Source organism: Ruditapes philippinarum, unplaced genomic scaffold (genome assembly GCF_026571515.1).
Source record: "Ruditapes philippinarum isolate M1 unplaced genomic scaffold, ASM2657151v2 ctg3013_1_1_1_1, whole genome shotgun sequence".
Lineage (NCBI taxonomy): Eukaryota > Metazoa > Mollusca > Bivalvia > Venerida > Veneridae > Ruditapes > Ruditapes philippinarum.
Window position 1 is genome coordinate 24,123 of NW_026866408.1, and position 62,258 is coordinate 86,380.

The 62,258-nt window shown below is 29.4% G+C and overlaps 3 protein-coding genes across 7 annotated transcripts in view; all 3 read right to left on the bottom strand.

Moving 5' to 3' along the window:
- Positions 1-4,588, bottom strand: part of LOC132732397 (disintegrin and metalloproteinase domain-containing protein 10-like) — a 21,240-nt gene extending 16,652 nt beyond the window's left edge. For both annotated transcript variants that reach the window (XM_060718810.1, XM_060718809.1), the window contains exon 1: positions 4,383-4,588. In XM_060718810.1, the coding sequence (XP_060574793.1) occupies positions 4,383-4,452 (70 nt within the window). In that variant the 5' untranslated portion in view covers positions 4,453-4,588. The remainder of the gene's footprint in view (positions 1-4,382) is intronic.
- A 36,757-nt stretch (positions 4,589-41,345) lies between these two features.
- On the bottom strand, positions 41,346-45,343 carry LOC132732398 (disintegrin and metalloproteinase domain-containing protein 10-like). Its single transcript, XM_060718811.1, has 4 exons — positions 45,280-45,343; positions 44,623-44,819; positions 44,206-44,310; positions 41,346-43,674 (listed from the first exon to the last, which is right to left on the bottom strand). The coding sequence occupies exons 1-4, from the start codon at positions 45,341-45,343 to the stop codon at positions 43,300-43,302; spliced, it is 741 nt and encodes a 246-aa protein (XP_060574794.1). The 3' UTR covers positions 41,346-43,299.
- On the bottom strand, positions 44,701-59,165 carry LOC132732396 (disintegrin and metalloproteinase domain-containing protein 10-like). 4 transcript variants are annotated; one of them, XR_009626028.1, is made up of 15 exons: positions 58,969-59,161; positions 54,816-54,951; positions 54,504-54,619; positions 51,287-51,449; positions 50,681-50,738; positions 50,213-50,347; positions 49,685-49,840; positions 49,285-49,432; positions 48,624-48,755; positions 48,174-48,301; positions 47,561-47,741; positions 46,624-46,777; positions 45,734-46,420; positions 45,280-45,391; positions 44,701-44,819 (listed from the first exon to the last, which is right to left on the bottom strand). XR_009626028.1 is itself a non-coding variant. In XM_060718807.1 (13 exons), exons 1-13 carry the CDS (start codon positions 59,033-59,035, stop codon positions 46,273-46,275), a joined length of 1,722 nt encoding a protein of 573 aa, XP_060574790.1. In that variant the 5' UTR covers positions 59,036-59,161; the 3' UTR covers positions 45,733-46,272. The 4 variants fall into 4 exon arrangements, 2 of the variants coding, with proteins under 2 accessions (XP_060574790.1, XP_060574791.1); XR_009626029.1 differs by lacking the exon at positions 44,701-44,819 and having other exon boundaries at positions 45,279-45,391; XM_060718807.1 differs by lacking the exons at positions 44,701-44,819; positions 45,280-45,391 and having other exon boundaries at positions 45,733-46,420.
- Between the last annotated feature and the right edge of the window lie 3,093 nt (positions 59,166-62,258).

Genomic DNA, 62,258 nt, shown 5'->3' on the forward strand with positions numbered 1-62,258 from the left:
GTCTGATCAGGATCCATGTTGTTCGCTATCAATTTCTCTACTTGTAATAGAGTTTGTAAGCGAACAGCATGGATCCTGATCAGACTGCGCGGATGCGCAGGCTGGTCTGGATCCATGCTAGTCGCAAAAGCACTGTTGGTTTTGTCATGACGCGGCTTAAATAATTCTGTTATTATGAAAGTAAACCTTTCAAAATTGATGAATAGTTAATGATTTTCTATAGTGCCTTACACATTACATCTATACAGTTTTGTAAATATCTTCTCGTTATTAGCTTATCCTAAACAGATTCTTTATAATTGTTTAAGATAAAAATCTTACATTTTTCTCTTGATGATTAGTAAAATAAAATCATGTTTGCAAAGTTTTAGTAATTGTCAATGCCTTAGAAAAAGAAATATTTTGACCTTCAATATTTTGAACAAAACTAAATAAAAAGATATATCATAATAATATTTCTGAGCAAACGATGCCGTTTAAACTGCATTTTCTAAATTCTCAATAGCTATCTCTTATCACAGTTTCTGGTTGATAATATCATGAGTTATGTAAAATAATGATACCTCTGTCTGGTTGTGAAACGAATTTTGACTTTATGTCAGATAAAACAAATAACTTCGTAGAAGATTCTATAATATGTAATAACATATTAAATGTCTAGACAAAGTCTTATTTATTGGAATGAAATACAATAATATCAAACTTGTCATTAATACACGTTAAATGTCAAATGACAATTAATACAAGTACTCCAAATATTAAATATTTGAAGCGCGTCACTCAAAACCAACGATCAATGTTTAAGCGACAGCATGGTAATACAGATTCTCATAGCCTGCGCTATTTCCTGCGCAGTCTGATCAGGGCAACCATGTGTTACTATCACGTCGCTACTTGTTATAGACTTTATAGCGACAACAGGCAGAATCCTAACAAGACGTTGGCCGGATGCCGAAGGCATGGTCTTGGATTCATGTCGGGCTCGCGCAAACCGAGCTATGATGTGCTTAGTTGTCATAGACGACGCTCATATGTAAACAATCAGTCAGAAATTACGCTGCATTCGTTTAAACGATTATTAAAATAGTGCTAATATAGAAAGTATTATAAATATAAGATTCGATTTATACTTTGAGAGATATGCTATATTAAAATGTAACTTGAAAAATCGTTTGATTAGACACGATGATACATTCAAGACAATTTGGAAAAAGAAACCGTAATCATTTTGCTAGTCGAGATCACAATACCAGGGTTATCAATTCAAATCAATTACTGTTCTTAAGACAGTGTGGAAATGTAGTTTTTTAAGGTGCAAGTTTCAATGAAATTAAGTAGTAAACAAATACATGCTGTTTAAATTTTATCTTATATAGAGTGTTTGTATAAAGTCACAACTGAATATGAGTGATTAAAACCGGCTGCGCACACGTATAATATATCAAACGTCTAAAATATTAATACAATTATTTATATTGAATCTTTTAACTGATTTTACTACTAGAAAAGATAATTCAGCATATCCTTTGCACGAGTCAGCCATGTAATCTATTTCTTAGCGTATTATTTCGATGTCATATTGTTTCAATAATCGATAATAATTAATAGGATCAACGATGATTGTAAAGATTATAAATTGAAAATTAATTGTTTTTTACGATATATATGATTAATCCCCCAATATATTGTAATATTTAAAGTTCATAATAATCATTAATGGTCGATTAATAATTAATAGTAATGATTTATGTTGAATAAATTATAATATTTGTGTATGTCTGTCTTTAATTCTACTTAACCAAAAATAAATGAGTCGCGTCACGACAAAACCAAAATAATGGGTTTGCGATCAGCATGGATCCAGACCAGCCTGCGCATCCACGCAGTCTGATCAGGATCCATGCTGTTCGCTATCAATTTCTCTACTTGTTATAGTGTTGGTAAGCGACCAGCATGGATGGTAGATAATAATAATTATGGCATAATAATTTGCAGATGGATCCATGTTGGTCGCAAACCCATAATGTTGGTTTTGTCGTGACGCGGCTCAAATGTCATATCATATTGATCTATTAAATAATGTATCGGTACCAAATGTATTCGAGAAACAATATACTTAAACAACAAGTTAAAATGGTTACAAAGTTTGCAAGATAAATTTGCAAGATAATTTAGTCATACAATATCAAAGTACCCACGAATGATAATCCCAGTTTATGAACATTTTGTTCTGATAGCAGCAATATAGCAGCAATATAGCACATTAATCAGCAATAAAACAATATTTTTGCACATTTTTAGTGAAGAACTTGAGAAATAATAAATTTCTAACATTTCGACACTTGTCATAATTGAAAATTATGTTTATCGGTGAATTGAATTTCTTATCTCAAAAATTGAAGAGTTCTGATTGTTATATAACCTTCTAAATTCTCTTGAACAGCTATTTGATTACTTTTTTATCTTCAGTGAAATAATCGATTTATAATGAACTGTATATTTCATTACTGCACTTGCAACTTGCTTACATAATGCGTTTTCCTGAAAAACTTTCACTATCTTAATAGCATATGAATGATGAACAGCAGATAATGTAGATTTATGTATCAGTTGTAATTCAGTATTGCATTGATAACATAAGATATATAGCTATTCATTCATGCGAATGTCTCAGCTTAAATATGCCATGTCCTTATCTATAATTTTTAGACTACTGGTGGCTTACAGTTTAACTAGGTTTTTTTTATTTATTCAAAAGAAAAGATATTACAAGGACGTCATCTATATTTACAAGAAGTCTAGTTATCACTATAACTTAAGTGTCCAGCTGACAACAAAATGCATTATTATCAATAAGGTAACATCTTTTGTAAATAGAAATTAAAATCAAGTCTCAAAATAAAGTATTACTGTAATTATGAAATGCATTTTCAAAAATCTATGATAAGAAATACTTTACTTTTGTGCCTTACACATTACGTTTATACAGCTTTGTGTATAATATATCAAGGACAGTCTTCTTGTCTTTAGTTATCTACTTATCGCAAACAGGAAATCCTTTGGTTTGATTAAAGGTACAAGTTATACCATTTTTGCGTAATGATGATAAAATTCATTTTGTTTATGTTTGTAAAATAATTGTCTTTTTCTGAGAATACTTTCATTGAAAATATTCCAGGTATATAAAAATATGTTATTTAACCATAATCTCGAAAACACGCATGGTATTTTATATTTACACGTTTGAAAGCTTGTATCGGCATAATAATTTGCAGACTTATTGAACTAAATGCACGGAATTCATTATTCAAACATCTAATTGCCTCGAAATTCTATTTTTATCCAATTGATACAAATATTATGACTGATTTTTTATAATTTTACTTTTCTGGCGCAAAATCATGTTTCAATGTTGCAAAAGTGAATAAAATGAGAACATTCAAAAGAATTACATTTTATACAAAATCATATTTTTTGTATATATATCTTTTATTGTTAAAATCACTAATTCATAATGATGTATCTGAGTGTTCAAAACTAACCAGAATAATAAGAAATTAAAAAAATTACTCCTGTATTACAATTTTTAATTATCATTTAAATACATGTTTAAACTACTGTACAAAATATAGTCTACTTATATTTTCAAACACAATGATACAGCAAGGAAAATAATCACCATGATTGCCTCAAGTTATTTTTCCTCCGTAATAGTGTAATAAAATAAAAGTATCGTTCATTTCAATCTTAGAAATACTGAAATGACACTGTAAGAATTAGTCTACTTTTAAACATAAGAGTTCTAGACATCAAAGAGCACTGAACGTTGGCAGATGTTGAAGGCATGAATTGAAATAATTGCAAGTTAAGAAATATCTAATCCTACTTGTCATTGTGTTTATTAATACAGTGCAATTATTGTGAACAAAAAGGCAAAACGTGGTGTGCAACATTTATTCCATCTTGTGAAATTGTCATTTTCTTTTACGCAAAAGTTATTTTATTTTATGTTTTTAATTTGTTAGATGAGTTTTGCATTTTAATGGTAATTTTTTTTTTCATTGAAAATAACAATATCATTTATGCTTCAAAATATCCCCTTCTCCGTCTGAGATGAAAATCATTTTTTAAGAAGAAGAACGTTACTAAGTGAATTGTTTTCGGCAAACGAGCTATTGTTGTTTCTTAAAATTCACAGTCAGAATTATTCAAAGAAATTTTTAAATTGAATATTCGCCTTAGCTGACATTTTTGATTAAATTTTAATGTATATGATAGATGATAGATTTAATGAAAGATTAAAAGCAATAATTAATTGAAATATTTGAAACAAGAAAATAGTTTTAATGAAATATAATCGAAATAGAATAGTAGTTACAAACCTGTAACAAAATTAGTGCCCAGAGTTATCTCAAACAGTAATAGAATTAACGCGACTTTTAGCTGTCTCATTTTGAACTACATATAAATTGATCTCAACGTTTGACAATAAGTATATCCATAATGAAAATGAACATCATTTGTTCGTCTACATAATTATGATATAATATCCTTGCACGCTTTTATCAGCACGGCTAAACTGTTTACTCTAAACATTCGGCTAGTTTAACTCTATTTTATATCTTACCTTTACGCACATGCGCAGTCAGAATACAAAACCGTCAAGGTTTGCACTACTTTTGTTTGATTGTTTTGTTTTGTTTTGCTTACCAGTTTATATCTTAAGACGTTATTATCCAAAAGGGTCATTTAATAATTATGTTATATGTACAAATTATTATATGGTATGTAATTTCACGAAATGTAAATGAGTTGACTGGTGAAACCAATATGTATTAAACATTATCAATACATTTAGAACTATTCATCAATTTCATGCTCTTTTTTTTTGCATTTATTTCGTTCATCAAGGCCCGGGTCTTTTATGTACTTCAACATATTACTGATGGAAAGAAACAGCATTTATTTACGAACATGCATAAATACATAGCAGACACACATTAAGTAAACGATAATTGACTACAAAGTTGTAGAGTACATTATCGTTATATCTTTTTTAACCTTGTCCCAGCCAACATTTTATATCGGCCCGACATCAAACCGACATGGTTTTCTATGACGGCCCGATGTCGGCTTTAACCTCGGCTGCAAATAGGAATGATGTTGGCCCGACATCGGCAGAACAATATCGGGCCGACATCTTAACGATATAGGCCCGATATTTCTTGCCGACATCGGGCCTACATCAAAACAATAGCGGTGCGATGTCAGCCAACTGAATCCTATATCGACCAGGTATCATCCTAATGCTAGCATGTTGATGACATCTAGCAGCAAGCACTTGGCACAACCTGCAAAAATACAAAATAAAAGATAATTATTTTACAAAATTAGATAATAAAGACATATATTTTAACTTAAATGTGCAAATGACAATCACAACTATGATAATGCATGCCGCGAAATCATGTGACAAATATTTTCAAACATAATTTTACATCTAAAAAAGAGACAAGCAGATAAATTGTGTTTTTCCAATAATTCTAAGTGTAAAAATCAAATTATTAACAGCGTTTACAGATTTGTTGAATCAACATTACATTAATAAAACATGCTTTTCATCACCTTCCTTTGTTAGCTTTTCTTTTTGGCGCTTTATCTGTTAATTGTAGGACTGCAGTGAATATTTTCAAGCTTTTCGTTTAAAGAGTGATTTTTATGTAGTCAAAACATAAATATTGAATTTAATAACAAACCACATATCATTTCCAAACTCAACTATGATTATTTTAGAAATTCATATCAAAATGTAGAATTATTTGCTGCATGATTTTCAATTCAACAGAAAACGCAATATCGTACCGATGTCAATCCGATATACAAAATACTTGCATTGATAGGTCATGTAGGCCCGACGCAGACCCGATGTATCTTTTTTGATCTAACATGAAATTTGGTTAATGTTGTTCTAGTAATTGAAATCATACACAGGACAATTTATTCACATTGTTAAGTAAACAATGGCATTGCAATTAGAATTTTTCAAAATACTCAATATGTCGGCACTGCAGCGGCCCGACGTCGGCCAATAGTCGGCATATTTTGCCGACATGCCGACATTAATCCTATATCGGCCCGATATGGTCATGCTGGCTGGGGTATTACAGGTCAAACAATGTTGTCTAAGACATGTTTTACATGCTGTTAATAAAACCTGTGAAAAAGGATCTCCATTCACAAAGACTAGTCACCAGTATTCACATTTTAATTATAGAAGGTCAAGCAGGTGCTCTTAAGTAGTATAAAACATCCTGAATACCACCAGGAATCTCTTTTTGTTCATGGTTATCTTTTCCAAATTTCATATACTTATTATTTTCGTTACATATATGTATAACTACCGTATTTATTTCTTTTGAAATATTTAACGATTTTTCATTCTTTTTCATATAGTATTGTCACATTTTTAAATTTGTTTTCAAACATTTGTTGAGAAATTTGCGACGTCAGGCAATACTATATTCCTTATCCCGGTATAAACGTTTCCAAAAAAATAGGAAAAAACAAATATATATTTTAGTTTAGAAATGAAATAATAAATCAGAACTCGGACTAGTAAGTGAACATTCCCACTACCTTGCCCATTTTCTAACACTTAAAGGACAACTTTTTAAAACATCTATCATCGTTTCCGTTCCCGCACTTGTGACTTATTAAGAGACGAATGCCTGCATATGTGTCATTTTATTATAATAAAGCCGTGAAATTAATTTTGTTTTCCAAAATGTGAGCTCACAATAAGGAGGTCTCAATGTGTCATTGCTTTCAAAGAGTCTATTAACAAACGTTTTGTATGATGAACCATTTATTATCATTATTATTATTATTATTATTATTATTATTATTATTATTATTATTATTATTATTATTATTATTATTATTATATGCTACCAATGGTGAATATCAGACTGCATACGTCACGTATCTTTATGGCACTCAAAATGTCACTCTTTGTATGGTAAGAGTCATTATATTACCCGGATTGTCTTACGTTGATAATGTTATTGACATAGTTTTTCTTATATGCAAATTGGTCTATAAAAGTTTAGATTAACAATCTACGTCAGATCAATAACATATGATTCAATCAATAACAGTCATGTTCCTTACGTGCTTAGAATAAAACATTAAACATGTATTTAAATCAAAATTAATTTAAATCACTTGACTGAAAGTAAAGTCCACCCTTTGCTGCTTTGGTATTAATCTTTAATTTAACTATTAAACTGTAGATATAAGCCAAGCATGTAGTTTTTCTATTTACAGACATGTATTGAATTCTATGTTGAGATCTTCTAAGATCAGAAATAAGTATAAATAAATTATGTGACTTTACTTAACTTATTACAAATGTTTGATATTATTGCAATTAAGAGGTAATAACTATAAATACATGACTCATAAATTAATCATCGTTTAAAATACTTATAATCGGTAATCAATATAACTCTTGGAATGATTTATATGATAAAGCATATTTGCAATGTAAAAAAATTGCCGTTATTTCATGAATATATAATATCCGAAACTCATAAGTTAAAAATTAAAATACAAGTTTTTACACATAAATATATATGCATTCATATCAAATAAACTCTGACATTAAAACAAAACAAGTGTCCATTCCTTTCATTGATTGTATCTTTATGCATTTATTACATTGCTTAGGGACACGACAATTAATTGGGCATGCTGTTATAACGATAAAGTATAACCAACCACATTAAACACTTTTACTCCTTTAAAAAGACCTTGATGAATCGGTAGTAATATCTTTATTTTGTTGAATGTGATTGCTGAGATAAATAAAGGATACTGATTGAATGTAGATTTAATACTTAATTTATTGACTGTATTGAATAAAAGCATATTATGAGAGCCTCTGGCGATCATAATATTGTTTTATTAAACGTGTTCAGTAAATCTTAGTATCAAATTTACACGAATATAATATTCTATTTATTAAGAAACGTTTACATTAAAAAGAGCAATTTTTCGTTGAACCACCAACAGAGGGTTGTGTTTTTGTGAAACGCAATTGTCGTCGCGTCGAATTGTTATTAAGCTAGACAAGTGTAAAATCGTTTATATTTAATGGGTTTGTTAAAATCATTCGTTTCTTGGGCATCATGTGCTTTTACAAAAAGATTTCAAAAGAAATTAGACAGACAAGGTTCCTATATGTATATTATATATTTCTTTACGGTGACGTATGCACTGCATATTATCTGCATTAATGCATTAATGTCAAAATTTGACATTTAGCTCAGCGGAGCACTAGAATTTTCAACAATTTAACTGATATGCACCTATATTAAATAACAATTTACAAAATGCTAAATGCTAACTATTTCTGCATATCTTTGTGCAACATATTAAATTTCAGAAATGTAAATTTATGATATTTGGACTGCTTATCAACTGCTGACAATTTTGAAAGCGGAGATTTCGCGATAGCAATAAACACAACGTATAAAGGTAAAATTTGCAGACTCTATTAAGCGAGATTTTGAGATGATTCATCTCCTATGCCCCCCTAGCACCGCCTTAAGCAATAATGAATCGTGAAAACAATTAAGTTTTTGTAGTGGAATCAATTATCCCGATTAGTCACAAGATATATCACAAGACTTAAGTAAGGTAAGTAAAAGCATTTCACAGCATAACATTTGCTATGAGTGTAAAAATATAACAATCAGCCTAGGTTATAATCTTATATTTCTCCGCGGTTTTCTTTCTTTTTTATTCCTTGCTCAATAAATCTAATAATTAAAAACAGTAAGTATTAAGTCGGAAAGATAATGTTATGTTCATTATATGTAAACTTAAAATAATTTTTTTCAAATCTTCTTTTTATAACAAAAGAGTTTGTAAAAAAAGTTCCTAAAGTAAACAAAGTCATGCTTACGTATAACTCTTTTTTTTATCAATAAAATTTAGATGCTTGGTAAAATATAGGAGTTTATGTATTCGTAAATCCGTAAATCTATCATTCCCTACGCTTTTCGTTTCTATATGTCTTTATATCAGCATGGGAAATCAGCAGCAAAACATGAAATTTTAGTAAATTACGCGAATAAGTTTCATTTCATTTATAAAAAAGTATTAGATGTTTGAAATGGTAAACATTTAAAGTAATGTAAAAGGTGCTTGTACAAGATGCTGGTGTTTTTAATTGCTATTATTGTTATTTTTCAAAATATATTAACAGGTCTAACCAGGTCTAGTCCTCTTTTTTCAGTATTGAATATCAATCAAGACTTTAAAATAAAGAAAGAAAGATCGTAAGCAGGAAATAAATCAAGGCTCGAATGTACATCTTTATTTCATTAGGCTCAAGTAAGATCAAGGATATAATGTTCTGTGGCTGTTATATTTTAGTGTCAACTACACTATTTCTTTATTAATTTATTTATTTTTTTTTTTTTTTGTATGACTAACCTCAGAAAAGTAGATGTCAAGGATATATTGGAACAAATGACTAAACTGACCAAATTAAAATGTATTATGCATTGCTTAAACATCATCTTTCTTTAAGAAATATAGCTGTTTATAGTACTAGATATCTCTGTGAATTTTAATATCACAGATATCTGTCCTATAAAGTTTAAATATCCTATAAAGTTATAGTAATTATGTTCCCTGCATTTCATTAAACTAATTGCACTGAGTAGTCTGGGGAAAAGGGAGGAGGTCTGTCCTTAACATGAAAGTATGTTTGTTTACCAAAGCATCATTTATAGAAAGGTGCATTATGATAAACGCTGTAATTAACGTGCATCGTTGCATCATTTATGCATGCATTTTGTTGTGTAAAGAGATAATCAAAAACAGATTAATAATAATACAGATTAAAGGAGACAACAGTTACGTTTATAATGTTTTTTCTTTTATCATTATCTTAATATTTGATGTTTTTACCAATAAACATTGCAATTTTAACCTTGTAGAGTTTAACAGCTTTTCACTTATTTGTTCGGTAGAATGTTACTTTTTACACATAATGAAATACAAATATATGTTTGAACAGAGATTTAAAGTATTAGAAAACATGATTTCAAGTTGCTATCGTGACTTCTTACATCAATGTTTGTAGTATCTAAAAACCGTCAAATAGGGTCATAAGTTCAGAAACTGCCATAGTATATTTTTATACTTACCATTAAGACCATCACATAAATCAAAGCTTCAGATTTTGTTTATCTTATAAATAACACAGCAAAAAACACTGTTGAAAAACAACACCTTGTCAAGTCTTTACCTTTAATACTACTAGTAGTTACTAAACAAAAAATGTAATTGTAATTTATATGCATTCGCTTATTGTTTTCTATGCTATTCTTTTCCCGTTTCATTTCACTAAAGTGGAGATGTTATGCTATACTGGCATCTTGCGCTTCAATTATCAAAATATTTTAGATCTGATTATGAATTAATGGTTGAGGGGTACACACCATTTTTTATCTCACTGTTTGTTACTTATGTTATTTCAAGAGATAAAAGAAGAATAAAACATGTTGAACAATTAAGAAGTAGAAATATTTATTAACCAGGCTTTAAAATCAATATATTCTGTTAATTTCTGTTATTATATATTCATAACCCTTGTATTCGTTTGATATTAAAAAGTGCTAATTTATGTTACACAAATTATTTTTATCATATTTAAACTACAAAAAATGATTGTATTAAAATTGCTTTCTTAATCAGATGTATGAATAATAATAAATAACAAAAACACTTATTTCCAACATTGTTATTTCTCGGGAATATGCAAGAAACAAAAGCAAAACGGAATGCAATTCAAAGCTGTGTGATTGTATACTCTTTTCACACTATCCGGTGTAAGTTTTTTCCAAACTATTTTCGTTATTCATTAAAAAGAACTGCAGATAAACAACACACCTGTTTCAATCAAAGATTGAACAAAAACACACGCAAGAATTATCGTAAAGGTGTATAAAACATTACAAAAATGAGAATTACAATATTAATGATAAGGATCAATGCTAGACTGTTTTTATAACGTCTGGTTTGTCGGCTGATGAAATACGTTATATAAAAATAAACTTCGTGAATTTACTAGACCTGCAAAGATATATTATTAGCAACCATTTTTTTGTACATAAATCAATAGGTATGATGATTATCTGGTTATATCTTAAATGTACCATACTCTTTCTTGGCCTAATTTTTTTTTAATTTCTATGGAAAAAAAAAATATTTTGTACTAGTCCACTATCCTCCAAAAATAAATTGTCTTAATTGTGTAGTCATTATATGCCAAAGACAAATTGAAAAGTTAAAACATTTTAAAGCTATTTCCTGATTTTTAGGTTTTCATATCCTTTAATGAAATATCTTAAGGATTTGTCCCAATCAACGTTCTGTTTGCTTGCTAAAGCATCACACCTAATGATCGTCATAGTAGAATTGAACCATGCTTGTTAAGATAAAAACTCTGTCGTCCTTAATAAGCCTGAATTCAGCCGAGGCTTCAATATTCTGATATATACATTGTTCTACGTTAATGCAAAACCTTTCATTTATATTTTAAATTGCACGTTGCTTATTGTCTTTCCAAAGTTTGCTGTCGAACAAAAGACATATTTAATCTTTAGTACCATGTCCATGAACCATGTAACCAAGAGATCAGTTAAGGGGTTTGTTTTAAGCGCATATCAATGTTGCAATAGGGGCTTTACTTAAGTTTAGTTTAAACATATTTATTCTCAGAATATGTACATAATAACATTTGAAATATATACACATATAAAATTTGACAATATTCAAAGAAGAGGATTAGAACGAAAGACTAGGTCTTATAGAATTCTTCTCCGTTTAGTTGTTAAATATATCGGTGTCGAACTGGTGATCTAAAATTTTCTGAGAAAAATATATATTACCAAACGTATAATAGAAACAAATATATATGGAGTATGAAAGAAGTAGTAATTCAAAAGAGAAAAAGGGGAAGGAGAGTCTCATAATTATTTGTTATGTGTTAAATAGTTAAAGGAATCTTTTAGTTTTTGCTATAAAAGACTGCACGTTAGAGAATATTGTTGAATTATCATCATCTGATAGGCCAGGGTTTCCGAAGAGAAGAATATCGAGATTGATATCAAAAGCTTGGATATTAATAAATAATTCATTTCGGTACAAGTTGTAGCGATAACATTCAAAGAAGAAGTGATAGTTGCTTTCGACTTGACCACATTCACATAAAGGTGAGGGTGATATGTTTCTTAGAAAAAGATGATAATTTAAAGAACTGCATTTTGTGCGAAGACGTGTATGGAGAACCTGTAATTTTCTGTTACCAGAATAGTAGTATTTTGGTGTGCGTTTCCTGTTACGTGTTAAGAAGTTCTTGAATGATGAAAGTGTTGGTAAGTTCCGAACTTCGGTTGGTAAGTTGTTCCAATCGCGTATAGTAGAGGGAAGAAAGGAGTTGTAGTATAAAGAAGTTCGCGCATATATTCCAGCAGTATTATCAGAGTTACGTAAATTATACCTTGTATTAGTTTGATCAGGAATTAAGGAAGAGAGAAAGTCGGGAGTCAAATTGTTATGCATTTTATAAAACAAAATTAATCGGTGATTATACCGTCTTTGTTCTAATGTTTCCCAATTAAGTTCTTGAATTAGGTATTCGATAGAATCTAATCTTGTCGCACCTGAAGCAATCCTAGCACATTCATTCTGAATCTTATCTAAGCTTTCGAGTTCATATTGAAAAGCATTTCCCCAAATGACGTCTGCGTATTCAAGAATAGGACGAATGAATGAAGTGTAAATTATCTCAAGAGATTTTCTGTCCAAAGAATATTTCAACTTTCGCATTATATTGACGCGCTTCCAAGCCTTTTCGGTTATATATTCAATGTGTGAATGCCAATTACAGTTATTAGAGAGAATAATTCCTAGGTGTTTATGATCGTTAACTTCTGGTATATTTTGATTGAGCATACATAAAGAAGGGCTTTACTTAAGGAGATATATTTATTGAAAAATAAAGTTATTATAACAATTGTAAGTAAAATACAGGTGGATCACTATTGCTGTCATTACAAAAATGTAAAGGTTGAATATTTTTTACACAAGCATGTTAATTGTTTCCTTTAATTTGTTTTGAACGTTTTTACTTTTAACATATGTACTGTCATCGTGGTAAACTTTTTGACATGTAATGCAAAACAATCTCATCCAAATTGAGAAACACGTTTCTGCAATTATTGAATTAGCGACTACGTGATTTAATCTTCGTTTATGTCTTTCAATTTGTAATAAATTTTATTTTTGAATGAAAGTTTTGTCTGGTCAAGAGGTGAACCCCGGTCATAATGTTATAATCTTTCTGTATCAGGATATTGAAACAATAAAAATCTATTGAATGTTCCGAACGAGCCGAAATTTATATATAAAACAATACCATTACTAAAGTAATATCTTAAGGATATATTTTATTATTCTGTTTCTATAGGATAACTGTTTTTATATGACTGCTCAATTACAGAATAATATTAGAATGATTAACGAGGTATAGCTTGTTGTAACGTTTATCATTAAGCCAACTAGAACCGCAGTACCTATGTCTATCAACTGAAATGGTGACCAGATTTCATTCGACATTCGGTTAGTATTAAGGTTATTTATTCAAATTGAATATAAAACTATCACTTACATGTATATCGTTATGTAGACTATTTTAATTACACGACGGTTATGATTAAATCTTCATATGTATGGAGAAAATCCTTTAAAACGTTTGTTCTTATAATTTAAACATTAAATCAAATATCATTTTTAAGAAATGAATATAGAAAGAATATAGTAAGCTATTAGTTTTAAGTATAATTACATCCGTAGGATAGAAATTGTACAAACATTAGGACTGTAATTAGAAAATGTTTTCGAGTTAGAACAAAAAAACTGGAGCAATGATTTATTAGTTATTCGTGTTGGGTTGAACGACCCATCAGTTGTCCTTTTTTTACATGTTCTTGTTTTTAAAGATTTTGTCCTGTAAAAGCCCTGTGTATATTATCAGTTTAGATATGACACAAATAAAATCACCGTTTTTTAGATTTAAGTATAGGTTTTTATAAGTTATAACAAGTAAAGGCTTAAGTGTGTTAAAAATGTGTGTGTTTCATTATTATTACTTGATCATTAACCGTATCAGACGCGTATGTTATTGCAAACAAAGTGCAATAATAGTAAACTTGATGATTCTTTCTCACAATATATGAACCTTATTAAGAGTGCATATATTCTCTGAGGCAAATACCTCCAGTAGAAGCAATTCGCCTCTCTAAATGTTATAAGAAAGCAATTAGGTGTTCAGCGAAGGTTTAGCCTGCCTATTTTGTAAATAAAACGCCTCAAATGTGTTACCTTCAACCTTAAACGTCGTTTTGCCTTAAGGGCATGGACACTACATAGTTGATATTTGTTTCCATGGAAAAATGGAAATTTTTGACACATAGTGGTAGTTATATCAACCAAATTCTAATTAACATTAAGTCCTTATACAAATTAAAGTGTCAAAATATTCATAGGTATATAGTGAGTGAACGGGTGAAAGTCAAAATAAGTTTACATTTTGTCATAATCCCTTTCAATTTAATAAATTACTTGGCATGAACGATAAAAAAACTCACATGGCCCAAGGGAATTCATGTACATATCCATCGGAATTACATCTCACCTGTTACATTTAATTTATAAAAAGAAAGGGGATGTCTATTTATATTTTAGGCAAATTTAAAATTTATCCTTGACATTTTCCAAAATCAACAGTTGGTCAACTATTAGCCATTATTACAGTCAATCTTTTTTGAGATATGTTGTCACCTTAAGCCAAATTCCTTTTATTTTGTATACTGTTTAATATTTAAATATACAATGGCTGTCTTTGATTTATTTTTTTGATTATAATTTTGATTGCTTTAATGTTAAAGCTTCATGTCCCTGTTAACAGTGAATACATGTAGCAATATTATTTAGCATGTGTTATGTTCTCCATCGATGCAGATATGAACATTATTTATTTCGAAAGAAACATTTTGTTTGATCTTCAAACAACAAAAAGTTGAAAACGAACACTATGTTTAGCCTTAACCACAAAGTCTACAAATTATATCACGATGAATCATCCAATGTATACATTTTTAGATAAGTCGTGTTAAAAGCAAGTTAAAAGATTATAAGTGTGGATGACCGTGTCTAAAATTCACTTTACTCTATAAAAGTGATAAACAAATTTACAAACAAAAGGTTTGGGGAGTTATTTCATTAAATATGTCCTTTATCATTTCATACAAGAAATGACAGTACAGCATCTGGTTTCTGTCATACATAATCTTATTTTCTGAATCATCTCAGTTGCAGGTTATCTTGAGGTCAATGTTGTTAACCTCAATATTTCCGCGTGGTTTATCATATTTTGTTGCCAATACCTATAAAATATAATTAATATTTCAAATAGGTTACACGTAAATTGCAACTGTTAAAGTTTTAGTATGTAGTAAAATATCAATTTAAAACAAGATTTAACACTGACTATATATTATACTATCTATTTAGGACAACGATATATTTTAAGACAATATTATTTTGTGTTTATTACTTGTTGATTTTTTAAATTAAAGTATTATGTACTTCAATAAATGAATGAATCTATTTGCAGATTAAATTTTATTACACGTTAACGATTAAATTGTACACAATTTACCATTTATTGTACTTTTGATTTCGTTGAATCAAATTAACATGCTTCTGTAAAAAACAGAATTAATTCTAATTTTAATTTGTAATAACTTTTTTCCTTTCATCGAATTATGTCCGGCCGAAGACTGACAATGTTTTGTACCATTAAAATTTGTGATTGGTTTAAAAAAAAAAGGTTTTCTATTTTTAGAGTAGAAAATAGAACATCTCAATACAAGCTGATAGCTTACGCTTATTTGTTTGCTTTTATACTTTTTTACCATGTGCTATAATAATATTTGCTTTAGTAAATTAAAAAATACGATGCAGAGCAGGATATAGAGTGTAGATGCACTTCCAGGTTGGAAAAAATCCTTATTTCACCTTGCCTCTTACTTATTATTTTAAGTTCATGTTTCTATTGAAATTGAATCTGTTATTTATTCAAAATAATATTATTTTATTTTGATTCTTTCAATTTGCTTGTATTGAACAAAAACACTGTCAAAAGTGATTGTTTCCGCTTTGTCTAACACTAGTTTACTTTGATGCAATCTTGTATTTTTGTTACTTTTTCATCGAGATAAACGCAGTATATAATCATATATTCTAAAGATTAATCTATTGAGGTAGTTCAAACGAAACATATTTTGATTGTTGTTGTATTGACCTGTGTAATCATTGTGATATACTTATTACAGTATCCTTTGGCTTGATTAATAAAATTGATATGATTAATATCAATGTCATCAATGTAAGCGCGTGTAATCCTTTCAATGTTTGTATTTCTTAGTGTTTATCATTGTATTTTACAGTTCAATGACCAGATTTTGTACAAAATGAAACTCTATCTGTCAATTTAGCTTAACGTTAGCGTATATTTAAGTTATGGTCTGTTGTACTTAAGTGTCTGTTTGAATTATCGGTGACTTTCAAGACATTGACCTTACATATGTTCCTGGTTTCAACGTTTGAAAAAATAATTTGGTTAGTTAAGTATTCGTGGACAATTTCTCATAAAAACAATGTGTGTAATCAAAGATGTTTGTAAAAAGTGTCAACAAATTGTCATTGTAGCAGCCATTTCATATGTGACAAAAATGTTGTCTGACATATAATGTAATTAAAGAAAAAAATCTGAAAATATATATAGAGAGAATTGTGACACAGAGCTTCTACAAGTTTTTTATCTAACTTATCTTTAAAATAACATCATCTCTGGAGGGATTGGTAAATGAATTGCATTTTTATTATTGTCGGTTATGCTTACATTAAAAATATCATATTTTCATAGTATTCAACAATATATTATACTGAATAAGTAGGAGGTTGCTCCGTTGGAAAATGTACGTTGCACAAGAGCGAAAATTATACTCTTCGTCTAGTATTTGTTAATTGCAATAATATTAGCAAATTTGCTGCAGGATAAAGCAAAGGAACGATAAACAGCATGCTCAAGTTCGTATAATGTCTTGTTTTAAGTGCCGAACTAATAAATCAGAAGAGCGAAAATAACGCATCAACTATGTCACGGAGAAGCTCTCAATATTTAGTATTAATTAATGATATTTTTAAACACACATGTCGGTGGTAAAATATAAGAATAATTAACTGTATAATTTCTGCACACATTTCAAGTTTTTAATTTTGCAATTAATGAATGTGACATGTGATATCATATTTATAGTTGTTTATCTAAATTAACAATTATCTCAAGATTTTTCCTGTTGAAATAAAGAATTTATTTTACATCTTCAAATCTTTTTGCTCATACGTGTGAATGAATTAAATACATTTTATCCGATATAAATTACATTCGAATGTTCACAAATTTACCTATTTAAATATCTAAATGCCAAACATAATGGTTAAATTATGATATAATTTGTTTGAGTTATATCATATTTCATGCTTACAATGAATACATGTATCACACCTGACATTAAAATTTACAAGATAAATTTGTTTTATTCATGGTCCTTTTAGAATGATTTGAATACAAATAATATGTGACAGTCATAATTAATCACGACAATTATAGTTGTTGGAGAGTAATACAACATGTTTGCCAAAGTTAGATAACTATTATTATAATCGCACAAAAATGAAATGTAAAACGTAAAATCATCTGCAAAAAATATTTGAATTTTGAAACAGAATACTTCATAAATGCTTTGTATGAAAGAACTAAGGAAGTATTGTGCCTTAAAAGCGAATGGCGGATGCACGAAATCATTCTAAACGGTTAAAACCTTACTTAAAACGTCGACATACTGTCTTGTTCCGGAACAATATTTTTGAGTGTTATATAATAGAGACATTATTGCAACAAATCTTTTTAAAAGATCGACCATAAGATTATGGAAACACTCAATTTTTACTATATCAATCAACAAAAATACTTCATAAGATATAGTTTTATACCCTTTAAAAATTGAATTCGTGACTTCAAAACAAATATATATAAAAAGGAAACATTATTGTTTGTTTGATTTTAAAATGATTGACATGTTTGACTTTGTAATACCATACTTAACCGAAATAAAATAAAATTGTCTATTTTTCAATAAAACATGTTCAAATAAAGACTGAATTAATTTTACTTTATTATTGTAGATCAATGACATTAGATGACATTTGGAGAGCTGTTGAAATACATAAACTTTGTTTTAAATAGGCATATACATTAAATAGAGCGGCTATAACTTATATTCTAAAACGACACGCATTTTTCCGTATTGAACATAGAAGAACCGAAAGTGTGTGTTATTATGCAACAAAATCACTGTTGACGTTCTATATTTAGACATGTGACGTAATCATTATATACATGTGACGTAACCACAAAAAAATGCGACGCGCTGAAAATAAGTACGGAAACAAATCAGGTGCCATTAAGCTTATTATCAGGTACGGCAACATTTATTCTTGATGTCGTGTTAGAATCGAAATAATATATCCAAATCGGTGATTTTATCGCTACGCTTCCTCGCATCAGAACACCAAACAGTGATGTTATTGAACGATAAAATCACTGTTTGGGATATATTATTTATTAAATAACGAGATTTTTGGGTAAAGTACGACATCATGATAGCATTATGTGAGGAAAAAAATATTGCTGTTATTTTATCTCCTAGTATTGTTTGATCATATTTTTTGATACATTTTGTTTCGATACCGATGTGTAAAAAATAAATTATATGTGAGTACAGCAAGTGCCTGTATTTTTTAAGAGAAAGTTAAATATCTTTCTAAGCTTAAAGATATTTAGGTTTCATTCAAGGATTGCTTGATCTAGTTCTGCACTAATGTACCTTGACTTTATTGAAAAAAGTAACTCACATCACACATCCTACTATGCACTCTACAATTTCTTGCTGTAGGAAATAGTATTTATTGCATTATTACAAGAGTTTGTATGTTGCATAAACTTGTTCCCTCTCACGATTCGGATATTAAAGTGTGTAAAACACACTATTTTATTGTCTATTAATTATCAACAGCGTTAACATCTCACAACATTCAATGATTTTATAAAATATCAAGAAACCTATTGGCGCTTTGGTATATTGTTTTTGATATTTTCATATTATTGTTTTATTTTGTTGTTGTTGGTGTTGGTTATGTGTATGAGACGGGTTCATTCTGATTCCTTTGGTACAGGTATATATATATATGGAACTATATCTGAATTAAACGAATTTAAGTGTCAGATTAAGAGAATTTTACAAAAGAATGTATTAAGAATATTAGGAGAATGGAGGTACATATCTTGTGAAGCTTACAAATATTTCAGGGGAGAGAAATAATATCTGTTAGGTCTTACAAATATTGTATACTTGGTTTATATACATGTTGGATAGATTTGTTATTTAACTTACAAACTTTGAACTGATAAACTTTTTACACTAGCAAAATACTTAGCCAAGAACTATATAGTCAATTTAACATATATTATTTATAAAACTAATGCCGCCTTTTAAATACAATCCACCATAAATGTTTCGGAAATAGTTATACCTCACATCACCATCCTGTATAGTTATAGTTAAAAACGCTGTAACATATATATTATGTTGTAAACTAATTGTTTATTTGTTCACATGTTGGTTTTGTAATCTTTGTCTATGAAATAAAAGAAATGTTCTGTTCTGTTCTGTTCTGATAATATAGTTTGTTTTAAACTAATCGATTATTTTACCATGTAACAAATGAACAATAAAATCAACATATCTTTCTTTCTTTCTCTTTTTTTAATTTCTGAATTATTGTCTCTTTATAACTGAGTTGGCGTGGGCTCTTTATATCATCTTTGCTGAATTTTATATTTCTGAACTTTATCTTTTTGACCTGATATTACATGCTTTGATTGTATCGTTATCCTATGATTAGATTTTAGAATATTTTAGACATTTTTGTAAGAAAAAGTATTAATGATATACAAGCTGTGTTCTACTTATTTTATTTGCTATATCTGTATAACGTATAAATTTGTGTCAAATTTTGGATTGTTTGTCTTAATTTTCACTTTTCTTTTTTGTAATAAAGAGGAATTGTATAATACACCTTTACAAAAACAAATAAGTACAAATCGAAAAGAACAGTGAGAAGTAACACCGAAAATAGTTCTCAATAATCAGACCTCTAATAATACAGACTTGGTGATAATATCGCAATAAGTATTTTTATCTTTTACTTAAATCGACTCTTTCACGTTTTAGTTGATAATGCTGAGCAACATAAGCAATATGAAACTGTTATTGTCCCTGCATCATGGTGCAATTCACCAAAGAGGGGTAAATTGTCAACACATCACTCAAAATGATGCATTCTTCACTCTCTTGAGAAAAAAAGTATCCTGTCGAAGAAACGGGGTAGATTTTATTGTATATACATAGATTTTGCAAAAGCTTTTGACAGTATTCAGCATCAAAAATTATGGGACGCTTTTTCTAGAAATAAAATCAATGGAAAATTTTAATAATAATAAAATCTATGTATACAAAACTTAAATCATGTGTTAAAGTTGGTGACAAACTAACAAGCTTCTTCTCATGTAATACTGGAACAAGGCAGGGCTGTGTTGGAAGTCCGATAATTTTTTCACTTTTCATAAATGATCTAGTTACTTTTTTGCATGAAAAATGTAATAGAGGTATTTTTGTATCCAATGACATTGAAGAGTTAATTGCTCTTATGTTTGCTGATGATGTGTCTAGCTTTTCTGACACCGTTATAAATCTACAACAGCAAATAAATTATATTGAAGATTATTGTAAATCTGTTAAGATGAAGATAAACTTAAGCAAAACGAAAATCATTGTTTTTAGAAATGGCGGTGTTTTGAAACAAACTGAAAAATGGTTGTTTAATAATGAACCTATTGAAGTTGTTCCATTTTACAAATATTTAGGTGTATTTTTCACACCAAAGTTAGTATGGTCCAAAACACAAGAGATGCTTGCACTACAAGGACTTAAAGCTTCTGCTTGTATATTCAATTTTCAAAGACAATTTGGTCACATTGATCCTATTGATATGTTCAAAATTTTTTATTCAATGGTAAAACCTATATTGTGTTATGCGTCAGAAATCTGGGGTTATAATTATGTTAATAAGATTGAATCTGTACAAGTTAAATTCTGTAAACAATATTGTAACTTGTCACAAAATACAACAAGCTATTTTGCTCTTGGTGAATGTGGAAGATTACCTCTCTGTACTATCTATATGACAAATTGTGTTAAATACTGGTTAAAACTGACACGTGTGGGAGATCATAGGTACCCAAAACATTGTTATTTGATGTTAAAACGACTACACGAATCTGGACGGAAAACATGGGCTGGCAACATTAAAGATATGCTTTTTCAATTTGGTTTTGGCTACGTATGGATCTCTCATGATGTCGGTGATGATCTAAATTTCATTAATATGTTTAAGCAACGCTTATTTGATTGTTATTGACAAAACTAGCATAATGCTGTTGATTCTTCTCCTAAAGCATTACATTACAAGTACTTTAAGACTTTACTTAATGTTGAACGATATTTAAGTTTAGATTTAGCATATAAGTATAGAAGAGCTTTTTCTAATTTTCGCTGTTCATGTCATAATCTTATGATAGAGAAAGGTAGACATGTTGGAATAGATAGAGATTTAAGATATTGCTTTCATTGCCTAAAGACAAATATTTATGTTATTGAGGATGAATATCATTTTTCTTTGAATGTTAACTATGTAACAATATCAGCGCTGTCTATTTTAAAGATACATGGTTACATCATCATTCCCACCATTTATTTTATTCTCTCATGTCATCAACAGTAATAAATGAAGTAATATCTATTGCTTAATATATATATTATGCAATGAATGTAAGAAAGGAAGAGATAAATACTGTATAATTATTTACAAATTCAATTCATTATATCTAGTAACAAATGTATTTGCAATTTATCACTCTACTGTTTGATGTACTGTTGTACTTTGTATTTTGGGCCTGAGGCCTATATTACTAGAAATAAACTGAAACATGAAACATATTCATGTCATAAAGTATGGTGGCTGATTTGTGCCATTTGTGTTTTTCCCCGCGGGGCGCGGAGCGAGATTTAAAAAAAAAACGGCGGGATCGCGGAGCGAAAACACGCTAATTAGTGGGATCCCGTGTCGAAGTTAAATAATAAAACTTCACCGCGCTCTCCCATTAATTAGCGTGTTTTCGTTCCGCGACCCCGCCAAGCGAAAAGTCGAAAAATTAACAAGTTAAAATGGCGGGGGCGCTGAGCGAAAACACGATAATTAGCGAGGGCGCTGGACGGAGTTTAATAAATAAAAGTTCGCCCCGCGGGGGAGCGGAGCAAGGTTTAAGAAATTAAACGGATAATTAACAAGATAAAATGGCGGGGGCGCAGAGCAAAAACACGCTAATTAGCGTGTTTTCCCTCACCGCATTTTAAATCTCGCCCCGCGCCCCCGCGGGGCGAAGTTTTATTTCTTAAACTTCGCCCCGCGCCCTCGCTAATTAATTGTTTTTGCTCCGCTCCCCTGTCATTTTAACTTGTTAATTTTCGACTTTTCGCTTGGCGGGGTCGCGGGGCGAAAATACGTATTAAATTAGCCACCATAATAAAGAGAGGGATACTCGTTGAGTTCAATTTAAATGGCAGACTTTTGCATATCAACATTCAATAAGAATGTTTATGGAATATGTTCCTTTGCAAAAACAAATAAAACTATCAAATGTGCGCAATATATTAGAATTCATATAAAGTAAGGGAAATATTTTAAATTTAAATTTTTGGTCTTTTGATTCGGACAAACGCGAAAATTAATAATTATATAGAATAGTGGTTTCAATTTTGTCTTTTTTATTCAATATCTTTATATTTAAATTTGTTATGATTGTTTTTATTTCTATAAGGTCTTGCTGTAAGATTCATTTGCTTGGCTAACCTAGTTTAAAACTTCTCATGACTGTTTAAATTAGCTGTTTAATCAACTTGTATGTTCAAAGTGTGGTATTTCGACTTACACCGATGTTTAAATACAGAAACTGATTTTATCTGATTAAATAATGCAAACTTGCATTTCTGAAAGGACTAGATTAATGCAAATCCTGTTTTATTGAAATGATCGGGTGGAAATGAAAACTTGCTGATATATATGCATCCTTCAAAATAATTTGCGAGCATTTCTGTCTATCCTGATACCACTTAACATGCGGGAAGTTTTAGACGGAATTGCTTTTAAGATCTCTTTTTCAATTTAAACAAGGGTCATCTTGACAAATGTCTTCTGCTGTAAACAAAATTTTAACATCGTTTATATGATAAACATCTTGTCCAAGAGAAGGAAATTTTAACATTACCTCTCAAGTCATAATACCCTCTATGTTTTTCATTGTAATCTTTATACGGACCGCACTGTTGTGACCCTATAATCCAAAAGCAACGTACCTTGAATTGCCTATACTTATTTAACTCAAGGTTTCTAAATGGTTTGACAAACTCATATTTTTATTGATTGAAAAGCATCCAAGCGTTGTGATTTTTAAATTTCTTTTGAAACAAAGAGTCAAAATGTGCGTGCATGTGTGTGAGTGCGTAAAGTAAGTAATTCATCATTTAACAAGTGCATACTTCAGAATAAAAATTGACGTTATAATACTGAGTATCTAGATATGTCAATGTAAATGCATGTAGATTATTTGATTTGATATTTGATCACATTTAAACAGTTTGAGGAGAATTTAAGATATTTTATTACGAAAGCATTTTATTGACTTAGTTTATCGTTTGAAAATGTATTTACCGTCTGAAAAAAACAGCATTTTAAATGCTTGCAAAATGTATCATCCGTTAAAATGTTCGCGATAAGGTAACGTGAAATGCTTTACAGTTTGATGAAAGGACTTGTTGTTTGCTCGATGTGTTTTTATTAATTTATGCCGTTTTATTATTTTTTAATCGCGGCAATTATTTGGAGAAAATACAAATGTAGACGAAATCATTGAAACTCCTTGATAACTTTAACCCCGCAACACGTTGGGGGTTGACATCATTTGTGAAAATAGATACATGTAGGTACCTTAATTTGTTGTTGTTGTTGTGTTTTGTTTTTTTTTTTTTTTTTTTTTTTGTTTGTTTGTTTGTCGCTGTTGTTGTCTTTTTCTAAGCTTGAAATATTAAGATTTTACTGTAAAATATATTCACAAAAACAATTTATGTAATATGATAACTGACATTGTTATCAACATTGTTATCAGATTCCATATCATAGTTTATTTAAGATTTACATGACTGTATAAAATCTCTTGAGCAATCAAAAATGAATCTCCTCTTTGATCAATGTTTTACACTTCCTCTTTACCCTGATAAATAGTGACAGATTACTTGTTAACTCTATAAAGTACATTTACGAATATACTTGATTTATTTATTGTTATTGATTTCGTTTAGAATCAGGAATTGTTTTATGTTCCCACGCAAAAAAATAGAAAATATTAGTGGCACGGTTTGATAGAGCCTAGTTATGAACTGCACGTTCTTAAGTACCGCCTAAGGCTAAACAGCTTATAACTCGAAATCACACTAAATCTTTATTTCTGTTTGTTATAATTGTATAATGTAGTCACACAGTAGCATCATCAAGTGTTGTGTATTCATCAAAAGATTATGTATCATATTTAAATTTGTTTTTCCTAAATGTTTTTTTCCTGGATATTTTTGCGCATATTTTTTTATTAAATTCAAAGAACTTAAAGAACTTAAAGAACTTAAGGCGACTTCAAAAATGGTGTCATTTAAGATTTTTCTTCTCACGGTTCATTTTAAGTTATGGATTTTTAAAAAGAAAATTGAAATGTTGATAATTGCTATTTGAATTTCATTTATATCTTGAGCCGAACTCCAAACAGTGATGTTATTGAGCGATAAAAATTGTTTCCTTTAATTTGTTTTGAACGTTTTAACTTTTATCATATGTATTGTCATCGTGGTAAATATTTTAATATGTAATGTCAAACAATCTCATACAAATTTAGAGCAACACGTTTCTGTAATTATTGAATTAACGACTACATCATATAATCTTCGTTTATGTCTTTCAATTTGTAATAAATGTTATTTTTGAATGAAAGTTTTGTCTGGTCAAGAAGTAAACCGCGGTCATGATGTTATTATCGAATATCATTTTTCGTTTACTAGTTAGAACAAAACCTGGAGCTGTGATTATTTATTATTTGTAATGGGTTGAACGAATTATCACCTGTCCTTTCTTGACCCGCTGTTTATTTGAAGATTCTGTTCATCAACAAGCCCTGTGTATATAAGCCGTAGTGTCTATGTCTTACCAATAAAACAGTAAATAGATTTATACTAATTTTGTTTTGTTTAACATTTGCTGAATATTTATATATTTTTTCAGTTTAGAGTAATATTGTCTGAGGGGTGTAAAGAACGGATAATGGAAATTGAGCTTTCCTAAAATATTTTTCTCACCTGACATACAAGACATCTCAAAATTGTTCTTACATTGCTTAACATTTTGTTTAATATCAACTGCGTTTTTCGTATCACCATATTCTCTTTGTAAAGAGTAAACTTAAATATTATTAATTGTTTTGCTTCTTAAATTGCGGAAGACATTCGGTTAGTATAAGACTATTTTTATTACACGACGGCTATCCTGTAATCCTCTGTATAGAGGTAGTCATTTAAAACAGTTGATGTTGTTCTTTAAATTAAAACATTTAAACAAATATCATTTTTGAAAACATTAAATCAAGCAATCGGTTATAAGTATAATCACATCCGTAGGATAGAAATTGTACAAACATTAGGACTGCAAAAAAAATGTTTTCGAGTATCGTTTAAACCAAAAAACATGGAGCAGTGATTGATTTGTTACTCTTTATAGGTTGAATGATTTATCACTTGTCCTTTCCTGATCCGTCCTTTATTTTAAGATTTTGTCCCGAAAAAAAAACCCTTATGTTAATTATCCGTTAAGCTATGACATAAATAAAAAACGCATTTTATATTTCAGTCTCATTTTCGATAACCTATCGCTAGTAAAGACTTAAGTGAATTAGATATGTGTGTTTTATAGTTATCAATTGATCATTAGCCGTATCAGACGCGTATGTTATTGCAAACAAAGTGCAATAATAGTAAACTTGATGATTCTTTATCACAATATATGAACCTTATTAAGAGTGCAAATATTCTCCGAGGTAAATGCATCCAGTAGAAGCAATACGCCTATCTAAATGTTATATATGAATGTAATTAGGTGTTCTGCGAAGGTTTAGCCTGCCTATGTTGTAAATAAAACGCCTCAAGACTGACAATGTTTTATACCATTAAAATTTGTGATTGGATTTAAAAATACTTTTTATTTTGAGAGTAGATAGCATACTGCTTATATGTGAGCTTTAATACTTTTTTTATCATGTGTAGTAACAATCTTGACTTTAGTCAGTTTGAACTAGCAATACAATGTTACAATTCTGAACGTTTTTTTTTTTTTTTTTTTTTTTTTTTTTTTTTTTTTTTGTCTGTAAAAAAGATTATTTGGTGACTTTCCAGACATTGACATATTTACATATGTTCCTGGCATGTAATTTTTGTAAAATAATTTGGATAATTAAGTATTTGTGGACAATTTCTAAGTCCATTATGTCATATAAACAATGCGTGAAATCACAAATGTTAGTAAAAATTCTTTTCCAATTCCATTTGGGATGAAATGGACAATTCATTTGACATCTTTATCATATGTATGAATATATGTAAATACTATAATTTAACCGATGATAAATTTAACAAAACTATTTCATAATATAACTTGATATCATGTAAAGCTTGAAAAGGAGACAATATTTTTTGTTTGATTTTAAAATTATTGACATGTTTGAATTTGTCATACAATACTTAACCGAAATAAAACAATCGTCTATTTATCAATTAAACTTGTTTAAATAAAGATTGAATTAAGTTTACTTTTCTATTATAGATCAATGGCATAAGACGTCATTGTGAGAGATGTTGAAATACTTCATTTTAAATAGGTATAACTATACTATAACATATGCCCTTTTTACGCTTACTACGGATTGTTTTAAAATAAGGCTATCTAAGTAGGAAAATTGCCTGCCCAACAAGTGTTAACAATGGGTGGGGTAGGGTAACATTTTTATAAATATATCATAAATTTTAAATAGAAACAATTAGTTTGCTTTTGTTGATTTTTAGCTGAATGTTATATTTTGTTTCATGACAAAATTAAATGGGAAAACATTTTTCGTAAGGATATTATTATAGATGATTTCTGAAAAAAGAGCCCTTCTAATAACCAAGCTTTAGTTTATAAAGATGCCTATAACTTGTAAACTTTGTTTACATTTTGCATACAGGTGTCCTTTAAGACTTACAAGTGACCTATGTTGTAATTTTTACAGTTCCTTAAAGTGCACATTTGGGGGATCTTATCATAAGCTTTATCTGTTTCATTCACAACATGAAAATATTTTACCAATGATGTATGGCATGCAAAATACAAGGAATGTTTGATCTAGTTCTGCACTAACATATCTTGACTTTAATGAAAGAGTAGCTCACATCATACTATGCACTATACAATATCTCGCCGTAGGAAATAGTATTTATTGATTTATTACAAGAGTTTGTATGTTGTATAAACTTGTTCCCTCTCACGATTCGGATATTTAAAGTGTGTAAAACACACTATTTTATTGTCGATTAATTATCAACAGCGTTAACATCTGACAACATTCAAATTTTTTATGGAATATCAAAAACCTTCTGGCAATTTGGTATATTGTACTGGATATAAATATATCAGCTAGCGATTAGTTTTGATAGATATAAGTATTTTAAATACACTGAGTACAAACTTTATATTGGAGGTTCTTAAAAATGCTAAAAGTACACCTTCGCAGCATGATTCTGTTTTAATTTAGTTTGACCTTTGTCTGGTTTTCCTTTATGAATTGAATTACCTTTAGAAACTGCTTTCTGCAGAAATCAAGTGGTGAATTATGTTCACCAATCATTCAACTGTAAGTACAAATAATCTGTGGGCTATTGCTAGTTGTTATGATGGTGCTAATGGAAAGTACGTCATATTAATTTGTTTTTGTTATGGTTTTGATTTTTGTATGTTTTTGGTTTTATAAATGGATTGGATTTCCTTTTGGTCCTTTCGTACAGGTATATAGTGAGTTACATATGACTTTTCGGAAATTAATCAGAGTACGAAAAGATTATTAAAAAATATAGATAAAAAGACTAAACCTTTGTATTTCACATGGTGGTGAATATTTTGAAGGATTGAGATAATTATTTTGGCACTGTTTGTTAATTGACCCAGAGGCATTCGTTATTGAACATCCCTCGTAATATATTCTAAAGATTAGTCTGATAAGGTAGTTCAAACGAAACATATTTTGTATCTGTGTTATCATTGTGCTTGACTTCGTTGACAGTATCCTTTGGCTAATATCATCAAATTGATATGATTTATATCAATGTCATATATGTAAACGTGTTATTCTTTAAGGATTTTGTGTCTCTGTTTGTTGTGTTGTGTTGTGTTTATCATTGTATTTTACAATTTAATAACCAGATTGTATACAGACTGAAACTCTATCTATCAATTTCGCTTAAACAATAGCGTATTTTTCAACGATTGTTTGTTGTACTATAGTGTCTGTTTGAATTATTTGGTGACTTTTCAGGCATTGACCTTACATATGTTCCTGGATTGAAAAGTTTGTAAAATGATTTGGATAATTAAGTTTTTGTGGACAATTTCTCAGTCCATTATGTCATAAAAGCAGTGCGTGTAATCACAAATGTTAGTAAAAATTGTTTTCCAATTCCATTTGGAATGAAATGGACAATTCATTTGACATCTTTATCATATGTATGAATATATGTAAGTACTATAATTTACCTGATGATAAATTTAACAAAAATATTTCATAAGATATAGCTTGATATCATGTAAAGCTTGAAAAGGAAACAATATTTTTTGTTTGATTTTAAATTGATTGACATGTTTGAATTTGTCATACAATACTTAACCGAAATAAAACAATCGTCTATTTATCAATTAAACTTGTTTAAATAAAGATTGAATTAAGTTTACTTTTCTATTATAGATCAATGACATTAGACGTCATTGTGAGAGATGTTGAAATACTTCATTTTAAATAGGTATAGCTATACTATAACATATGGATTGCCCTTTTTACGTTTACTACGGATTGTTTTTAAATTAGGCTATCTAAGTAGGAAAATTGTCCAACAAGTGTTAACAATGGGTGGGGTAGGGTAACATTTTTATAAATATATCATAAATTTTGAGTAGAAACAATAATTTTTTATTTGTTGATTTTTAGCTAAATGTTATGTTTTTGTTTCATAACAAAATTAAATGGGAAAACATTTTTCATAAGGATATTATAATAGATGATTTCTAAAAAAAGGCCCTTCTAATAACCAAGCTTTAATTTATAAAAATGCCCATAACTTGTAAACATACGGTAAACTTTGTTTACATTTTGCATACAGGTGTCCTTTAAGACTTACAAGTGACCTATGTTGTAATTTTTACAGTTCCTTAAAGTGCACATTTGGGAGATTCTATCATAAGCTTTATCTGTTTCATTCACAACATGAAAAATTTTACCAATGATGAATGGCATGCAAAATACAAGGAATGTTTGATCTAGTTCTGCACTAACATATCTTGACTTTAATGAAAGAGTAGCTCACATCATACTATGCACTATACAATATATCGCCGTAGGAAATAGTATTTATTGCATTATTACAAGAGTTTGTATGTTGTATAAACTTGTTCCCTCTCACGATTCGGATATTTAAAGTGTGTAAAACACACTATTTTATTGTCGATTAATTATCAACAGCGTTAACATCTGACAACATTCAAATTTTTTATGGAATATCAAAAACCTTCTGGCAATTTGGTATATTGTACTGGATATAAATATATCAGCTAGCGATTAGTTTTGATAGATATAAGTATTTTAAATACACTGAGTACAAACTTTATATTGGAGGTTCTTAAAAATGCTAAAAGTACACCTTCGCAGCATGATTCTGTTTTAATTTAGTTTGACCTTTGTCTGGTTTTCCTTTATGAATTGAATTACCTTTAGAAACTGCTTTCTGCAGAAATCAAGTGGTGAATTATGTTCACCAATCATTCAACTGTAAGTACAAATAATCTGTTGGCTATGACTAGTTGTTATGATGGTGCTAATGGAAAGTACGTCATATTAATTTGTTTTTGTTATGGTTTTGATTTTTGTATGTTTTTGGTTTTATAAATGGATTGGATTTCCTTTTGGTCCTTTCGTACAGGTATATAGTGAGTTACATATGACTTTTCGGAAATTAATCAGAGTACGAAAAGATTATTAAAAAAATATAGATAAAAAGACTAAACCTTTGTATTTCACATGGTGGTGAATATTTTGAAGGATTGAGATAATTATTTTGGCACTGTTTGTTAATTGACCCAGAGGCATTCGTTATTGAACATCCCTCGTAATATATTCTAAAGATTAGTCTGATAAGGTAGTTCAAACGAAACATATTTTGTATCTGTGTTATCATTGTGCTTGACTTCGTTGACAGTATCCTTTGGCTAATATCATCAAATTGATATGATTTATATCAATGTCATATATGTAAACGTGTTATTCTTTAAGGATTTTGTGTCTCTGTTTGTTGTGTTGTGTTGTGTTTATCATTGTATTTTACAATTTAATAACCAGATTGTATACAGACTGAAACTCTATCTATCAATTTCGCTTAAACAATAGCGTATTTTTCAACGATTGTTTGTTGTACTATAGTGTCTGTTTGAATTATTTGGTGACTTTTCAGGCATTGACCTTACATATGTTCCTGGATTGAAAAGTTTGTAAAATGATTTGGATAATTAAGTTTTTGTGGACAATTTCTCAGTCCATTATGTCATAAAAGCAGTGCGTGTAATCACAAATGTTAGTAAAAATTGTTTTCCAATTCCATTTGGAATGAAATGGACAATTCATTTGACATCTTTATCATATGTATGAATATATGTAAGTACTATAATTTACCTGATGATAAATTTAACAAAAATATTTCATAAGATATAGCTTGATATCATGTAAAGCTTGAAAAGGAAACAATATTTTTTGTTTGATTTTAAATTGATTGACATGTTTGAATTTGTCATACAATACTTAACCGAAATAAAACAATCGTCTATTTATCAATTAAACTTGTTTAAATAAAGATTGAATTAAGTTTACTTTTCTATTATAGATCAATGACATTAGACGTCATTGTGAGAGATGTTGAAATACTTCATTTTAAATAGGTATAGCTATACTATAACATATGGATTGCCCTTTTTACGTTTACTACGGATTGTTTTTAAATTAGGCTATCTAAGTAGGAAAATTGTCCAACAAGTGTTAACAATGGGTGGGGTAGGGTAACATTTTTATAAATATATCATAAATTTTGAGTAGAAACAATAATTTTTTATTTGTTGATTTTTAGCTAAATGTTATGTTTTTGTTTCATAACAAAATTAAATGGGAAAACATTTTTCATAAGGATATTATAATAGATGATTTTCTAAAAAAAAGGCCCTTCTAATAACCAAGCTTTAATTTATAAAATGCCCATAACTTGTAAACATACGGTAAACTTTGTTTACATTTTGCATACAGGTGTCCTTTAAGACTTACAAGTGACCTATGTTGTAATTTTTACAGTTCCTTAAAGTGCACATTTGGGAGATTCTATCATAAGCTTTATCTGTTTCATTCACAACATGAAAAATTTTACCAATGATGAATGGCATGCAAAATACAAGGAATGTTTGATCTAGTTCTGCACTAACATATCTTGACTTTAATGAAAGAGTAGCTCACATCATACTATGCACTATACAATATATCGCCGTAGGAAATAGTATTTATTGCATTATTACAAGAGTTTGTATGTTGTATAAACTTGTTCCCTCTCACGATTCGGATATTTAAAGTGTGTAAAACACACTATTTTATTGTCGATTAATTATCAACAGCGTTAACATCTGACAACATTCAAATTTTTTATGGAATATCAAAAACCTTCTGGCAATTTGGTATATTGTACTGGATATAAATATATATCAGCTAGCGATTAGTTTTGATAGATATAAGTATTTTAAATACACTGAGTACAAACTTTATATTGGAGGTTCTTAAAAAATGCTAAAAGTACACCTTCGCAGCATGATTCTGTTTTAATTTAGTTTGACCTTTGTCTGGTTTTCCTTTATGAATTGAATTACCTTTAGAAACTGCTTTCTGCAGAAATCAAGTGGTGAATTATGTTCACCAATCATTCAACTGTAAGTACAAATAATCTGTGGGCTATTGCTAGTTGTTATGATGGTGCTAATGGAAAGTACGTCATATTAATTTGTTTTTGTTATGGTTTTGATTTTTGTATGTTTTTGGTTTTATAAATGGATTGGATTTCCTTTTGGTCCTTTCGTACAGGTATATAGTGAGTTACATATGACTTTTCGGAAATTAATCAGAGTACGAGTTTAAGAGAAATTTAAAACAATTTATTGAAAACATATATTATGAGAATTGAAGTATTTATCTTGTGAAGCTTAGAAATATTTAAAAGTAGAGAAGTTTTATTGTTCAGAACTAACTTGTTTTGTAATTTAACTAATAAACTTTGAATTGAAAAACTTTTGAAACAGGATAAACACTACGTCTAGTATATCATATTCTATAACATATATACATTTTTATTATTAAACTAATGAAACCTTTTTGGTACCATAGATTATGAAAGTTTTGGATAAAATCATATTTGAAAGAATTTGTCCTTAACTTAATCAACCGTTTTACCATGACACAAGTGATCAAGTCAGAAACAAACTCAAGTTTTTTCTTCTTTTTACAATTTTATGCCTCTTTATACTACTTAATGATTTGGTGTGGGCTCTTTATATCATCTTTGCTGACGTTAATATCTCAAATCTTTATCTTTTTGACCTTATATTACATGCTTTGATTGTAACATTATCCTATGATTAGATTTCAGAATATTTTAGACAATTTTGAAAAAAAAGTAATAATGATATACAAGCTGTGTGTTACTTATTTTATATGCTATATCTGTAATAAAGATTAAATTTTAACATGATGTTACTAGTTTATGACATTTATAAAATCTCAATGTTTTGCAAACGGGTAAGATTTTTGTTTCAAAGTATTGAAAATATATTTTAGAAATAATATCGATCTTAGCGGTGTTTCTCGGCTATTTAACACCGGTTCGGAGTTTCGATGCATAAGAATTGACCACGAAGGCGCATCAAAACGAATTGCTGATAGATATAAGGTTTTCCTAAAACTACAACACATATTTGTTTTTTTTATTCTGAAATAGATTGGGCTGTTTTCATTTTTTTAAGTGTTAACCTGTAAAGCTCTTATTTGACCAACTACATTACAATAATAACTGATTGTGATAACAAATATTAATATATTGATTTATTTGGCTACTAACATGTATATTTTCCATAGTTGCATAAATCCGTCAATAATGCATCAAATGTAGCAAATTCCAGAATAACATTGAAAGAAAGGTTCTATTGATCTTAATTTGACATAAACAAATACAGTTAACAAATTAAGTTAGAAATCTACTATCTTACGGTTTTTTTTTATCATATATCCATAATTCAAACTTTATCTTGATATATTCTCCAATGTGGAGGGTCATTTTATTACACATACCATAATTCCTTTTCATAAGCAGACATATCTGTCATTCTCAAACATACTTTATTATTTTATCTTTTAAACATTACATTAAAGATAGAAAGTGATATAATACATTATGATATAAATATAACTTGAGTTTTTATTACATGTAATATGTTACACATCTATTATAAATCATAATAAGTGTGTATAAACAAAAACAATGGTTTAAATGTATTTTCATATATCATACCTAATTACATAATATTGCAATCATGATAAAACTATGAACACATATAAGTCATAATCAAATGCTTAACTTTTTGCAAAGATAAATACAAATAGTTGTGGCAATTGTGGTAATATAACATATAAATTTCTGTCAAGTTGTGGAACTGTTTTGCTTAATTTTCGTGTTTTTTTTTTTCTTTTTCGTAATAAACAGGGATTACATAGTGCATCTTTACCAATAAATGGAATAGAAAATAACAAAGAGAAGTTACACGGTATATGTTTCTCATGAGATAATGTTTACTTCTATCAGATCTTCCATAAGGTTTTATTTGCTCGGCTAGCAAATCACAAATTCTCAAAACACGTTATATTAGTTATTTAATCAATTTGTGTGTTTAAAGTGTGGTGTGGACTGTCGACTTTAACTGATGTTTAAATACAAGAATTGTTCTTATCTGATTAAATAATGCAAACTTGCACTTCCGAAATGATTATATTAAAGCAATTTGAATTGCTCAGGTTGTATTAAAACTTGCTTATGTATGCATCCTTCAGAATTCAATAGTAATTCTATGTTTATCATACCTCTCACCATGCGGAAAGTTTACCGATAGAATTGCTTTTTAAATCTATTTTTTTTTTAATTATTTTTTTTCTGCAGTAAACAAAATGTTAAAACATTATTTTGTTTTTCAATAAACATATTTTTCAAGAGAAACAAACTTTAACATTACTCCTAAAGTCATGACACCCTCTAGTTTTTCATTGTAAATTTTATATGGACAGAACCGTTGTGAATGCATAATTTCAAAGCACCATATCTTAAATTGCCTATATTTATTTAACTCAAGGTTTCTAAATAGTTTGACAAACTCATCTTTTTAATGATTCAAAAGCATCCAAGCGTTGTGATTTTTTACATTTCTTTTGAAACAAAGAGTCAAAATATGTGTGCGTGTGTGTGAGTGCGTACAGTATACATGTAGTAAGTAATTCATCATTTCACAAGTGCATGCTACACTAATAAAATAGACGTTATATCACGATTTGAACCAACAATCAGGTCGTTCCTTCAGAGTATCTAGATATGTCAATGTAAATGCATGAAGATTATTTGATTTGATATTTGATCACATTAAAACAGTTGGAGAAGAATTTAAGAAATTTTATTACGAAAGCATTTTATTGACTTAGTTTATCGTTGAAAATGTATTTACCGTCTGGAAAAAAACAGCATGTAACTTGATTTTTCTTTAATGCTTGCAAAATGTATTATGTATGTGTTAAAATATAGATATCTAATAAACATTCTTTACAACAGTAGTCTAGTTTAGAGGTCAGTGACTAACTATTCAATAAAAAAATAATAATAATATATATGAGGCACACTGTTATGAATATGGATAGTTTATTATCTGCATGTATGACAACTCTATTCATTTCGTTTCAGAATAGAGTATCTGGTACATGACAACATTTAATATTCATTTTTTGTTATGAATTTCCTTAAATGACGTGCTATTCCATGGATTGCATGTTATTATAGGGAATGCACACAGCCGGTCCATACACGGCTTCCTTCAGGTGTTTACATAATTGAAAAGTATAGATTAAAAAATGGTAACTCTAATTTTAAAAAATGCATATTATCACAACTTAGATGAAATTATACACTGTATAAAAAATGATAGCCACTTACCATTAAATGTTGACGGAAAGGTCTGATAAAATCCATATTTTGAATCACATTATGTGAATTTTTTATATATTTTTATTCGTCAACACATCACTAAGTACACTTTTCTTGTCACCACACATTGAGAACTAATATTTCTCTCTTCTAAGCACAAATATGATTAATTAAATAGCATTAACACAACTTTCCTCAAAACAAACAAGTCTAGCCCTCGTGCTAATATCCGTTAAACCTGAATGATTTTCTTGCAATTTTATGACACAATTTGTCTGACCCAGTAACCAGGTAACACTGATTTTTACACAAAACGCGTGTCATTGACAGCAAATATTGACCAATCAAAAATTACATCAATTTGATAATTGTCAACCGAACAATAACAATCAAGCAGACACAGTTAAGCATTACTCATTTCGGAAGATTATTTTTTTCTTGTAGATTACATTAGGTCATTATGGATAAGTCTAAACTAATAAATATATCTTTACATGTAAAATATTCATACAGTGTTGCCCTCACATGTTCACGTGACTGTTTATTATTATTTATTATTATACAAATGTATTTGTCTCATGTTTTTGTATTGTAATGCAAACTGGGATATATATTCAATAAAACTTGAAAACTTGAAAATGTTCGCGATAAGATAAAGTGAAATGCTTTACAGTTTGATGAAAGGACTTGTTGTTTGCTCGATGTGTTTTTATTGATTTATGCCGTTTATTATTGTTTTTAAACGCGGCAATTATTTGGAGAAAATACAAATGTACACGAAATCATTGAAACTCCTTGATAACTTTAACTCCGCAAAACGTTGGAGGTTGACATCATTTGTGAAAATAGATAGGTAACTTTATTTGTTGTTGTTTTTTTGTTGTTTTTTTGTTTTTTGTTTTTGTTTTGTTTGTTTGTTGCTGTTGTTTGTTTTTTTCTAAGCTGGAAATATTAGGATTTTACTGTAAAATATATTCACAAAAACAATTTATCTAATATGATGACTAACATTGTTATCAACATTGTTATCAGATTCCGTATCATAAAATAAGATTTACATGTATAAATTGTTTTGACCAATCCAAAAAGGAACTCCTCATTGTAAATGCTTTACCCTGATAAATAGTGACCGATTATTTGTTAACTCTATAAAGTACATTAACGAATATACTTGATTTATTTATTGTTATTGATTTCGTTTAGAATCAGATATTGTTGTATGTTCGCACGCAAAAGATGGCACGGTTTGATAGAGCCTAGTTATGAACTGCACGCTCTTAAGCACCGCCTTAGGCTAAACAGCTTATAACTCGAAATCACCCTAAATCTTTATTTTTGTTTGTTATAATATTATAATGTTAAGTCACACATCATGGAGATTTTTGGTGTCATTAACGATTTTCCTTCCCACGGTTCATTTTAAGTTATGGATTTTTAAAGAGAAAAATGAAATTTTGATGATTGCTTTTTGAATTTCATTTATATCTTGATCCACTTTTTCTTCTGTTTCTAACTTAAACAGTTATTATTTAGAAATGTCAAAAACTGCCGATTCATCTCTAAAAAGGTTGCATATAGAAGGCGAATGCTGTTTATTTTCCCTTAAATATCTAAGGGTCTGTGTATTGTACGAAAACAGTCTATCATTGAAATTATTTTAACTTTTTTTCCAGAAGAAAGAATTGTTCACAATGCTGTATATTTAACAAATGTGGGAACTGCTTTTTCCTTTTTAGCTCGACCATTCGATAAGAATAAGTAGAGCTATTGTAGTCACCCGAGCGTCGGCGTCGGTGTCGGCGTCGGCTTAACCATTTATTTTAAAGTTTTTTTATATCTCAAATATTTTCAAAGTCCATTGACATATGGCTTTGAAACTTTGTACACTTGTTCACCATCATGATTCCAACTTGTAGACAGGAGTAGGTAACTGTATCCAGCATTTTGACATAATTATGCTCCTTTTTCGACTTAGAATTTACATTTAAGTTTACATACCACGTACCTTAGATATTTTCATATTCTATTGACATCTGGCTTTGAAACAAGTTGAAATTTTATACTCTTCTTTAACTGTAACATGGATTTAAAGAAAATAATTTGACCTTTTGTTAACTCAGAAAAATTTTCATTATCAAGGCTCTTTTACCATCAGGCACTAAGAATAGTCGAGCGTTGCTGTCCTACCGACAGCTCTTGTTTTAATCTGAAAGACTCTTTATATCTAAAATAAATTCTGATTTTTTGTTTATATTCTAAACTGATAAACATCATTCCAGTGTGTGGCAATAATAAAAAACCAATATCTCATATTTCAATCATGGAAAAAATATCTATATTTCTTTATTCAATGAGAAAAAGGGTAAGAAAATAAAATGTTTTTCGTAATGAAATGATTATCTGTTTTCAATAAAGATTCCATCTTTACATAAATAATAATAATTCTTGCTTGGCTATAGTAATGGCTATAGTAATGTGATAACAGTTTTATGGCTGGCTGATAAGTTGTAGAACTATTTTGCTTATCCTTGTAAAATCAGGGACTTTACAGTGCAGTCCTGTTAATACTTTAAACTCTACAAACAAAATTGCAAAAGGGTGAGAGCGTGATGTGCGTAAATTGAAAAACATAGAATAAATACGTACCATTGCAGTCAAACAATTCTGTAAGAAAATGCCCCTAAATATTGGTTACAACTGTTACAGTGAAATATAATGATGCATGGAAAGTGTACTTTTGTATTAAGTTATGGCATCTTTTATGATTTAATGATATTTTTGACAATTTTCATTTTCATTTAGTTTTTCTAGTTTAAGTCACGGTTTCTATTGACTTGAACAAAAGCAGCTAACGAAATTCAGCATAATTCTGCACAAGAGCTAAGGAGACTTACCTACCCTTTATAGTCAACAAATATTTCAAGGCAAATATTAGTAAGTAAAAATAAAAGATAATAATTTAGCAAAATGACTTTCATGGTTATCTGCATGTTACAGACGCATTGTAAATTTGATAGTGAACAAGTTTTATATAATATTAAATTTGAAGTGAATAACTTTGAAAGTGTCAGAGAAAATGAACTTTAACAAAGTAGTTAACCAAGGGAAAAACTTAGTTGAAAAAGGGGTATTTCTTTGCATAAATTTATTTTTGGATTATCTGCACTTTTGTGACAATTAACAAGCACACCAAATAAAAAGTTTATAGCTTTCATTGTTTTTTGACAAAATGGACCTTAACGTAAAGGTAAACCATCGACAACTCCCCGAAAAAAGGAGCTAAAAGACAGTGCTATTTGCACCCCTGGAAGGGTAAGATTGAGATAGACCACTGCTAATTATAATGCATTACCTCCACTTTGTAGAGTATTCAAATAAGCTAGAACCACTTGTCAACTGCAATTAATATGGGCCTTTTATTTGTAACTCGAAATGTAAAGGCTGTTTCACAGTTCCCATGAATTTATAAATGTTTACTTTATAATGTATCCTATGAATTTATAAATGTTTATTTTATAATGTAAATAAATGGAGTTTTCTTATGTCTTATCTCTTATAATAACTCGAAAAATTTTATTTCAAATTTCCGTTTTATGTGTTCTGCTCGGATAAACATCATTTCCGTGTATCATGATCTTATATTTCAACCGTGCCTTAACTATAAACTTATCATGCTACATTAAATATCATTGATCGTTAAAGAAAAGATAAAACTGTAAATAAAATGTTTTCCGTCGTTTTTTTCTAGATAGATAATATCTACACATAAATTATTTATTGCTGTTGTTATTATGGTGATAAGTTATTGAACTATTTTGTTTATCTCACATTCTCTTAAGAAGCAAGAATTTTGTAGTACATCTTTATTAATACTTAATACATGTACTCTTTATTATATCAGAAAGAGCAAGTGATGAGGCATAGAATGCAGTGTACATATAGTAATACAATTAGCCATAGGACAACATTGTTATTCATTTAACCTATGTTAAACGGTTGGCTCCTGTTATCTTGCTTTTAACGAACATTCTTTTTCATTTCTCCTTGGTTCAACTGATATCAAAGGGTTTCGATTTCTTGCACGAAAGAAATACTCAAAATAGATCACAGATGACTGCATCTTTTAAAGTTGCCTTTAAATGCTTAAACATAGCAAGATATCAAGAATCACCTAAAGAAAGTCGGCTTCCAATAATGGGTAGACATGTTTGTGCGAGGTAATACAACAGTGCAAAAAAGGACAAACTGCTTTAAACAGGAAGCCAGGAGCCTATTTTACAAGTGCACGCTGCATGATTAGAATAAACTTGACATCACGATTTGAACCAACCTTCACCTCATGCATATACCCATTTGCAAATCGGAGAAGCTATTTTGGTCCAGACTGAAGCGTTTCTAGCGAACCTGATATATTGTTATCTTTCAAAATATATTATCAACATTTCAGATTAAAATAATTTAGAAGTATTTAAGATATTATGTTACAACAACTTTTTTTTACCCCTGATAAAGGATAATGTTTGTTTTGTGTTCAGTTTCAAGCGCAACATGGGCTTGTCAAATATGAGAGTGCAACATTTAGTATCCGTGTAAATACGATATGAGCTTAAAGCAGCATGCCTCCAGATTCATACTAAATTTTATGAAAATTTTAATAGTGTATTTCAAAGTAAAATATTTTAAATGAAAAAAAAAATGCATTGCAAATAACACTTGTTGTCCGTGTTAATTACCAAAACGGAGCTCAATATAAATAAAAAGAGCCTTTTAGCGATAGAAACGCAGTAGTAGTATTGTAATAAATATTGCAAAAAAAGTTTTTAATCGTACATAACATGTAAATTATGAATTGAATCTTATATCCTTTTTACTTTTCTTAAAATCATTGTAAATTTTTCTCAAGGTTAGTTTTCTAGAAATAGTTTGGCTCATCTTGAGGCATGCAGATTTTAAGTAAAATGTTGCAATTTGATGAAAGGGCACCTTGTTGAATCGATATGTTTTGCTCATTTAATCTAATTACACAAATGAAACAATTCCTTAATGATAAAATCTGTACTTTAAAAGCTCGAAATTGCTTTATTTATTAAAATAACAAATATGTATTAAATTACAAAGAATGTTACTGTTGTAAATCAAACTAGATCTACAGCTGAAACGATCAATGTGCATTATCTGACACCTATAGTCATTGAAGTGCTGTCGATTTTGAAAAAAAAATCATCTTTATTCATATACAATGAAAACCAATAAATAACATAATATTAGTGTTTTTGTTAAAAGATGTTTATTTCGAAAAAAAATATACAAAAACATGTATAAAAAACGGTAAATATTTTGTTATCTGGTACAATGGACAAAAGTCCATAGTAATAATTTAAAATGAAACATCAAATTATTACATATTATGAAGTCAATGAATTATGTTCGGACAATTTACAATATATTATGAAAAGTATTATTACATAGGATTATGTTATTTACAAAAATATAAAGCTTTATGTTTAAATGTTTTAATGATATAGATCATAATAACAAATAAATGTTTCAGCATTGATTTAATTAGGGAAAAAATCATAACGAAAAGTAATACATAAAAATTCAAAAAAATATCATAGCAAAAAAAAATAATGTTCACATACACTTATTTTAAATTTCAATATTGATAACTTTACCATAATAACTGTTAATGTACTAATAATACATTATTGGCATTATTACTTTACATTTAACCAGCTTGATATAAGCAATGAATTTGCCAAGCTTTAACTTTGAACAGTCCATTAAGGGATTCCAACAGAAATTGAGCTATCAACAATATAGGATCTGGAAAGACAAGACTGCACAGAAGTGAAGACTTACCTGATATCTTCACATTTATATATTGAAAATCTATGTTAACCAACTATCACAGAATTTTTGAAAAAAGGTTTTGGTACTTTGTTTAGAAGTGAAATATCATAGCTTTTCTTACATGCAAAAACACAAGTTTCATTGTAAAAAGTGTACATTGTTTATAAACAAATGAATTTTGTCAACACATCTGATGACATTTAATAAAAATATGTTTTCTCCATGAACAATTTACAATGAATGATATGCTTATATACCAATTTAAAGCGTTTAGAAAATAGTATCGTTGTCAAGGATAAAACAAGTATATAAAAATATATACAAAGCTATTGTGGACAGTTGTATGGATAATTATATTTACAAATATATTACTATGTTTTGAAAGACTCTTCCGAACAGTCGACCAATTTTGATTTCGTTTTTTTTTTCAATTGACTAACAAAAACAATGATGATGAAGATACTGGTATTGATGATGATGATGATGATGATGATGGTGGTGGTGGTGATGATGATGATGATGATGATGATAATGATGATGATGGAAATGATGATGATGATGATGATAAACTTTGGATTTCCGAAATCGGATAATTGAAGCAAACCATTATGTTGTGAAATCTATAATGAAAGTATTCAAATAGAAAAGTACTATATATACGTAAATTCAAAATGACAAAAATGGACATTGCACATCCAAAATATTAAATAAAATGTCGACGATAACTTGGTACAACTAAACTAAAATATTCTAAACCTAAACATATTGTCTTCAATCAACATTCATCGAAATGAATATTATATCTGCAACTAGATGTAGCATATGATTGACAAAAATCATTTTGCATACATAATTATTAAGTATCATTCAATGAATTACTGAATTCAATATGTATAGGTCATAACATTAAAGGATATGAATGGTGACAAGTCCAGGGTCCGTACTCTCGGTGCCTGTAAAGGAGGATGGACTCTCAATAAAACTAGAATACATACAAACATATAATTGAAACATTGTATGTTGTGTAATGAAACAGTATCGTAACGGCTTTCTTTGAACACACAATTGTACAAAAAATCCTTTTGAATTGCTTTCCAAGTTAATACTGTATTCCTCAATGTAAACCAATGGTTTATAACAAATACTACATACACATTACGCATTCAGTTTTAAGTCTATAAATACAAAATTATACATATTAAGGAAATTTTTACACAACCACTACCAAATAAAGAAAGATGTATTGTCAAGTAACAATGAAACAACATGATATTTGCAATTATAAGTTAATTACACATGTTATATCATCACGTGATTTGAACTCAATACATCTTTTTAAAAGCATTTCATAAATTACCATGTGAGTAAAAACTTGTTATGTCATCCATCCTTACATAAACAAACTTTGTCGAACTTACAGAAATACATCGTCAACATTTGTGGACGGATTTTTATTAAGAACTTCTAATTCCTCTTCAATTTTCTTTAAATCAAATTCGCTAGTTACTGGTCGACTGTTCATACGTCTAAATGAATCTCGAGCATTTCTCATCGTGCCACTAACACTCCTTAAAGATCCACGAACACTCCTCACTGAGGCACGAAATGTTTTCTGAGGATGAACCACAGAATCTCGGACACTTGTAACCGACTGGCGAACAGATCTGTGAGGGTGACGTAATTCTACTTCCGGATTACTGCTTTTAGTATGTACAGCGCAGCACTTAACAAATAAACAAAATAAAACTAAGCCCGCAATAGAGCAGAGTATAACAGCCCACCAGTATACCTGAAAATAATCATTAATTATACATTTTTAAGTCAATGTAATATCTTATTTATTTGGTTTTACATTTAGACACGGGAAAAACAGTATGTAGTTTAAAAATCTCCTCAAAAAGTATTTTCTTCCGCTTGCTGACAATATCCATAGATATGTGTTCTAAATCTCATTAGAACAACAAAAACATAAACACAAGCGAGACTTTGCGAGAGTTTTATAATATTAAATAATGTCGCATTTGAACTGTTTCTTCCAGAGACACCGTATATATAAAACACTTCAAGCAGATTAGTTTGATAATAAAGACAATTTGAATCAAAATAAGCATTGTGAGATTTTGCAAAGCTAAAAATTTAAAACATGACAAAACGTATTAAAGAAAGATAATACATACACGTTTTTAGTATTTCATAACTTTAATTAACTTTATTGAGTTTTAACTAAGTTGGGTAATCCATTAATGTTGCTATGGAAGGTTAGATCTGTAATTACCTTTGTAGAATACATCATTTAAAAATTTGAAATTCCTAGACTTACCCGTAAAATATATAAAATGCGTTCAGCGCATTCACCGCTTGCAAAACATTGTCTTAATCTAGCCAATGGCGTGTCAGACCTTTTTAAAAAGCCCCACAAGGTGCCCTGTAAAAAAAAAAAAAAAAAAAAAAAAAAAAAAAAAAAAAAAAAAAAAAAAAAAAAAAAAAAAAAAAAAAAAAAAAAAAAAAAAAAAAAAAAAAAAAAAAAAAAAAAAAAAAAAAAAAAAAAAAAAAAAAAAAAAAAAAAAAAAAAAAAAAAAAAAAATGCAGAAATCGCATTTTTCGTAACTTTTATTCCGTCCATCCCCGACCCCCGATAGTATAATGAAATAAGCCATTCCTTAATGCCTTGAACGAAATATCATTTTGTTGATTTACCGGACATTATTTATGAAGGTGGCTCTTTAATTAAAATGACTCTTTTGATAACAGCATTCATGAAGAACTTGTCAAGAAATAAGGTATTTCCCGGAAACTCACCAAAGGCGGTAGGCCCCTGTACAGGAAGTATAGTATTGTCAGAGGATATGTTAGACAACAAATTCATAAACTCTAGGTGTTGTTTAACTTTCGACCTATCATGTGAACTGATGCACTCATGCGATTTCTTTCTTCCTGAAATGTATCATGTGTAATAATGATGTCAATAAATCAATATAGTGAGATGGTGTAATCCATACTGAAATATCGTGTTCAAATGAATAAGCGTCATATGAAATTCTGAATTAGTGCTATATGAAATTCTTAATTAATAAATGTCATACAAAATTCTGAATAAGAGTCATAAGACATTCTTAAGTTACACAATCCATGTACAAAAATGTGTTTTGTAATTAAAAAGATTGTTTGATGAACTCGATATCATAACTCAATTTATGATATGTCAGGCATGCAAAATAGAAGGACTTTAACAATAAAACAAACATACTAAAGACAGACAGGGAAAGGATATCTTATATAATCAATTGAAAAAAAATATTATCTCTTCATGAAATAAATGTGTTCATATTATATCGTTTTCGTTCACTTACTAACACAAATCAAAGTGAATACATATAGAAAATAATAAACTTACGACATCCAATATAACATAAATCTTCTTTTTCTTGTATTGTTAATTTGTCATTATCATTGGACATCTGACATTCTCGCCATTGTATTAATTTACATATAGATGCATTGCAATTCTTGAATATATAAAATGACATAAATGCTGAAAATACGCTAGCGTTTGATAGGGCAGATTCGATGATTCGATAAAGTATGATATCTTACAGTTATATGACACAAAACTCTTATATTTGATGAGTTAATCAATGCAAATAATACATATTTTTCATGATAGAACATGCATCTAACGATAAGGAAATGAAAGTGACAAAATGCTGTATATATCTGATATAAAGATTTGTGACGAACAACATGTTATATACTATTGAATATAAATTAAATATGTATATATAAATAAACAAAATGTACGCAATAAGACAAATATTTAAATATAAATTTCTAATATATTGATGTCTTACCCCGGCATCACAAACACGTCCATTACTGCTACAGATGAAGCCGTCCTCTCGTTGTTGATGTTTGTTTGGTGGGGGACATTGTGCTCCATGGATTTCCCCAGTGACTATAAGTTAAGGAACTAAACTATATGGTGCACCAAATATTTTCCCACTAACAACCAGTCAAGCCACTAACTAATAATTAAGTTTTTTAAAATAAAAACTCCTACGAGTTATTTAGCTTTTATCAAAAATGTATTCTCGCAATACTTTTCTTGGCAAATATATCAATATTATGCTACAAGAAAATCCATTGCATACATGGTTTGATCGAGTCTTTTCTTTAGATATAATGACAGAGTCTTTTCTTTAGAAATAATGACAGATTTAAATCGCCATTCAAGCAAGCAAAACATTATGACCATTGTAACTAAATTGTGATTATTGTACCTACATTAAGACTATCAGACTATGGTAACTAAACTTTTATGATTATTTTACCAAGTAAAATGTACTTTGATGTACTTATATGATAAACTTTGTACGTATATCTGTTCTGCTCAGATGACTTGTAAATATATTTTAGAATTGAAAGGATATTGGCAGAATAATTTGTCAACACATGGTTTTGGGTTCTGGCATACGAAGTTCTGTGTACGATTTATAAATTGACAAACATTGCTGTCACAACATGGTCCTTGGCTTGGGCTAAAATAAAAAGAGAAAAAGCATGCAAATATTGAGTGTTGTAAAAAAAGTATATTTTTATAGCAGATTTATAGTGAAACCACTCAACATACCGATATAACTGTATTTTCTAATAGAATTCATACTACATATATATATATTCATACACATCACACGAGAACCAGAATAAGTTATTTATTACACAAAGTAACTAAATGGTATACCTGCATTTCGCCCCATCTTTGAGGGTACATCTCAAACCGCCAGTTGCATTGTTGGAATGACAACAATTATCTAAATCAGTGTCACAATCGTTTCCACAGTCACACTCTTCCCCGTCGTCAACTATACCATTACCACAATATGGTAACTCGCTATCTGTTGAAATATATTGCCCATTACAGTTACAAACTCTCTATCGATTACATAATAATTCATATGCTACATAATAGTTTGGTAACCATCTAGCTATTGTATTATGGCTGAACATTAAACTTGTTACTACCCGTTGAAAATACGACTTAATATACCGTACCGTTGGCCTAGTGGTTAAGGCGTCCGCCTTCGGATCGGGAGGTCGAAGGTTCGAGCCTCACGGGGAGCGTTAATCGAAGGATGAATGTTTCTCGTGGGACTCGTTCCGAAATGGCCGCTTCGTGAGCCGCGAGGTAGTTAAAATGAATGGTTACCGATTTCTATCCGCCTGGCGCCTGGCATAGTGGTAGGAATCGGGAGGTACATGGTATGCAAGCAAAAGGTGTCTCATAAGTCAAAATGGCTGGCCCTTTCAGTAGGGGTGACACTATAATAAACAAGACCTTTACCTTTACCTTTTTACCTTTTATATTAATCGTCACTCACTACCTGTTGAAATATTTGTTTGGTATTAATTTGGTAATTCTTTACTATTTGGAATGTATGGCTAAATATAAGTTTTGTACCTCAGTAACTGAACATTTATGACTAATAAGATTTTTGCATTCCTTATATAAACTATTACTTCAAACGTATTGGCTGATAGTCCAAATATATATTGTTAGCATAGCGCATGCATTTCTAAAAAAGAGATGTCTAAAAAGATGGGTATCAAAAGGAACGCTTTAAACTAAATTAAGACCTTCAAAAGATCAATTAACTGTACTTATTGCAAATAAAACAAACCTGTAAAGCATATGCGAGATTTATCCTGAGACAGTGCTTCGGAGATGTATTTGAGACTACATTGTGATAGTTTATAATGATTGGGCTTGTCTCCACGTTGAACAATTTTATGCATCAGATAATATCCGTCTGCTGGCTCTTCTTTTAAGTTGTATTCTGAACATTGCTTCATATCATCGTGCTGAAATTTTTAATCACAATTAGTAATTTTAGAATTTTTCAACGATTATCCTTTTTTTTCACCACAGAAAGTATTGATGTGAATTTATAGTGATGCACGTTTGTAATGTCGGTTTTTAGTGGGTAATTTGTTGAAAGAGCTTTTATTTTTCCTTTTTAATAAAAAAAGCGAATACAATTTAGTATATATTTTTTTCTGGTAGTTTGTTTTTGATCAATTACCCTCGTTAAGTGGCTTGTATTTTTTTAGCTTTAAGCCATCCATATTTGCATGTCAATAATCTTTAGTTACCATTAAGGCGCGTTCTGTTGAGAAAATGTACATCTTCTATTTCTGTTATGGAACATTGAAGCTGGACACAAGTACGACATATTATATGAAATCAAATTAGTTTACAGTTTGAACAGAACAGAAATCAACGCATATACATACATATGCGCCGAATCCATGCGCAACCTCGTGTGTAAACACTAGCTGCGTAACAAGTGCTGGCAAAGCTTGTGTACTTTCTAGAAATATTGTGATGAATCCATTGTTTTGATTCGAACAAATCCCACCATCTGTAAGAAACGTACAAATCGATATAGTTTAAGCATTGACAAATAAATACATAGACGTGCAGGGAAAGGCCCACGAGAATGTTGCCAACCCTTTTGTAGTTGGTGTAATTATGTTGATGTATAGTTAAATATGCTATAAAATTTCATTAATCTTTAAAATACTGAAAGGTGTGGCATATAGAAAGCGTATTAAACTTAGACAACTGATATACCTGGTAAATATAATCATTAAAAAATCATAAATATTTGTTATAAAAAGATCCAGCATGTGATAGTAATCATGGAAACGGTGGAATATTGTTTAAGACAAACAAATATTTACCAAGAAGCGCCGAGAAAGCCTTGCCGAGAAGTGGACTTTCTTTGTTGACATACAAAACTCTTGCAGTGATGAGAAATGACAAACAATATTCGACTTCTTCTTCAGGATAATCATAGCTGTATGTATAGTCATCTGTGAAATATGAAAGTGAAATAAGTAAGAAACATAATATTTAAATTCATTACATTTATTACTGCATCAGTGATTTGCAATCCAAGCTGCTCATCCCTTACTCCGCAGAAAAGCAAAGAAATTGTCTTTCAAGACCGGCAAAACTTTTGGTAAATTCTCTGCCCTCATGGGACAATCAGCTGTGTCAATTGATGCCCAAACCTTGGAATGCCTGTTAGACTAAACTTATGCTTTTTTTTTGTTTCTATGCAAATACAAATCTCTTTTATTGAACAACCGAAGCAGGGACAACAAAACGTTTATACATGGCTGGTACGTACCCCTTGTTGAATCATACAATACTACAAAGAATGGGGTTGGGTTACAAATGGCATGCATACATGCATATAGTTTATAAAATATAGAATAGTTTGAAAATCCGCATGAATATTTCACAAGTATGTATGTTACACTAAACCAATCACAGTAAAGATACTTTGTGAAAAATGAAATAATTGTTGACTATTTCTATATTATTATATCATCTCACCTCCACCAATATAATCAGCTTCAGGAACATTGTCATAATAGACAATGTGGTCTTCGAAAGAAAATTGGTCAAGTAGTGATTGACCGTCAAGATCTTCATTGCATAGCACTGATTTACCCTCGTCTTCACAATCGATATCTGTCATAATCTATTTGGTAAATGATAGCTGTCAAGTTTAAAGTATGAACAAAATATGGTTTTTAAATGTCATTGTCAAGATATTTGCATAATAATATGGCACATAGGATATATCCCTTGTATGACATCATTAAAACACATTAACAGAGTTTGGTTCAAAAATTTAAAGCATGATAAAAAAACACACTAAAAAGAAAAAACAAATAAAACACTTAGCATAGTATTCCATGACTTATCATTTTAACAAAGGATGTGCATGTACCTTTATTTTCCTTATCTCGAATTGTATGCCTTTCAATTTTTCTTCCGTCTTTTTACCTTTATTTAAGGTAAATTCTGTATTTTTGAAGATTTTATTTGCTTCCGTCACGTGATTTTCCAACATGTACAATATGTCGTAACGACTCCGGTCCTCGCTCTGCATAAACCAAGATAGAATAACAATGTTAAATTAGATGATTGAATATTAGAAATAAATCATAGTCATGTTGAATAGAATACAATGTATATACAAATTGTATTTTTTGCAAATGAATATTTCACCTTTCGCCTATATTTGCATTATTAAGTAAATTAAGAGTTCAGATATGTTTAACCATAATTTACTTTTCTTTTGCACATGCTTAATAATTCAATCTCAACCACTAAATGAATAAATAAGATATACGTTCAAAATCCTTGGTCCTCGTATATCAGAATCAACTACTGGCATTTTTAATTCGTGTGAATTAGAAAAACTTTTATCAATTAGATGTTAAATTTTATGGTCAAAACATTCATACATTCATACCTGATCTAAACTCATGAAATATTTCCAGACAGTGTTGTCAGTTGTCAGCTTGACTGTACATACATGATGGTCTTGTCCTTGTGATGGTGGAATTAAATCTCTTTTCCGCCGGCCTCTTGGCTTTTTATACATGTCCTGTAAAACCAAATCTTCATCATTTGATAAAAATTTCGAAAGTCATAAAGAATGAATGACAAAATCAGTCGTGCAATCTTTATCATTTGAATAACACATGAGTAGTTTTCTCATAGTATAGCTAGGAAAAACTTAAGTCACATAAAACAAAGTATCTTTTTTACCAAATAAATAACTACTAACTTCTAGTATACAATCAGTATCAAGCAAAGCATTCAATACAGAATAAGTTTTTATGTAAGAAAACTTAAAACATATATTTTGTATTACACGAAAAACTCTTGCTTTTATTTCAGTGCTATCAGAAAATGTTTTCATAAAAACTGGACATACCTGACTCTGACTTATACCTCCAAAAGGAATTGATGTATCCGAATGGTAAGTATGATTCCTGAAAAAGTAACGCAGTCAGTATTTTAAAACTGATTCATGGTGGAATAGAATTTCCTAAATATATGGGAGCAACTTAAAAGTCCATCTCTACGAATTTAAAATAGACTTTTAATCATTTAGTTCGAGTATTCTCAATGATATTGTTGACAACAATGTCGGGTAAGATGAACTGTCCGTTTCGTTAATTTGTTGGTCACATGTTTTGTGCACACGATGGGTATATTTTTAATAAATTGGTGTTAGGCAGAAAATATCATTCATTTAAAATTTCATCTAATCAATTTAGATAAACCGAAATCTCCATGAATGGTTCATAAAGTTTTGTTATTACATTGTTTGTTCAAAGCTATTGAAGACGAGAATAAAGGTCAACAATGCAAAGGCAACTTTCACAGGACGTAGCCCAAGTTACCACAGCTGGACACCCAGAAGGCACCAAACCAAAACCGGGAGTGAACTTTAGAGCGGCGAAAGGAGGAGAGAGACAATTTATGTGTGAAATAATTATAAAAACTAAAACGGACCCATATGGTTACTAATACTCACCATATATAATCTTTTTCTGAATATATCACAGTATGAAAGTATGGCACTGATTTGAACAACCACGAACTAGGAACTACATGATAAATTGTATCACCAGGGAGAACTATTTTACCCTGCAACGTTCCATTGATCACAGCCAAACTTGCTTCACTATCGGAATGTTCTATAAATAGAAAAAATAAGTTTACTTGATACAACAAACATAAAAGAGCTATATTCTTATAAATGGTGTTATTCATTGGTTTAGTTTTGCACAAACATAATAACTAAAACAAAACCAAAAAATCAACAAGAAATTAAACAAACTTATGATATATATTAATGATAACATATTCAACTGTTTCCTTCTTTTGTTTTATATATTTATTGTTTGTTTTGTTTTTGGTTGTTTCTGTTGTTGTTTGTTTGTTTGTTTTGTGTGATTTTATCTATTTATTTATTTATATTTATTTATTTATTTATTTATTTATTTATTGTTTTGTTTTTATTTTTTTCCTTAGTTTTCCCGTTTGTTTTATTTTTTCGGTTTTCATGTGAAATTAGGACGTATGTTGCACAAATTTTGTAATCAGATGTTTGTAAGACATAAACCTTTACTTTAACACTTTTCAATCCCTGCAAAACTTTTAACATAAATATTTAAGACCTTGTCATAGATAATTTACAACCGAGAAGATTGTTAACAGTCACGATAGTATCACAATAGCTTGATAAAGTAGTTCTCAACCACGACACTTTTGACAGTAATTGTGCTATACATTTTAGCAGAAATATGATAAACATCTCAAACACAATTGTGACTTTATTCTGTAATGCATGTCTAATTTTCAACAACAGTTACTTCAAATAAGCGTATTTTCTTACATAAATTTCAATTGAGCACATATAAATATCAGTCGGAGAATTTTCCGCATTCTTTTTGTATCATTATGTTAAGTCACGACGATGTGTAAAGGCCATAAAGTACCTTTTCAATCTTTTGTGTATCGAGAAATGCTTCAAGCATTATTATAGGAAAGAGTACAATCATTGACCATTTGTGTGCAAAGCTTTTCTTACTACGTCAATTGAATTGAATACATATCTGGAGAAAGGGTTTTCCCACGGAAACATTAAAGTCGGCAAAATTACATGAAAATTGCAGACTCGGTTTGGCTCTGCATATTAGGGATAATGAAAGAGTGCAACAACCCTCAAGGCCCCCTAGCACCGGCTTGAGCGGTACTCAATTGTCAAAACTCAAAGGTGCTGGAATCCATGTATTTGTTTATATTTCTGTAAAACGTTTTTATATAGATAAAGTATATTAAATTTTGTTCACCTTTGCCTTAAGGATGGTATAATATATATATTATAATGGCTTTAAAGTATATAAGATGAATGATGCACTGAATGTGCAGTATTTTGTCAAGTAAAGGAAGCAAATGTAAACAAAGAAGTACATTTGTCTATATTGACTTCCATACAAAGTACTCATTCACCTAGATTATACCCACTGCCAACAGAGCAAAATAAGTAAAAGATATTATTCATTAGTATTCATTATTGTGGCAAATGGGTATTTTTGGAAACTTTAACAAGATATAAAGAATAAAAAAGATCTTGAGAAATAAGAATGATGTTATGAAAAACAATCTTAATAGAAAACGACGTTCAAGTAGAAACAATTCAATTATTTCAATTTCTGAAAATATTATCAAAATAAAAGCACTGAATGATGGAAATAATCCAATATATTGATCTGTTACATACACTTCAAAATAACAACATGAAAGAAAACATCCACTTTTTTAAGTGATTAGTGTATTTCATGATTATTTCACTTTTTTCTCTTTTTTTCATATTTCACGTGTTTGAATCACGTTTTCACTGTTCGTAAACAAACATGTTTTTAATAATTAACTACATTTTGTGCGACGTAGTTCCCGATAAAATCCGTAAAATATGATAAGTGAATAAATAAACATCATTACCTGCCTGATAAGCCCATGAAAACTTACACTTATATTCATAACCCACAGTTTTATTTTTTTAAAAATACAACAACAAAAAACAATTATATCAGTTAAGAAACTGTTGACAATTTGACATGAAACATATTCTATTTATTATAGTTTGTTTATATTATTCCAAGGTTAAAATCCATTAATAGGTGCAAACAGTTGGCAGCAGGATCGTATTAAATACAAACAAATCGAAAACAATTTACAGCAATAAAATTTATCTTTTAACATCAAACGAAGATCCACATTAAACTTATTCTATGTTTTTTATAATACTTGTGGAATATTTTTGAAAATATATCAATTGCGCATCTGTAAATGTGCAATGAATTCGGTGCTGTATTAGTCAAATTTTATATTTGTTTAAATCTGCTCGTGAAAATATACGGAATTTTATCTTGTTTCGTGAAAAAAATATTCCATATTTCACTCAAAGAATAAAAACATTTCAATACATTGGACATTATACGTTTTAGTATGTAGAAATACATCGGTTTTTTGTTTTCTGAACAACCTTGTATATTATGTTTGACGTTTCTGTATCTTGGTAAAATTAAGGCGTTCAGGATGTAAGGCATTATCTGCAGGAAAAAGTAAGATAGAAGTTGATAATTGCAAATTCAGATACGTACTTAAAAGGCTCCAAATAAAACTATACTGTATGGCTGTATATTTCTTAATGCTAAGAGTCGTGAAAAGAAATGCACCAACCAACGAATGTGTATCCTCTAGATGCACTTTTATATCTTTCTGTCGGTATATGCTACAGAGGACAGGTCTGAATCATTTGATCTGTACAGATATTTAAGATCTAGTGTGATGGGTTTTCTTACATATAACTGCCATTGCCTTTAGACAAACAAAAGGATTTGCGTTATTATAACTTTTATAATTCATATATATATATATGCGAAAACATATGATACATAAGAATATATACGTACTTTATCTTAATATCTTTTATTTTCTGGTCACACTGGACCATTTATGTTAATACACTTTGCAATTACTTAAGCGGGTGCATGGTGAGGCCGTAAGAAATGTTATAGTTTAAATTGTTTGTCATGGAAAGACTGCGATTTTCAATAACATGCATTTAGTTTTGTGTTAATTGCTCGCTTTAGCTCTCCTTTATTACACCCAATGGGTGCATACCTGATTCCTTCTATTAAAAGCAGGATTTATAATTTCATATTTGTTAAAAAGATAAATACCTGTATCTTTTCCCGTGTAAACAAATGAAAGATCTGGTGTGGTGATTTCCTTTTTATGATGAAGTATGATGTTTGATGATGATTTGTCCTTCCTTCTCAATTCGAGTGAGAAATTTCTGAAAATGTTATCAGAAATATTTTAAAATAAATAGATTTTGTACCCGTCTGTATCGCCGAACACTTGTCATAACATTGTAAATGATATGTTAGAGACAAAATACGCTTTGTAAATGTATAGCGATAAGGTACAGTCTACCGGCTTACATTAACATTTTTCCTTTAAAGAAAACATTGTAACATTCTTCAACTCACTTATTGAAAGCATAAAAGTTGACCCGAAGTAAGTCTCCTGATTTGCCGACTTGAGTGTGTCTAAGGTGAAGGTCGTCTATATCGTAATGTAACGGTTCATAGTACAGCAGCCGTTTATCAAGCAATTCATTATTCGCTGAAAATACATATTAACATAACATAAACATTTATATAATAAAACAACATTAACAAGTCTATATACACATTCGTAAAGAAACGGTAAACGACATAAGACATTTGTTGAGCAATATTTGCTACTCTGAAAATAAATATAAACCTCTTATAAACATTCGATAAAGGCCAACACAAATGATGCTATAAGATATTCGTACACGCCACCTGCACATGTGCAATAGCCAAACTGTTAGTAGCATAAGCCTTAAAGCGGAACTTTGTTGGATCCATATAATAATAAGATCATAAAGTCATAAACATCATGTTCTAGCCGAAAGAAGGATTCAATCATTGATCTCCAATTTCATAATAAATGATACCGTGAATTTTATTGTAAAATGTTGCATAAATAGAGCCTCGTAGGCGTTTAAATGAAGGCGTTTAAATGAAGTTATATCTTATTCTAAACAAAAAACATTTAATTCTTGATGAATTTTACTCAAATTGTCATTCATATGGCAAATTTAATATTGTTGTTAATGTCATCCCCTATACCAGCTTTGCAATGAATATGATCCAAAACATACAATGAAATAATATTTTTCATGAATGGTGTATCATCGTACATTTTTGGTATGATATTTGCTGACATACTCATGAAACAAAAAGAATCCCCAAAAAGGGTAGTTCAAGTTAGAAATTGACACTATTGATGTACCAAAAAATTGAGAAAAATGAGCGATAAATCAAATGTTCTTTTTATGAACTAACGTATAAGTTTCATTCATAAAGTAAACGCTGGGTCAAGTACTTAAATATGATACATACCAATTTCAAAACTATGTCAAGTGTTTATAGTATTGTTTGTTTAGTTAGTGAGGGGCATTAAGTTCAGTTGTATAATATGATAGCGTTACGTAAATCAAGCCAACTATTATATTTTAATATATGATTGAATAAGACGATTAAAGAAGGTTAAGCAAGTGACAGCAAAAGATTGTCAAAGATATATAACAAAATAATGGATATTATAAGATAAAGCAATAGCAAATCAACAGTGCTTTGTGAATTGTTCTAGGAAAGAGACAAATACAAATAAATGAAAGTTTATCGACATCCATCTGTTTGTCTTTTGATAGACAGCATCTCAAGATCAATAAATGTATTATAATATTAGTATTTGGACTTTGTTCAATATCACTATTTTCTAGTTACTCACATAATAGATAATTTATATTTCAAGAGCAATAGTTCAAAGTACATACACGTATTATGAAAACATCTATTTATAAGTTTGACATGTGCGACACAACCTTTAGCAATGTTTTATTTTCTATAACTGATATTCACTTGCCAATTGATATTGTTTTGGCACTTGATTAACTTTTCTTCTTCAATTTCTATTATTTATATTTAGATAAAAATAATATATCTTCTGTCATTTATTTTAATTCTGTTTATATATGGGAAAACAAATATGTTCTGATACATCATGTGATTTTGAACTTTTAAAACAAATATCTATCACTTAACACACTTGAAGCCAAACTTTGCTAACATAGACCCTTTTTTGACTCCTTATATATACTTATCAATTGTTATTGTTAATCATAATCATACTATGCGAAAAGGAAGTCCATTATAAACAAAAATACCCATTGCTTTTTCTGCGGTGAAATTCTAAAAATTCACATCGTATGAAATATAATTGATTTCTCGCAATAAATAGTGATGTAATGAATAATAGACAAGGAAAACTTTTTATAGGCCTATCCTGTTGCATAAAAATATCCTCTTTCTGTAATGCTTCAAAAATGTCGATCTATAACCGCAAGTGTCGATTAGTTCTGTATCACATAACAATATATGTATAAGGATAATAAACAGAAACCAGGATGTAAGTAATTTAAGACTGTTTCAAAAAGTTCAATAAGTTTGAAACATCATTTTTTTTTTTTTTTTTTGGATTTTTAAAGGAGTGACATAACACAGGAAAATGCAGAAGAAAAGCAGAAAGAACGGATTTCGTAGAAAGGTTTCACATGCTTAACTGTTAAGTTAAACATGTTGTTTGTCAAATTATTCTTAAAATGATTCAATGAATGTTGATGAGCGTTTAGACAAACAGGTGTATCTAATACACAGTGCAAATGGACAAACCTCTTTCGTTATTAATACACAGAAAAGATAAAGTTATCTCATATATTTCAATTTGTACTTTTGTATGATAATATATATGAGCCGCATGAGGACAAAACCAACATAATGGGTTTGCGATCAGCATGGATCCAGACCAGCCTGCGCATCCGCGCAGTTTGATCAGGATCCATGCTGTTCGCTATCAGTTTCTCTACTTGTAATAGAGTTGGTAAGCGAACAGCATGGATCCTGATCAGACTGCGCGGATGCTCAGGCTGGTCTGGAAACATGCTGGTCGCAAACGCACTATGTTGGTTTTGTCATGGCATTGCTCAAATTATAATATAGTGTTAAGATTGATACTGTTTGGTGCTGGATATGAAAAGTGAATGAAATGATATATTTTTCTTCCTTTTCTCTTCAACTTCATTTTTACTCTTCAATTGGTATGATAATGATATAACTAGCAAGAACGTCGTCGACTTTATGATTAAACTTATTAAAAGAATCAGCTGATATTATTACTAGCAATCAAACACATGCTTTTAAAAATAGATTAACACGTTCTAAAATAAAATCGGATATTACTCACCAAGCAAAGTATCAGTAAGGTACAATTTTATCAGAATTTACAAATATTTCAACAATATTTCAACAACTGATAAAGCATTAATAATCATCAGAAAAATAAGTGTCTGATAAATTATATTGTAAGCAGTCATAAACATTTTTCATTCTAATATCGGAAACTACTCATCATAAAAAACCCATAATGCATAGTTTTATTTTGAAATTCCTTTCAGATTTATAAAAAAAAGTCTCAACAACTGATAACGCCTGTATTCACGAGTTAAGTTTGTAAATCAGACTTAAACTTCAACAATAATGCTATTATACTGTTTTTATGATAAATATGCACTACCATGCGTGTGAGGGGTTATGTGGTTATACCAAAAATGAGCATTTACTGCCTTCTATTTAGTCCATGTAACTTTCACTCTTAATCTTAACAAACGACAGATAAAATGCTCATTTGTACATTATAAACCTGAACTAAAAATATTTAGCAAAAGGTTGAGATTGTTATGGTCATAAAATGGATGATCTTTAGACAATCAATTCACCGATTATTGCATAAATCTTTAACTTATAAGTTGTCTTATTGACATCGCTTTAGTACATTGTAATATGGCCTCCTTTAAAGACATGTTGAAATTAAGACCACTTATTGAATTACAAAATTATTTTATAAAAGAAGTTGATAAAAAAACCTTCAGAGGCATGATACAATTGAGACCACTTATTGTATTGCCAAATTAGGTTTGAAAATACTATATTCAAAATGTTTTCTTTTTTCCCATTTATGTATATTGCATGAAATCTGAAGACATCTTTCAGGAGATTGAATTAAGTACTAGCACTTTTAACTTATTGGCTGACCCACAATTCCAAAGTGATTTAAACATTTATTCGGTAGAGATTTGGTCAAATTGAGCTTACTGTAAACGGCATTACCTGATAGAGTATCAGAAATCACTAAGACTGTTTAACAACTTAATCTATCTCTTCAAATTTTAACCTTATCTTCTGATTTTAAGACTCGGCAGCAAAAAGTCATTTTTGTCTTTTGTCACAGCAACGTCTCTTTGAAACAATCTAACTCAGGTTAACAAAATCAAAGTCAAAAATGTGTACTCTAAAATCTTATTAATTCATTTTTACTGCCATTTAAACATAATTTGAAATTTTTAATCTGTTGAATTACATAATCTGTATTATCAAATAAAATGTGATTTTTTTTCTTTCTTAAATGAACCATTTTAAAATATGTGCTCCTAATTAAATGCAAATACTCTCGACCTTTTGTGGGGAAACGAAAGTATGAAAAAATCCAACCAACCTGACAATGTATTTATATATACAATAATTTCCAGTATGCTTAAACTTAACACAATAAAATATCGCATTATGTATCAAATTGCGATGTCCACATCAGATAAATAGTTAAATAGGTTAATAGTTTTATAAAGCTACTTTTACATCTTTTTAACGAAACAAAATTGCTCGTACAATTTCCAGTAGTACACTATAAATGTTAAACTTATCATTTATTTTCCTTCCTGTTTGTACGCATGCGCATAGCCAAAACAGCCTGTCCCTCTTTAAATACTTATCTCCTTTATTTCTATCTTTAATCTAATTATGTCCTCCTTGTAGTCAGTTATGTCACAATATATTGTGATGAAACACATATAACTATAGTTTCAAGTACTTCTGGTTAAACGTATATTCCGCATAAATAGTTGTGAAAAAATGCTTTCATCCACATTTAAGTTTTATTTCTATTTGTCATGTCTCTCACCAAAAGATGAAGTTGAGGTTGCTAAAAGAAACAACTCACGGTTGAATACTCTATTTTTACATAAAAATGTCGCATTATCTCTTTGGTCATAAAGTATACGAACTATCAATAAAACTGAGAGGTTTTATTTCCCCTGAAAATGTTTTAAAAAATTTTTCTGAATGCCAAAAGGCCCTATTTGGAAAAAACGAAAATAATGATCGAGCAAATGTTCTTTAAAAAATTTTTAAAATTTTTTTTTGTAGAAATCCCAAATTGCTTCCCTTTAAAATGGTTAACACAAAAAAGGGGGGGAAAAATCTTTATCCCAAAATTAAAAAAGGGGGTTCTTTTTTGGGATGAGTTGAAAAGTTGGGATGTAAATTAAAAACCAACAAAAATTTTTCTAAATAGACAGGGAATTTTTATGTCGGGAAAAGTTTTAACCCCAAAATCAAAACAGACATAACTTTTTTTTTTAAAAATTTCCCCACCAAATAAAAATATTGTTAAAAATATTTTGAAAAACGTAAATTAAAAGTTTATTATGCACATGAATTTTTGATATAAGCAAACCTTTTTTCACGCGAATGGATTAAAAAAAAAATAAACCTTTTTCACTGGCCCTTTTTCTAAAACAAGACTTTTGGGGTTTTTTAAAAAAAGAAATAATGAAAAAAAACTTTGATTATTAAGGAAAAAAAAGAAAAAAACACAAGTCCTTTTCGTAAAAACTTAAAAATAAAATTTAAACCCTTTTTTTCACAAAAAAAATTACAAAATGGCCTTTATATAATTTTAGGATTTATTTTGAAATGAGGGATAAATTAAGGGCCCGAAAATCTTATAAACCTTTAGGAAAATTATAAAAAGTGGACAGCATTCATTTTTAAAACAAAACGTGGGAAAAAAAAACCCCTGATTTGGGGAGCTAAAAAAAACCATTAAAGCCAAACCCAAAACTTTAAAAGTTTTTAAAGTTTTAACGAACGTTTTTACAGATGAAAGGGCCATTAAACAAACCCCATTTTACCCTTATTTTATTTAAAAACCCTTTTACCTAACGTTTACGAATATTTTATCGAGAAGTATAGTAGGTGCACATTCACATGTATTCATTCTTATGACAAAAGTAGAGAATATGAGAAACATTTTGTTTACTGCCTTTATCATTGACTGTAACATAATATTTCATAAAATAAATGAGAAGAGAGAAAGAGAGAGATTATCTTTCTGTTAACCTTGCGGGTTTTGTTAACCTTGCGGAGCACGATAGCAATTATTGTATTATACTTTACAGGCGACGATTTTTTTTTAAGGCCATTTGGGCAAAAGTAATGTTTTTTATATTGTACTGCGTACATGTATATTGCTTATATGTAAAAAAAAATGTATGTTGACATTAGGAACATATTAATCAGTGAACAGACTCATCACATAAATTTAAGAAATACTTTATAGCTTGTGCTACATCTTATATTTTTGTTAAGTTTTCTTTGTTTGTTGTTGTTTTTTTTTTTTGTTTTTTTTTGGGGGGGGTTATTGTTGTTGTTTTTTCCTTTTCACTTTTTTCACAAAACGCGGGTTAAATTATAATATTTTGCTGTACATTTTTTCCTATTAATAATGATACATCTCTTTTCAACTCAACTAAATTTATCAAATATCGAAGAATGTGTTTTTACATTTACTTTAAAATTGAGATTTTTTGAATCAATCCTGTAATATTCTTTAATTTTAATTTTATTACATGCCATCCATATATTAAACAATTACAAAAATTCGGAAATTTGACGTAATCTAGATAAGGGCCATTTTCTATATTGTATATTCTTATCAGAGTAAACAAAGAATTAGCAACTGATAGTGCGTTAATTTCAACGCTTAAAGTTTCAATTTAAGTACGTTGTAAAGACATAAATTAATGCAACAATAATGTCTTTTTCCTGTGTGATTTGCTTATATGTGTACCGCTCATGTTTGGAGAATTTATGTTAGTTAAACTATGACAAATAGGATTTTACATATTCATTCAGTTTAAAGTTGAACACTACACCGCAAAACATGTACTTCATACAATATTATTCCCCCTTCTATAAAAATATAATATTAGATTTTTTTTTACTTTTCTTTCCCTTTATTTTCAAAAAGTAATTGTTTACACTATGTTGGTTTGGACATAATCATTTTCTAAAACTCTTAACTTTACAGTTACTGATGTAGAGAAAAAGCAATAAATAAAATTTGCAATTATTGATGCAATGTTTATCAATCTTATTAATTTATCGAGCTTAAGGTGTATTATCAAACTACCCGAAAAAGAATGGACACAACAAATTTCTATACAAACCAAAACTTGTACTAACACGTACAATAATTTCCAGTATAATTTAAGATTCAACACAATTAAATACCACATTATGCTACAGTCACTTCAATTTTTTAGTAGACATACGTTATACAGTATAATAATCATATACAATAAATAAAAACGTTTAACGTTAATTCTGTTAAATATATTCATATTTACTTACACGTATGTTTCTGTCCCATTTAAATAATTTCTATCTGTAATTTAATCACGAATACATTGTTGTCAACCAGTTTATAAAATTCTTATTATATGCCCTAAATATCATAAAGATAAGTTTATGCAAATGAACTGGGATTTGCTCATTTCAAGTATCTTTGGTTGATAGTTAGGAACGCCGCAGAAAAAAAACTCGAATAAAGTTTGTTTTCCGATATATGACTTAAAAAGTAAGATTTTTGTATGTTAAAACATTGACCAAGATACCTGATTATAAATACAATTTAACAGAAAACGGGTTTTCAGTAAAAGCTAAAAA

Coding starts and splice junctions, on each gene's coding strand:
- LOC132732398 (XM_060718811.1), bottom strand. CDS start 45,343: ATGTCCAATGATAATGACAAATTAACAATACAAGAAAAAGAAGATTTA. Junction 44,311..44,622: donor TGAATGCTGTTATCAAAAGA/GTCATTTTAATT, acceptor TTTTTTTTACAG/GGCACCTTGTGGGGCTTTTT. Junction 43,675..44,205: donor GCATTTTATATATTTTACGG/GTAAGTCTAGGA, acceptor GATTATTTTCAG/GTATACTGGTGGGCTGTTAT.
- LOC132732396 (XM_060718807.1), bottom strand. CDS start 59,035: ATGCGATATTTTATTGTGTTAAGTTTAAGCATACTGGAAATTATTGTA. Junction 47,742..48,173: donor CGCATGGATTCGGCGCATAT/GTATGTATATGC, acceptor TAAAAATTTCAG/CACGATGATATGAAGCAATG. Junction 46,421..46,623: donor AAAGATGGGGCGAAATGCAG/GTATACCATTTA, acceptor TTTTTATTTTAG/CCCAAGCCAAGGACCATGTT.